Source organism: Dendropsophus ebraccatus, chromosome 14 (assembly GCF_027789765.1).
Source record: "Dendropsophus ebraccatus isolate aDenEbr1 chromosome 14, aDenEbr1.pat, whole genome shotgun sequence".
Classification (NCBI taxonomy): Eukaryota; Metazoa; Chordata; class Amphibia; order Anura; family Hylidae; genus Dendropsophus; species Dendropsophus ebraccatus.
In genome coordinates this window covers 77,457,180-77,529,268 of record NC_091467.1, presented here as the reverse complement: position 1 = coordinate 77,529,268, position 72,089 = coordinate 77,457,180, and the positions used below count along the sequence as shown (strand labels likewise).

Sequence of the window (72,089 nt, the reverse complement as noted above, 5' to 3'; positions counted from 1 at the left end):
TAATAACCACTATACCGGCCCCAGATAATAATAGCCAGTATATAATACATAATAACCGCTATACCGGCCCCAGATAATAATAGCCAGTATATAATATATAATAACCGCTATACTGACCCCAGATAATAATAGCCAGTATATAATATATAATAACCCCTATACCGTCCCCAGATAATAATAGCCAGTATATAATATATAATAACCACTATACCGGCCCCAGATAATAATAGCCAGTATATAATACATAATAACCGCTATACTGACCCCAGATAATAATAGCCAGTATATAATACATAATAACCGCTATACCGGCCCAGATAATAATAGCCAGTATATAATATATAATAACCGCTATACCGGCCCCAGATAATAATAGCCAGTATATAATACATAATAACCGCTATACTGACCCCAGATAATAATAGCCAGTATATAATACATAATAACCGCTATACCAGCCCCAGATAATAATAGCCAGTATATAATACATAATAACCGCTATACTGACCCCAGATAATAATAGCCAGTATATAATATATAATAACCGCTATACCGGCCCAGATAATAATAGCCAGTATATAATATATAATAACCGCTATACTGACCCCAGATAATAATAGCCAGTATATAATACATAATAACCGCTATACTGGCCCCAGATAATAATAGCCAGTATATAATACATAATAACCGCTATACCGGCCCAGATAATAATAGCCAGTATATAATATATAATAACCGCTATACCGGCCCAGATAATAATAGCCAGTATATAATACATAATAACCGCTATACTGACCCCAGATAATAATAGCCAGTATATAATACATAATAACCGCTATACCAGCCCCAGATAATAATAGCCAGTATGTAATATATAATAACCGCTATACCGGCCCCAGATAATAATAGCCAGTATATAATATATAATAACCGCTATACCGGCCCCAGATAATAATAGCCAGTATATAATACATAATAACCGCTATACTGACCCCAGATAATAATAGCAGTATATAATACATAATAACCGCTATACCAGCCCCAGATAATAATAGCCAGTATATAATACATAATAACCGCTATACCGGCCCAGATAATAATAGCCAGTATATAATATATAATAACCGCTATACCGGCCCAGATAATAATAGCCAGTATATAATATATAATAACCGCTATACTGACCCCAGATAATAATAGCCAGTATATAATATATAATAACCCCTATACCGGCCCAGATAATAATAGCCAGTATATAATACATAATAACCGCTATACCGGCCCCAGATAATAATAGCCAGTATATAATACATAATAACCGCTATACCGGCCCCAGATAATAATAGCCAGTATATAATATATAATAACCGCTATACCGGCCCAGATAATAATAGCCAGTATATAATACATAATAACCGCTATACTGACCCCAGATAATAATAGCCAGTATATAATACATAATAACCGCTATACTGACCCCAGATAATAATAGCCAGTATATAATACATAATAACCGCTATACCAGCCCCAGATAATAATAGCCAGTATATAATATATAATAACCGCTATACCGGCCCAGATAATAATAGCCAGTATATAATATATAATAACCCCTATACCGGCCCAGATAATAATAGCCAGTATATAATACATAATAACCGCTATACTGACCCCAGATAATAATAGCCAGTATATAATATATAATAACCGCTATACTGACCCCAGATAATAATAGCAGTATATAATACATAATAACCGCTATACCGGCCCAGATAATAATAGCCAGTATATAATACATAATAACCACCGTATTGGCCCCAGATAATAATAGCCAGTATATAATATATAATAACCGCTATACCGGCCCCAGATAATAATAGCCAGTATATTATACATAATAACCGCTATACCGGCCCCAGATAATAATAGCAGTATATAATACATAATAACCGCTATACTGACCCCAGATAATAATAGCCAGTATATAATATATAATAACCGCTATACCGGCCCCAGATAATAATAGCCAGTATATAATACATAATAACCGCTATACCGGCCCCAGATAATAATAGCCAGTATATAATACATAATAACCGCTATACTGACCCCAGATAATAATAGCCAGTATATAATACATAATAACCGCTATACCGGCCCAGATAATAATAGCCAGTATATAATATATAATAACCGCTATACCGGCCCAGATAATAATAGCCAGTATATAATATATACTAACCCCTATACCGGCCCAGATAATAATAGCCAGTATATAATACATAATAACCGCTATACTGACCCCAGATAATAATAGCCAGTATATAATATATAATAACCGCTATACTGACCCCAGATAATAATAGCAGTATATAATACATAATAACCGCTATACTGGCCCAGATAATAATAGCCAGTATATAATACATAATAACCACCGTATTGGCCCCAGATAATAATAGCCAGTATATAATATATAATAACCGCTATACCGGCCCCAGATAATAATAGCCAGTATATTATACATAATAACCGCTATACCGGCCCCAGATAATAATAGCAGTATATAATACATAATAACCGCTATACTGACCCCAGATAATAATAGCCAGTATATAATATATAATAACCGCTTTAACCGGCCCCAGATAATAATAGCCAGTATATAATACATAATAACCGCTATACCGGCCCCAGATAATAATAGCAGTATATAATACATAATAACCGCTATACTGACCCCAGATAATAATAGCCAGTATATAATATATAATAACCGCTATACTGACCCCAGATAATAATAGCCAGTATATAATATATAATAACCGCTATACCGGCCCCAGATAATAATAGCCAGTATATAATATATAATAACCGCTATACCGGCCCAGATAATAATAGCCAGTATATAATATATAATAACCGCTATACCGGCCCAGATAATAATAGCCAGTATATAATATATAATAACCGCTATACCGGCCCCAGATAATAATAGCCAGTATATAATATATAATAACCACTATACCGTCCCCAGATAATAATAGCCAGTATATAATATATAATAACCGCTATACTGACCCCAGATAATAATAGCCAGTATATAATACATAATAACCGCTATACTGGCCCCAGATAATAATAGCCAGTTATAATACATAATAACCACTATACCGGCCCCAGATAATAATAGCCAGTATATAATATATAATAACCGCTATACCGGCCCAGATAATAATAGCCAGTATATAATACATAATAACCGCTATACCGGCCCCAGATAATAATAGCCAGTATATAATACATAATAACCGCTATACTGACCCCAGATAATAATAGCCAGTTATAATACATAATAACCACTATACCGGCCCCAGATAATAATAGCCAGTATATAATATATAATAACCGCTATACCGGCCCAGATAATAATAGCCAGTATATAATACATAATAACCGCTATACCGGCCCCAGATAATAATAGCCAGTATATAATATATAATAACCGCTATACTGACCCCAGATAATAATAGCCAGTATATAATACATAATAACCGCTATACTGACTCCAGATAATAATATCCAGTATATAATATATAATAACCGCTATACCGGCCCAGATAATAATAGCCAGTATATAATATATAATAACCGCTATACTGACCCCAGATAATAATAGCCAGTATATAATACATAATAACCGCTATACCGGCCCCAGATAATAATAGCCAGTATATAATACATAATAACCGCTATACCGGCCCCAGATAATAATAGCCAGTATATAATATATAATAACCGCTATACTGACCCCAGATAATAATAGCCAGTATATAATACATAATAACCGCTATACCGGCCCCAGATAATAATAGCCAGTATATAATGTATAATAACCGCCAATCCGACCCCAGATAATAATAGCCAGTATATAATACATAATAACCGCTATACTGACTCCAGATAATAATAGCCAGTATATAATGTATAATAACCGCCAATCCGACCCTAAATAATAATAGCCAGTATATACACCGCTCAAAAAAATAAAGGAAACACTTAAACACCACAATATAACTCCAAGCAGGGCCGCCATCAGGAATTTCGGGGCCCCATACAACCAAAGTGTCTGGGCCCCCCACATTAATAAAAAAAAAATAGTGTGTTGGCCCCACGCCTTGCTGGGAGGTATAATTTGGTTCCGATCAATTCTAGAGAACTGGCTCATATTCCCCATTTTTCCCAGTGGCTTAAAATGTAACCTCTGTTATACAGATATAAAATTGTAGAAACTAAATGTGAACAAGGTGCAATGTAAATGTCCCCATACAGACACTTACTTGTATAGCTGCCTCTTGTGCTCTGTATGCAGTGCATTATACTCACCCCTGCAACGTACAATATATAGCGCGTCTACAAGCCCAGCGGGGCTCATTATGATGGAGACTAAAACTTATACAAGAGTGGGGTAGGGGTTCCCCTGTATTCAGAATGCTGGTGAGTACTAGGCAATGCCCCGTCTGGGATTATTGAATTTCGAGGGTCTGGGGGGCTGTGTGATTTGTATATGTTCACCAATATCCCCCCCCCCCGGTATGCTCACTAACATAGAATATGTTGATAAGGCTAATATAATGAGGCTGTTCCATGTTAGTGAGCATATACAAATCCGCCCCCCCCCCCCCCGGCAGACTAGTTTAGCTCACCCAAGCCAGTGATAGCGAATACATGGCGGTGAGAACGCTTTCTAGGAGATCCTGTTTGTGCAGCAGAGGTGTCTTTATCCTGCTCTGCATAGACCCTCGAAATTCAATAATCCCAGACGGGGCATTGCCTAGCACTCAACACCATTCTGAATACAGGGGAACCCCTACCTGCTGAATACAGGGGAACCCCTACCCCACTCTTGTATAAGTTTTAGTCTCCATCATAATGAGCCCCGCTGGGCTTGTAGACACGCTATAAATTGTACGTTGCAAGGGTGAATATAATGCACTGCATACAGAGCACAAGAGGCAGCTATACAAGTAAGTGTCTATTTGAATTGCACCTTGTTCACATTTAGTTTCTACAATTTTATAACTGTATAACAGAGGTTACATTTTAAGCCACTGGGGAAAATGGGATATATGAGCCAGTTCTCTAGAATTGATCTCACACACAGACACCAGCACACATGTATACAGACACCAGCACACATGTATACAGACACCAGCACACATGTATACAGACACCAGCACACATGTATACACACATACAGACACCAGCACACATGTATACAGACCCCAGCACACATGTATACACACATACAGACACCAGCACACATGTATACACACACAGACACCAGCACACATGTATACAGACACCAGCACACTTGTATACAGACACCAGCACACATGTATACAGACATACAGACACCAGCACACATGTATACAGACACCAGCACACATGTATACACACATACAGACACCAGCACACATGTATACAGACACCAGCACACCAGGGCACGATGAAGTTTGAACTTCTGCAACCTGGAGAAATCACCTGATTTCACCTGCAGTCCTATGTAACAGCACAGATAACACAGTGATATCTCTGAGTATAGATCATGTAGTAGATGTCACCTGCAGTCCTATGTAACAGCACAGATAACACATTGATATCCCTCTGAGTACAGATAATGTAGTAGTCACCTGCAGTCCTATGTAACACCACAGATAACACAGTGATATCTCTGAGTACAGATAATGTAGTAGTCACCTGCAGTCCTATGTAACAGCACAGATAACACAGTGATATCTCTGAGTACAGATAATGTAGTAGTCACCTGCAGTCCTATGTAACACCACAGATAACACAGTGATATCTCTGAGTACATATAATGTAGTAGTCACCTGCAGTCCTATGTAACAGCACAGATAACACAGTGATATCCCTCTGAGTACAGATAATGTAGATGTCACCTGCAGTCCTATGTAACAGCACAGATAACACAGTGATATCTCTGAGTACAGATAATGTAGTAGCTGTCACCTGCAGTCCTATGTAACAGCACAGATAACACAGTGATATCTCTGAGTACAGATAATGTAGATGTCACCTGCAGTCCTATGTAACAGCACAGATAACACAGTGATATCTCTAAGTACAGATAATGTAGTAGTCACCAGCAGTCCTATGTAACAGCACAGATAACACAGTGATATCTCTGAGTACAGATAATGTAGATGTCACCTGCAGTCCTATGTAACACCACAGATAACAGTGATATCTCTGAGTACAGATAATGTAGTAGTCACCTGCAGTCCTATGTAACACCACAGATAACACAGTGATATCTCTGAGTACAGATAATGTAGTAGTCACCTGCAGTCCTATGTAACACCACAGATAACACAGTGATATCTCTGAGTACAGATAATGTAGTAGTCACCTGCAGTCCTATGTAACAGCACAGATAACACAGTGATATCCCTCTGAGTACAGATAATGTAGATGTCACCTGCAGTCCTATGTAACAGCACAGATAACACAGTGATATCTCTGAGTACAGATAATGTAGTAGCTGTCACCTGCAGTCCTATGTAACAGCACAGATAACACAGTGATATCTCTGAGTACAGATAATGTAGATGTCACCTGCAGTCCTATGTAACAGCACAGATAACACAGTGATATCTCTAAGTACAGATAATGTAGTAGTCACCAGCAGTCCTATGTAACAGCACAGATAACACAGTGATATCTCTGAGTACAGATAATGTAGATGTCACCTGCAGTCCTATGTAACACCACAGATAACACAGTGATATCTCTGAGTACAGATAATGTAGTAGTCACCTGCAGTCCTATGTAACACCACAGATAACACAGTGATATCTCTGAGTACAGATAATGTAGTAGTCACCTGCAGTCCTATGTAACACCACAGATAACACAGTGATATCTCTGAGTACAGATAATGTAGTAGCTGTCACCTGCAGTCCTATGTAACAGCACAGATAACACAGTGATATCTCTGAGTACAGATAATGTAGTAGCTGTCACCTGCAGTCCTATGTAACACTACAGATAACACAGTGATATCTCTGAGTACAGATAATGTAGATGTCACCTGCAGTCCTATGTAACACTACAGATAACACAGTGATATCTCTGAGTACATATAATGTAGTAGTTACCTGCAGTCCTATGTAACACCACAGATAACACAGTGATATCTCTGAGTACAGATAATGTAGTAGCTGTCACCTGCAGTCCTATGTAACAGCACAGATAACACAGTGATATCTCTGAGGACAGATAATGTAGTAGCTGTCACCTCGGGGCGCCCCTACTAAATGATGTTCTACAAAATAAGAAAACCGTCATACAGTCACTGACAGGTGACGTCTTCTTTGATCTGAGGCGTCACTTTCCCTTTTCCTCTCCATCCGGCCCAGACCTCCATGATGATTCCTTCCAGATACGTTTCATCTTTTCAGAACCTGCGAGACAAACAATTTAGGCTCCGCACATTTCTAGCAACTTCCTTTCCTTTCTCCCTCCTGTAGGCTCCCATAGTAACTGCACTGTGTGGGATGCCCCCTGTATGTAGGATCCCCTGCTGTGCCCCCTGTATGTAGGATCCCCTGCTGTGCCCCCTGTATGTAGGATCCCCTGCTGTGCCCCCTGTATGTAGGATCCCCTGCTGTGCCCCCTGTATGTAGGATCCCCTGCTGTGCCCCCTGTATGTAGGATCCCCTGCTGTGCCCCCTGTATGTAGGATCCCCTGCTGTGCCCCCTGTATGTAGGATCCCCTGCTGTGCCCCCTGTATGTAGGATCCCCTGTATGTAGGATCCCCTGCTGTGCCCCCTGTATGTAGGATCCCCTGCTGTGCCCCCTGTATGTAGGATCTCCCGCTGTGCCCCCTGTATGTAGGATCCCCCGCTGTGCCCCCTGTATGTAGGATCCCCCGCTGTGCCCCCTGTATGTAGGATCCCCTGCTGTGCCCCTGTATGTAGGATCCCCCGCTGTGCCCCCTGTATGTAGGATCCCCCGCTGTGCCCCCTGTATGTGGGATCCCCTGCTGTGCCCCCTGTATGTAGGATCCCCTGCTGTGCCCCCTGTATGTAGGATCCCCTGCTGTGCCCCCTGTATGTAGGATCCCCTGCTGTGCCCCCTGTATGTAATATCCCCTGCTGTGCCCCCTGTATGTAGGATCCCCTGCTGTGCCCCCTGTATGTGGGATCCCCTGCTGTGCCCCCTGTATGTAGGATCCCCTGCTGTGCCCCCTGTATGTAGGATCCCCTGCTGTGCCCCCTGTATGTAGGATCCCCTGCTGTGCCCCCTGTATGTAGGATCCCCTGCTGTGCCCCCTGTATGTAGGATCCCCTGCTGTGCCCCCTGTATGTAGGATCCCCTGCTGTGCCCCCTGTATGTAGGATCCCCTGCTGTGCCCCCTGTATGTAGGATCCCCTGCTGTGCCCCCTGTATGTAGGATTCTCTGCTGTGCCCCCATGAGCTAATAATGCCCCTAGAGGTGGCCCCCATGAACTAATAATGCCCCCAGAGGTACCCCCATGAGCTAATAATGCCCCCAGAGGTGCCCCCATAAACTAATAATGCCCCCAGAGGTGGCCCCCATGAACTAATAATGTCCCTAGAGATGCCCCCATGAGTTAATAATGCCCCCAGAGGTGCCCCCATGAACTAATAATGCCCCCAGAGGTGCCCCCATATACTAATAATGCCCCCAGAGGTGCCCCCATATACTAATAATGCCCCCAGAGGTGCCCCCATGAGCTAATAATGCCCCCAGAGGTGCCCCCATATGCTAATAATGCCCCCAGAGGTGCCCCCATATACTAATAATGCCCCCAGAGGTGCCCCCATGAGCTAATAATGGCCCCAGAGGTGCCCCCATATACTAATAATGCCCCCAGAGGTGCCCCCATATACTAATAATGCCCCCAGAGGTGCCCCCATATAATAATAATGCCCCCAGAGGTGCCCCATGAACTAATAATGCCCCCAGAGATGCCCCCATATAATAATAATGCCCCCAGAGGTGCCCCATGAACTAATAATGCCCCCAGAGGTGCCCCCATGAACTAATAATGCCCCCAGGGGTGCCCCCATATACTAATAATGCCCCCAGAGGTGCCCCCATACACTAATAATGCCCCCAGAGGTGCCCCCATATACTAATAATGCCCCCAGAGGTGCCCCCCATGAACTAATGATGCCCCCAGAGGTGCCCCCATGAGATAATAATGCCCCCAGAGGTGCCCCCATATACTAATAATGCCCCCAGAGGTGCCCCCATATGCTAATAATGCCCCCAGAGGTGCCCCCATATACTAATAATGCCCCCAGAGGTGCCCCCATGAGCTAATAATGGCCCCAGAGGTGCCCCCATATACTAATAATGCCCCCAGAGGTGCCCCCATATACTAATAATGCCCCCAGAGGTGCCCCCATATAATAATAATGCCCCCAGAGGTGCCCCATGAACTAATAATGCCCCCAGAGATGCCCCCATATAATAATAATGCCCCCAGAGGTGCCCCATGAACTAATAATGCCCCCAGAGGTGCCCCCATGAACTAATAATGCCCCCAGGGGTGCCCCCATATACTAATAATGCCCCCAGAGGTGCCCCCATACACTAATAATGCCCCCAGAGGTGCCCCCATATACTAATAATGCCCCCAGAGGTGCCCCCCATGAACTAATGATGCCCCCAGAGGTGCCCCCATGAGATAATAATGCCCCCAGAGGTGCCCCCATATACTAATAATGCCCCCCGAGGTGCCCCCCATGAACTAATGATGCCCCCAGAGGTGCCCCCATGAGATAATATTGCCCCCAGAGGTGCCCCCATATACTAATAATGCCCCCAGAGGTGCCCCCATACACTAATAATGCCCCCAGAGATGCCCCCATGAGTTAATAATGCCCCCAGAGGTGCCCCCATGAACTAATAATGCCCCCAGAGGTGCCCCCATATACTAATAATGCCCCTAGCGGTGCCCCCATATACTAATAATGCCCCCAGAGGTGCCCCCATATACTAATAATGCCCCCAGAGGTGCCCCCATATACTAATAATGCCCCCAGAGGTGCCCCCATATACTAATAATGCCCCCAGAGGTGCCCCCATATACTAATAATGCCCCCAGAGGTGCCCCCATATACTAATAATGCCCCCAGAGGTGCCCCTAAAAAAACAAACATCCTACTCACCTAATCCGCGCTGTGGCTGCAGGCAGCAGCTCTTCCTCCTCTTCTTCTGGCTCCATCTTGCGAGCCGCAGGGACGGGACTTCCGGCAGGCGTGATGACGTCACATGATCACGCCTGCCGGAGGGGCACATGATCACGGCCCGGCCTCCCATAGGCTGCTGGTATGAAGTGCCGGCAGCCTATGGGAGAGAATACAGGAGGAGGACGCTGACAGGTCCTGCTCCTGTATTCTGATCGCTTTAATGTTCCGCCCGCTCACTGTGCTCACTGTGCGGGCGGAACATCAAAGCGATCTGTGCATCCCGAGAAGCTGCGCGGCTGCAGCTTCTCGGGATGCTCAAAAACAGGTGGCAAGGGGGGCCGTGCGGGCCCCCCTAGCGTAGCGGACGGGGGGGCGGCGGCCGGCGGGGCCCCCCCCATGTCTCTTAGGGTCCCGGCCCCATACGGCAGTACCAGTTGTACTGCCCTATCGGCGGCCCTGACTCCAAGTACATCAAACTTTTGTGACATCAGACTGTCCACTCAGGAAGCAGCACTGACTGACACTCACTATCACCTGCCGCACTGACTGACACTCACTGTCACCTGCAGTCAGTGAGACCCCCTCAATAAGGGAGGGTCCTGCAGGTGGGGAGCATACACCACTTCTCACTACCTAGGCTTTCTGGCTGATGATTTGGTCCCTTTTGAATGTTCAAAACAAGAGTCCGTGGAGTCTCGGTTGCGAGTCTCAAAACACGCCTGTTGCCACGGGGTGCCTCCATGATGGGGAGAGCACCACACCACCCTGTCTGTGGATGGAAGCCTGCCTTGGCAAGCCCTTGTCATGTCGCTATACTCGCACCTTCAGTTAGATAGACATTGACAAAAAGGGGCCACCCTGGTATTTCCCTGTTTGTGTTCCAATACTCGCAACCGAGTGGGACTTAAGGGGCTATTTATCAGGGTGGTGTGGAGCACTCCCCATCATGGAGGCACCCCGTGGCAACAGTCTAGAGATATCTGGCTATCCCGTGTTTTGAGACTCGCAACCGAGACTCCACGGACTCTTGTTTTGCATATTTAAATTTTGGGGGGCATCAGTAGATACTCTTGATTGAGATACTCTTCATTGGAGTTTTTTTTCACTGTTCTCCTTGAGTTCAGTGATTACTGTGTTTTGTTGGCCTTTTTGAATGTTGCTGGTGCTTTCACACTCATGGTAGCATGAGACGGACTCTACAGCCCACACAGGTGGCTCAGGTAGTGCAGCTCATCCAGGATGGCAAATCAGCCAGCTGTAGCAAGAACGTTTGCTATGTCTGTCAGCGTAGTGTCCAGAGGCTGGAGGTGCTACCAGGAGACAGGCCAGTACACCAGGAGACGTGTAGGAGGCTGTAGTCTCCAGAGGCTGGAGGTGCCACCAGAAGACAGGCTAGTACACCAGGAGACATGGAGGAGGCGGTAGTGTCCAGAGGTGCTACCAGGAGACAGGCCAGTACACCAGGAGACGTGGAGGAGGCCGTAGTGTCCAGAGGCTGGAGGCTACCAGGAGACAGGCCAGTACACCAGGAGACATGGAGGAGGCCGTAGTGTCCAGAGGCTGGAGGCTACCAGGAGACAGGCCAGTACACCAGGAGACATGGAGGAGGCCGTAGTGTCCAGAGGCTGGAGGCTACCAGGAGACAGGCCAGTACACCAGGAGACGTGGAGGAGGCCGTAGTGTCCAGAGGCTGGAGGCTACCAGGACACAGGCCAGTACACCAGGAGACTTGAAGGAGGCCGTAGTGTCCAGAGGCTGGAGGCTACCAGGAAACAGGTCAGTACACCAGGAGACGTGGAGGGGGCCGTAGTGCCCAGAGGTGCTACCAGGAAACAGGCCAGTACACCAGGAGATGCGGAGGAGGCCGTAGTGTCCAGAGGCTGGAGGCTACCAGGAGACAGGCCAGTACATCAGGAGACGTGGAGGAGGCCGTAGTGTCCAGAGGCTGGAGGGGCTACAAGAAGACAGGCCGGTTCACCAGGAGACGTGGAGGAGGCCGTATTGTCCAGAAGCTGGATGCTACCAGGAGACAGGCCGGTACACCAGGAGACGTGGAGGAGGCCGTAGTGTCCAGAGGCTGCAGGCTACCAGGAGACAGGCCAGTACACCAGGAGACGTGGAGGAGGCCATAGGTTTGCTATGTCTGTCAGCGTAGTGTCCAGAGGCTTGAGGCTACCAGGAGACAGGCCAGTACACCAGGAGATGTGGAGGAGGCCGTAGTGTCCAGAGGCTGGAGGCTACCAGCAGACAGGCCAGTACATCAGGAGACGTGTAGGAGGCCATAGTCTCCAGAGGCTGGAGGTGCCACCAGAAGACAGGCCAGTACACCAGGAGACATGGAGGAGGCGGTAGTGTCCAGAGGTGCTACCAGGAGACGTGGAGGGGGCCGTAGTGCCCAGAGGTGCTACCAGGAAACAGGCCAGTACACCAGGAGACGTGGAGGAGGCCGTAGTGTCCAGAGGCTGGAGGCTACCAGGAGACAGGCCAGTACATCAGGAGACGTGGAGGAGGCCGTAGTGTCCAGAGGCTGGAGGCTACCAGGAGACAGGCCGGTACACCAGGAGACGTGGAGGAGGCCATAGTCTCCAGAGGCTGGAGGTGCCACCAGAAGACAGGCCAGTACACCAGGAGACATGGAGGAGGCCGTAGTGCCCAGAGGTGCTACCAGGAGACAGGCCAGTACATCAGGAGATGTGGAGGAGGCCGTAGTCTCCAGAGGCTGGAGGTGCCACCAGAAGACAGGCCAGTACACCAGGAGACATGGAGGAGGCGGTAGTGTCCAGAGGTGCTACCAGGAGACGTGGAGGGGGCCGTAGTGCCCAGAGGTGCTACCAGGAAACAGGCCAGTACACCAGGAGACGTGGAGGAGGCCGTAGTGTCCAGAGGCTGGAGGCTACCAGGAGACAGGCCAGTACATCAGGAGACGTGGAGGAGGCCGTAGTGTCCAGAGGCGGGAGGCTACCAGGAGACAGGCCGGTACACCAGGAGACGTGGAGGAGGCCATAGTCTCCAGAGGCTGGAGGTGCCACCAGAAGACAGGCCAGTACACCAGGAGACATGGAGGAGGCCGTAGTGCCCAGAGGTGCTACCAGGAAACAGGCCAGTACACCAGGAGACGTGGAGGAGGCCGTAGTGTCCAGAGGCTGGAGGCTACCAGGAGACAGGCCAGTACATCAGGAGACGTGGAGGAGGCCGTAGTGTCCAGAGGCTGGAGGCTACCAGGAGACAGGCCTGTACACCAGGAGACGTGGAGGAGGCCGTAGTGTCCAGAGGCTGTAGGCTACCAGGAGACAGGCCGGTACACCAGGAGACGTGGAGGAGGCCGTAGTGTCTAGAGGCTGGAAGCTACCAGGAGACAGGCCAGTACATCAGGAGACGTGGAGGAGGCCGTAGTGTTCAGAGGCTGGAGGGGCTACCAGGAGACAGGCCGGTACACCAGGAGACGTGGAGGAGGCAGTATTGTCCAGAGGCTGTAGGCTACCAGGAGACAGGCCGGTACACCAGGATGCGTGAAGGAGGCCGTAGTGTCCAGAGGCTGGAGGAGCTACCAGGAGACAGGCCAGTACACCAGGAGATGTGGAGGAGGCCGTAGTGTCCAGAGGCTGGAGGAGCTACCAGGAGACAGGCCGGTACACCAGGAGACGTGGAGGAGGCCATAATGTCCAGAGGCTGGAGGAGCTACCAGGAGACAGGCCGGTACACCAGGAGATGTGGAGGAGGCCATAGTGTCCAGAGGCTAGAGGGGCTACCAGGAGACAGGCCAGTACACCAGGAGGCGTGGAGGAGGCCGTAGTGTCCAGAGGCTGGAGGCTGCCAGGAGACAGGCCGTTACACCAGGAGACGTGGAGGAGGCCATAGTGTCCAGAGGCTGGATACACTACCAGGAGACAGGCCAGTACACCAGGAGACGTGGAGGAGGCCGTAGAGTCCAGAGGCTGGATACACTACCAGGAGACAGGCCAGTACACCAGGAGACGTGGAGGAGGCCGTAGTGTCCAGAGGCTGGAGGAGCTACCAGGAGACAGGCCAGTACACCAGGAGACATGGAGGAGACCGTAGTGTCCAGAGGCTGGAGGTGCTACCAGGAGACAGGCCAGTACACCAGGAGACATGGAGGAGACCGTAGTGTCCAGAGGCTGGAGGTGCTACCAGGAGACAGGCCAGGAGACGTGGAGGAGACCGTAATGTCCAGAGGCTGGAGGCTACCAGGAGACAGGCCAGTACACCAGGAGACGTGGAGGAGGCCATAGTGTCCAGAGGCTGGAGACACTACCAGGAGACAGGCCAGTACACCAGGAGACATGGAGGAGACCAAAGTGTCCAGAGGCTGAAGGCTACTAGGAGACAGGCCAGTACACCAGGAGACGTGGAGGAGGTAGTAGTGTCCAGAGGCTGGAGGCTACTAGGAGAAAGGCCAGTACACCAGGAGACGTGGAGGAGGCCGTAGTGTCCAAAGACTGGAGGAGCTACCAGGAGACAGGCCAGTACACCAGGAGACATGGAGGAGGCCGTAGTGTCCAGAGGCTGGAGGCTACTAGGAGACAGGCCAGTACACCAGGAGACATGGAGGAGGCCGTAGTGTCCAGAGGCTGGAGGCTACTAGGAGACAGGCCAGTACACCAGGAGACATGGAGGAGACCGTAGTGTCCTGAGGCTGGAGGTGCTACCAGGAGACAGGCCAGGAGACGTGGAGGAGACCGTAATGTCCAGAGGCTGGAGGCTGTGCTCCTCACAGATGAGAGCAGGTTCACACTGAGCACATGTGACATGTGAGTATGGAGACGTCGTGGAGAGCGATCTGCTGCCTGCAACGTCCTTCAGTATGAGCGGTCTGGCAGGGGGTCAGTAATGGTGTGGGAGGGGCATTTCTTTGGGGGGCGGCACAGCCCTCCATGTGCTGCCAGAGGTAGCCTGACTGCCATTAGGTAGCGAGACCCTCAGAGCCCTTGTGAGACCATATGCTGGTGCGGTTGGGGTTCCTCCTAATGCAGGACAATGCTAGACCTCATGTGGCTGGAGAGTGTCAGCAGTTCCGACAAGATGGAGGCAGTGAAGCTATGGACTGGCCACCCGTTCCCCTGAATCCCATTGAGCACATTGGGGACATCATGTCTCCTCCATCCACCAACGTCATGTTGCAGCACAGACTGTCCAGGAGATGGCGGCTGCTTTAGTCCAGGTCTGGGAGGAGATCCCTCAGGAGACCATCGGCCACCTCATCAGGAGCATGTCCGGGCCTTGTAGGGAAGTCATACACCTCATCAGGAGCATGTCCGGGCCTTGTAGGGAGGTCATACACCTCATCAGGAGCATGCCCGGGCCTTGTAGGGAAGTCATACACCTCATCAGGAGCATGCTCGGGCCTTGTAGGGAGGTCATACACCTCATCAGGAGCATGCTCGGGCCTTGTAGGGAGGTCATACAGTCACCTCATCAGGAGCATGCCCGGGCCTTGTAGGGAGGTCATACAGACATCTCATCAGGAGCATGCCCGGGCCTTGTAGGAAGGTTATACAGACACCTCATCAGGAGAATGCCCGGGCCTTGTAGGGAGGTCATACACCTCATCAGGAGCATGCCCGGGCCTTGTAGGGGGGTCATACAGACACCTCATCAGGAGCATGCCCGGGCCTTGTAGGGGGGGTCATACAGCCACCTCATCAGGAGCATGGCCGGGCCTTGTAGGGTGGTCATACAGCCGTCTCATCCGGAACATGCCCGGGCCTTGTAGGAAGGTCATACACCTCATCAGGAGCATGCCCGGGCCTTGTAGGGAGGTCATACAGTCACCTCATCAGGAGCATGCCCGGGCCTTGTAGGGAGGTCATACACAGCATCAGGAGCATGGCCGGGCCTTGTAGGGTGGTCATACACAGCATCAGGAGCATGCCCGGGCCATGTGCTTTAGTCCATGGCGGCTGCTTTAGTCCAGGTCTGGGAGGAGATCCCTCAGGAGACCATCAGCCACCTCATCAGGAGCATGCCCGGGCCTTGTAGGGAGGTCATACAGCCACCCCATCAGGAGCATGCCCGGGCCTTGTAGGGAGGTCATACAGACACCTCATCAGGAGCATGCCCGGGCCTTGTAGGGAGGTCATACAGCCGCCTCATCAGGAGCACGCCTGGGCCTTGTAGGGAGGTCATACAGACACCTCATCAGGAGCATGCCCGGGCCTTGTCGGGAGGTCATACAGCCACCTCATCAGGAGCATGCTCGGGCCTTGTAGGGAGGTCATACACCTCATCAGGAGCATGCCCGGGCCTTGTAGGGAGGTCATACAGACACCTCATCAGGAGCATGCCCAGGCCTTGTAGGGAGGTCATACACCTCATCAGGAGCATGCCCGGGCCTTGTAGGGAGGTCATACACCTCATCAGGAGCATGCCCGGGCCGTGTAGGGAAGTCATACAGCCACCTCATCAGGAGCATGCCGGGGCCTTGTAGGGAGGTCATACACCTCATCAGGAGCATGCCCGGGCCTTGTAGGAAGGTCATACACCTCATCAGGAGCATGCCCGGGCCTTGTAGGGAAGTCATACAGCCACCTCATCAGGAGCATGCCAGGCCTTGTAGGGAAGTCATACAGACACCTCATCAGGAGCATGCCCGGGCCTTGTAGGGAAGTCATACAGACACCTCATCAGGAGCATGCCCGGGCCTTGTAGGGAGGTCATACACCTCATCAGGAGCATGCCCGGGCCTTGTAGGGAGGTCATACAGCCAGGGCCAGATTAAGGTTGGTGGAGGCCCTGGGAAACAATTTTGTTGGGGGCCCCCCCATTTTCTTCCCCCACAAATAAACCATACAGCAATCTATACAGGTGGCTGATTACTGTAGGGGACTTAGCACCTACCCCTCCTCACTCCTGGCTGTATGGCTCAGCATCCTCCTCTGTTCTGCATATGATGGTCCCTAGAAGCTGCAGTGCAGAGGAAGATGCCAGGCCCTAGAGACAGGATGGGGGAGGGGTGCGCATTGCGGTGTGTTCCCACTTAATTCAATGTGAGAACACAGCACTTTAGCACTTTCTGTGCTCTCCTGCCCCCTGTGTCAGCCACCACAGCAGCATATGCAGTTGTGAATCGCAGGCAGAACCTGGACTTGCAAGTGTAGGTCCCATCTTCAGTTCCCAACCATATAAACTACCTGAAGCAGTAAAGAGCAGAAAGTACTTAAAGGACAACTCCCACAAAAATTTTTTTTTGCTCATTTAACACACATTACAAAGTTATATAACTTTGTAATGTGGTTAAATACCCGGCCTGGCCCCCTTCCCCCACTTTCGGACCCCCGACCCCCCCGCCCGGAAGTTAAAGAATATATACATTACCTATTACGATCGTCACGGTCCTCTTCTCCCGGGCGGCATCTGGTGACGACGACGTCAGAGCCGGGGGGCGGTCCGGGTCTTCTTCCTCCTCGGCGTCTTCATGCAAAGTGAATGGGGATGAAAAGGCTGCTGGTGCACATGCGCACCAGCAGCCTTTTCATTGGCTGGAGCGCATCACATGGCTTCCAGCTTGCTCAGCCCTGATTGGCTGAGGTTGCTGGAAGCCATGTGATGCGCTCCAGCCAATGAAAAGGCTGCCGGTGCGCAAGCGCACTGGCAGCCTTTTCCATCCCCTGGAACCGGAAGTCGGAGACATCGCTGGATGGCGGACGGCGGCGACGGAGAGGCGGACGGCGGGCGAATCGAGTGGCGATCGTCACCGGAGAGATGGTGAGTATGGTGTCTGTGTTTTTTTTTTTTGGGGGTCCCGCGGGAGTTGTCCTTTAAAGGTTGTGTATAATCTATAGCAGATATGGTACATATGAATATACCCTAAGGATCATGGCATATATAGATGCACACAGGCTACATGTCATATGCTGCACACAGGCTATATATACACCATATGCTGCACACAGGCTGTATATCATACTATGCAGCAGGGGCGGGCTGGGCCGGGGGGCAGGGGGGCACATGCCCCCTGGGCCGGTCTTCCCCCAGCTGTCAGGGCCGCATGGCTGCTGACAGCTGGCTGGAGTCTTCAGTGCCCCGCCTCCCCTGCTTACAGCCCCGCCCTCTTCAGTCATATTTACCTGTGGCTGTGGATCCGGTCTGTGCTGGAAGCGGCCGCTGAAGCCCCGCCCCCATACCGGTAAGCCCCGCCCCCTGTATGGCCATTATGCAGATAAGCCTATGAGGCTTATGGTAAAAAGCAAACTGCTGTAGGCAGTATCTTCCTCCGGCCACCAGAGGCCGCTCTCTCCTCCCAGCTGGTTCTCCTGTGTCTGGGCTAGAAGAGCCTGAAGACCGAGAAGATGGTGTCTGCAGGAAGCCAGGTACCTACACAGCAGGACATAGGGCAGGGGGAGGGGACCAAGGCTCTCCAGATGTTGCAAAACTACTACTCCCATCATACCTGGGTAGCCATAGGCTGTCCATGCATGATGGGAGTTGTAGTTTTGCAACAGCTGAAGAGCCAAGGTTCCCTATCCCTGACATAGAGGATACATATACACAGGAGGATACATATATACAGGAGACCTACACAGGAGGATACATATATACAGGAGACCTACACAGGAGGATACATATATACAGGAGGAGACATACAGAGGAGTATATAGAGGATACATATATACAGAAGGATACATATATACAGGAGACCTACACAGGAGGATACATATATACAGGAGACCTACACAGGAGGATACATATATACAGGAGGAGACATACAGAGGAGTATATAGAGGATACATACAGAGGAGTATATAGAGGATACAAATATACAGGAGGAGACATATATACAGGGGTACATGGAGGATACATATATACAAGAGGAGACATACAGAGGAGTATATAGAAGATACATATATACAGGAGGAGACATACAGAGGAGTATATAGAGGATACATACAGAGGAGTATATAGAGGATACATATATACAGGAGGAGACATATATACAGGGGTACATGGAGGATACATATATACAAGAGGAGACATACAGAGGAATCAGGGCTGGGTGAGTAAACAAATTAATTCGCCCAGAAGATTAGAATCGATTAGATTTTTTGTGAAAATCTTAAATTGAATTTTCACAAAAAAATCATTGCAGGCGGAGCAGCATGGATTGTCGGGTTGGCGGCCGGGCAAGAGGTGCAGGTCAAGCGGGCGGCGTGGAGGTGAGGTGCATGGCGGGCTTATGGTGGTGCGTGGAGTGTTGGGCTGGAGGTGAGGTGCATGGCGGGCTTATGGCGGTGTGTGGAGTGTTGGGCTGGAGGTGTGGTGCATGGCGGGCTTATGGCGGTGTGTGGAGTGTTGGGCTGGAGGTGAGGTGCATGGCGGGCTTATGGCGGTGCGTGGAGTGTTGGGCTGGAGGTGAGGTGCATGGTGGGCTTATGGCGGTGTGTGGAGTGTTGGGCTGGAGGTGAGGTGCATGGTGGGCTTATGGCGGTGTGTGGAGTGTTGGGCTGGAGGTGAGGTGCATGGCGGGCTTATGGCGGTGCATGGAGTGTCGGGCCGGAGGTGAGGTGCAGGGCGGTCGGGCAGTCCGCCTAACAGAGCTGCGACTGACCTGCCCCAGCTATACATATCACGTCCTGCTCCCCTCCCGGCCACACGTGCAGGTCCCTGGTCTCTGGAGCAGGTGATATCACCACTACAGTCCCTGCGGCCTCCTTCAAAGACTGGGGACCTGCACGTGTGGCCGGGAGGGGAACTTGTGTGCCAGGGTGAGAGGAAGAGGAGGAGGGCTATGTGCACTCCTGCCCCAATCACCCCCAGCTGCCCCAGTCTCCCTAGAGTCACCCCCAGTCTGCCTCAGTGCCCCTCAATCACCCCCAGTCTGCCCCAGTCCCCCTCAGTCACCCCCAGTCTGCCCCAGTGCCCCTCAATCACCCCAGTCTGCCCCAGTCCCCCTCAGTCACCCCCAGTCTTCCCCATTTCCCCTCCGTCATCCCCAGTCTGCCCCAGTCCCCCTTCAGTCAACTCCAACTGTCCCCAGTCCCCCTTTAGTCAACCCGTTTGCCCCATACACCCCCAGCTCTCCCAGTCACCCTCAGCTCCCCCAGTTTGCCCCATACACCCCCAGCTCTCCCAGTCACCCCCAGCTCCCCCAGTTTGCCCCATACACCCCCAGCTCTCCCAGTCACCCTCAGCTCCCCCAGTTTGCCCCATACACCCCCAGCTCTCCCAGTCACCCCCAGCTCCCCCAGTTTGCCCCATACACCCCCAGCTCTCCCAGTCACCCCCAGCTCCCCCAGTTTGCCCCATACACCCCCAGCTCTCCCAGTCACCCTCAGCTCCCCCAGTTTGCCCCATACACCCCCAGCTCTCCCAGTCACCCTCAGCTCCCCCAGTTTGCCCCATACACCCCCAGCTCTCCCAGTCACCCTCAGCTCCCCCAGTTTGCCCCATACACCCCCAGCTCTCCCAGTCACCCCCAGCTCCCCCAGTTTGCCCCATACACCCCCAGCTCTCCCAGTCACCCTCAGCTCCCCCAGTTTGCCCCATACACCCCCAGCTCTCCCAGTCACCCTCCGCTCCTCCAGTTTGCCCCATACACCCCCAGCTCTCCCAGTCACCCTCAGCTCCCCCAGTTTGCCCCATACACCCCCAGCTCTCCCAGTCACCCTCAGCTCCCCCAGTTTGCCCCATACACCCCCAGCTCTCCCAGTCACCCCCAGCTCCCCCAGTTTGCCCCATACACCCCCAGCTCTCCCAGTCACCCTCAGCTCCCCCAGTTTGCCCCATACACCCCCAGCTCTCCCAGTCACCCTCAGCTCCCCCAGTTTGCCCCATACACCCCCAGCTCTCCCAGTCACCCTCAGCTCCCCCAGTTTGCCCCATACACCCCCAGCTCTCCCAGTCACCCTCAGCTCCCCCAGTTTGCCCCATACACCCCCAGCTCTCCCAGTCACCCCCAGCTGCCCCAGTTTCCCCCAGTGACCCCTCATCTTTACCTGTACTACTAATCCCCCTCATCTGTATTACTAATACCCCCCATATCTATACCTGTACTACCTCACCCCTCATCTTTACCTGTACTACTACACCCCTTATTCACTATACCTCCACTACTACACCCTACCTAGATGGAGGCACCAGTGGTATGGTGGTATAAGTAACTATGTGGTGAAGGAGTGGTGATAATATTTGTTACTTATATAATGGTAATAGATGATGTGGCTATGGGGTCATAGAGCGCAGTTATGGGCGTGGCTATGTCCCTCTTTCCCCCCAGCAAAAGTTGGGGGGTATGCATATATACAGGAGTACATAGAGAAGACATATATACAGAAGTATATAGATGATACATTCAGTATATACAGTAGTACATAGAGGAGACATATATACAGAAGTATATAGATGATACATTCAGTATATACAGTAGTACATAGAGGAGACATATATACAGAAGTATATAGATGATACATATATACAGGAGTACATAGAGGATACATCATATATCCTCTATGTACTCCTGTATATATGCATCCTCTATGTACTGCTGTATATATGTCTCCTCTGTACTGCTGTATATATGTCTCCTCTATGTACTGCTGTATATATGTCTCCTCTGTACTGCTGTATATATGTCTCCTCTATGTACTGCTGTATATATGTCTCCTCTGTACTGCTGTATATATGTCTCCTCTATGTACTGCTGTATATATGTCTCCTCTATGTACTCCTGTATATATGCATCCTCTATGTACTGCTGTGTAGGTCTCCTCCTATATATATATATATATATATATATATATATATATAGTTACACTGATCAAATTTTCCTGCATTGCATATTCCCTCGTGAATATATATATATATATATATATACACACACACACACAGGAGGAGACCTACACAGCAGTACATAGAGGATACATATACACAGCGGTACATAAGAGGATACATATATACAGGAGGAGACATACACAGCAGTACATAGAGGATACATATATACAGGAGTAGACATACACAGCAGTACATAGAGGATACATATATACAGGAGTAGACATACACAGCAGTACATAGAGGGGACATATATACAGGAGGAGACATATACAGGAGTACATAGAGGATACATATATACAGGAGTACATAGAGGATACATATAAGTATGTGTGTTTGTTGTTTTGTTTATTATTATTTTTACTAATGGGGGGTGCACACACGAGGGGGGTGTTCTAAAAAGAAGAATGCCTATACCCACAGGACCACAGCAGTGATATAAACTATTGTAAAAAAAAAATACAGAAACCCCAGCTTTCCCAGCATCTTGTATTTGTAGTCAGTATAATGGAGGTCACCCAGCTTTTCCACCATCTTATACTCAGTATGATGGAGGTCACCCAGCTTTCCCAGCATCTTATAGTCAGTAGGATGGAGGTCACCAGCTTTCCAGTATCTTATACTAAGTATGATGGAGATCACCCAGCTTTCACAGCATCTTATACTCAGTTTGATGAAGGTCAACCAGCTTTCCAGCATCATATACTCAGTACGATAGAGGTCACCAGCTTTCCTAGCATCTGTCTATGGGTACGTTCCATGTCATCGCTGAGCCGCCCCATAGACTTATACAGGAAAGTGACTTCTGATCCCTTCACAGGGCACAGTAGGATATTTGGTCACAAATGACGAAGATGTTATAGGTAAGGGCCAGAGTGGTCCTTAAAGGATGGGCCGTCAGCCTGCTACTTATGGGCCAGTGCTGTGTGCTTGCCCCCCGGGCTAAAATTTGCCAGCCAGCCCCTGCTCTGCATACAGGCTATATACCATACACTGCACACAGGCTGTATATCATACACTGCACACAGGCTATATGTCATATACTGCACACAGGCTAAATACCATACACTGCACACAGGCTGTATATCATATACTGCACACAGGCTATATGTCATATGCTGCACACAGGCTATATACAATAGGCTGCACACAGGCTATATACCATACACTGCACACAGGCTGTATATCATACACTGCACACAGGCTATATGTCATATACTGCACACAGGCTAAATACCATACACTGCACACAGGCTATATATCATACACTGCACACAGGCTATATATCATACACTGCACACAGGCTATATATCATACACTGCACACAGGCTATATATATCATACACTGCACACAGGCGCTATATATATATATATATATATATATATATATATATATATATATATACCCCTGCTCTGATATATGCCCCCATAGTATATTACCCCTGCTCTGATATATGCCCCCATAGTATATGCCCCCTGCTCTGATATATGCCCCTATAGTATATACCCCTGCTCTGATATATGCCCCTATAGTATATACCCCTGCTCTGATATATGCCCCTATAGTATATACCCCTGCTCTGATATATGCCCCCATAGTATATGCCCCCTGCTTTGATATATGCCCCCATAGTAAATGCCCCCTGCTCTGATATATGCCCCTATAATATATATTCCTGCTCTGATAAATGCCCCTATAGTATATATCCCTGCTCTGATGTGCCAATACAAAACAAAGCCTCATACTCACCTGATCTGGGCAGATGACAGGTCTTCTCTCTTCTGGCTCTTCTCTGTTCCTTCAGCCTGAAAGCCACTGTGACAGATCCTCCAGCAGGCTCCATGATGTCACATGCCTGCTGGAGAGATCAGGTTTACTTGCTGAGGTCCCACGCTGTCCTCTCCTCAGTGAGGGGGAGGGGGGAGTGAGGACCTCGGCAGGAGACAGGTACCCGGAAGCTTGACAGGAAGAATCCATTCAAAGACCCACCAGGGGGAGTCTGAGCCTGCCAGGAGGGAGATGCTTACACAGGATTAACCCTACACCTCCCTACCTGGACAGCATGCAGTGTGGCCAGTACTGTGTCCAGGTAGGTTTTCCACATGCTTTTTGCGCGTGGGACTGCCTCCCAGACACCACTTCCAGGTTTGGGCTGGTGGAGGCCCCCTAGTGGTGGAGGCGCCTAGGCACGTGCCCCTGGTGCCCTCTCTTTAATCCGGCCCTGCATACAGCCGCCTCATCAGGAGCATGCCCGGGCCTTTTAGGGAGGTCATACAGCCACCTCATCAGGAGCATGCCTGGGCCTTGTAGGGAGGTCATACAGACACCTCATCAGGAGCATGCCCGGGCCTTGTAGGGAGGTCATACAGACACCTCATCAGGAGCATGCCCGGGCCTTGTAGGGCGGTCATACAGCCGCCTCATCCGGAGCATGCCTTGGCTGTGTAGGGAAGTCATACAGACACCTCATCAGGAGCATGCCCGGGCCTTTTAGGGAGGTCATACAGCCACCTCATCAGGAGCATGCCTGGGCCTTGTAGGGAGGTCATACAGACACCTCATCAGGAGCATGCCCGGGCCTTGTAGGGAGGTCATACAGACACCTCATCAGGAGCATGCCCGGGCCTTGTAGGGCGGTCATACAGCCGCCTCATCCGGAGCATGCCTTGGCTGTGTAGGGAAGTCATACAGACACCTCATCAGGAGCATGCCCGGGCCTTGTAGGGAGGTCATACAGCCACCTCATCAGGAGCATGCCCGGGCCTTGTAGAGAGGCCATACAGACACCTCATCACGAGCACGCCCGGGCCTTGTAGGGAGGTCATACAGACGCCTCATCAGGAGCATGCCCAGGCCTGGTAGGGAGGTCATACAGACACCTCATCAGGAGCATGCCGGGGCCTTGTAGGGAGGTCATACAGACACCTCATCAGGAGGATGCCCGGGCCTTGTAGGGAGGTCATACAGCCTCCTCATCAGGAGCATGCCTGGGCCTTGTAGGGAGGTCATACACCCCATCAGGAGCATGCCTGGGCCTTGTAGGGAGGTCATACAGCCACCCCATCAGGAGCATGTCGGGCCTTGTAGGGAGGTCATACAGCCACCTCATCAGGAGCATGCCCGGGCCTTGTAGGGAGGTCACACAGACAGCTAATCAGGAGCACGCCTGGGCCTTGTAGGGAGGTCATACATCCCATCAGGAGCATGCCCGGGCCTTGTAGGGAGGTCATACACCTCATCAGGAGCATGCCCGGGCCTTGTAGGGAGGTCATACACCTCATCAGGAGCATGCCCGGGCCTTGTAGGGAGGTCATACAGACACCTCATCAGGAGCATGCCCGGGCCTTGTAGGGAGGTCATACAGACACCTCATCAGGAGCATGCCCGGGCCTTGTAGGGAGGTCATACAGACACCTCATCAGAAACATGTCCGGGCCTTGTAGGGAGGTCATACAGGCACTTCATCAGAAGCATGCCCGGGCCTTGTAGGGCGGTCATACAGCCGCCTCATCCGGAGCATGCCCTGGCCTTGTAGGGAGGTCATACAGCCGCCTCATCAGGAGCATGCCCGGGCCGTGTAGGGAAGTCATACAGCCACCTCATCAGGAGCATGCCCGGGCCTTGTAGGGAGGTCATACAGACGCCTCATCAGGAGCATGCCCAGGCCTGGTAGGGAGGTCATACAGACACCTCAGCAGGAGCATGCCCGGGCCTTGTAGGGAGGTCATACAGCCACCCCATCAGGAGCATGCCTGGGCCTTGTAGGGAGGTCATACAGACCCCTCATCAGGAGCATGTCGGGCCTTGTAGGGAGGTCATACAGCCACCTCATCAGGAGCATGCCCTGGCCTTGTAGGGAGGTCATACACCTCATCAGGAGCATGCCCGGGCCTTGTAGGGAGGTCATACAGACACCTCATCAGGAGCATGCCGGGGCCTTGTAGGGAGGTCATACAGACACCTCATCAGGAGCATGCCCGGGCCTTGTAGGGAGGTCATACAGACACCTCATCAGGAGCATGCCCAGGCCTTGTAGGGAGGTCATACAGACACCTCATCAGGAGCATGCCTGGGCCTTGTAGGGAGTTCATACACCTCATCAGGAGCATGCCCGGGCCTTGTAGGGAGGTCATACAGCCACCTCATCAGGAGCATGCCCGGGCCTTGTAGGGAGGTCATACAGACACCCCATCAGGAGCATGCCCGGGGCTTGTAGGGAGGTCATACAGCCACCTCATCAGGAGCATGCCCGGGCCTTGTAGGGAAGTCATACAGCCACCTCATCAGGAGCATGCCCGGGCCTTGTAGGGAGGTCATACAGACACCCCATCAGGAGCATGCCCGGGGCTTGTAGGGAGGTCATACAGACACCTCATCAGGAGCATGCCCGGGCCTTGTAGGGAGGTCATACAGAGACCTCATCAGGAGCATGCCCGGGCCTTGTAGGGAGGTCAGACACCCCATCAGGAGCATGCCGGGGCCTTGTAGGGAGGTCATACAGACACCTCATCAGGAGCATGCCCGGGCCTTGTAGGGAGGTCATACACCTCATCTGGAGCATGCCCGGGCCTTGTAGGGAGGTCATACACCTCATCAGGAGCATGCCCGGGCCTTGTAGGGAGGTCATACAGGCACCTCATCAGGAGCATGCCTGGACCTTGTAGGGAGTTCATACACCTCATCAGGAGCATGCCCGGGCCTTGTAGGGAGGTCATACAGACACCCCATCAGGAGCATGCCCGGGCCTTGTAGGGAGGTCATACAGACACCCCATCAGGAGCATGCCCGGGCCTTGTAGGGAGGTCATACATCTCATCAGGAGCACGCCTGGGCCTTGTAGGGAGGTCATACAGACACCCCATCAGGAGCATGCCCGGGCCTTGTAGGGAGGTCATACAGACACCTCATCAGGAGCATGCCAGGGCCTTGTAGGGAGTTCATACACCTCATCAGGAGCATGCCCGGGCCTTGTAGGGAGGTCATACAGACACCCCATCAGGAGCATGCCCGGGCCTTGTAGGGAGGTCACACAGACAGCTAATCAGGAGCACGCCTGGGCCTTGTAGGGAGGTCATACATCCCATCAGGAGCATGCCCGGGCCTTGTAGGGAGGTCATACACCTCATCTGGAGCATGCCCGGGCCTTGTAGGGAGGTCATACACCTCATCAGGAGCATGCCCGGGCCTTGTAGGGAGGTCATACAGGCACCTCATCAGGAGCATGCCCGGGCCTTGTAGGGAGGTCATACACCTCATCAGGAGCATGCCCGGGCCTTGTAGGGAGGTCATACAGCCACCTCATCAGGAGCATGCCTGGACCTTGTAGGGAGTTCATACACCTCATCAGGAGCATGCCCGGGCCTTGTAGGGAGGTCATACAGACACCCCATCAGGAGCATGCCCGGGCCTTGTAGGGAGGTCATACAGACACCTCATCAGGAGCATGCCTGGGCCTTGTAGGGAGTTCATACACCTCATCAGGAGCATGCCCGGGCCTTGTAGGGAGGTCATACAGACACCCCATCAGGAGCATGCCCGGGCCTTGTAGGGAGGTCATACAGACACCTCATCAGGAGCATGCCGGGGCCTTGTAGGGAGGTCATACAGACACCTCATCAGGAGCATGCCCGGGCCTTGTAGGGAGGTCACACAGACAGCTAATCAGGAGCACGCCTGGGCCTTGTAGGGAGGTCATACATCCCATCAGGAGCATGCCCGGGCCTTGTAGGGAGGTCATACAGACACCTCATCAGGAGCATGCCCGGGCCTTGTAGGGAGGTCATACAGACACCCCATCAGGAGCATGCCCGGGCCTTGTAGGGAGGTCATACAGACACCTCATCAGGAGCATGCCCGGGCCTTGTAGGGAGGTCATACAGACACCTCATCAGGAGCATGCCCGGGCCTTGTAGGGAGGTCATACACCTCATCAGGAGCATGCCCGGGCCTTGTAGGGAGGTCATACACCTCATCAGGAGCATGCCCGGGCCTTTTAGGGAGGTCATACAGACACCTCATCAGGAGCATGCCCGGGCCTTGTAGGGAGGTCATACAGACACCCCATCAGGAGCATGCCCGGGCCTTGTAGGGAGGTCATACAGACACCTCATCAGGAGCATGCCCGGGCCTTGTAGGGAGGTCATACAGACACCTCATCAGGAGCATGCCCGGGCCTTGTAGGGAGGTCATACACCTCATCAGGAGCATGCCCGGGCCTTGTAGGGAGGTCATACACCTCATCAGGAGCATGCCCGGGCCTTGTAGGGAGGTCATACAGACACCTCATCAGGAGCATGCCCGGGCCTTGTAGGGAGGTCATACAGACACCTCATCAGGAGCATGCCCGGGCCTTGTAGGGAGGTCACACAGACAGCTCATCAGGAGCACGCCTGGGCCTTGTAGGGAGGTCATACAGACACCTCATCAGGAGCATGCCCGGGCCTTGTAGGGAGGTCATACAGGCACAGGGAGGCTGCACACATTACATATTTTATATATATATATATATATATATATATATATATATACTGTATATATACTGTATATATATATATATATATATCCCTCCTAGATGTGACTGATATATATATCAGTCAGATCTAGGAGGGGTTATCTGAGGGGTCCCTGCATGTTTTTGAGCAGTATATATAATACCCTGCCATACCGATCCCCAGGGCATATTGATTCTTTATACTATCAGCCATGCTGCAGACTATTGCCACTGCTGGCTGTAGACTATTCACACCATGCCATTCCTACCATGCCAGCCCAAAAAGAAACGCCTGGTGCAATGGGACCCTGTGATACCACACCAGCCCAAATAGAACCTGCAGGCCACAAGTGAGTGCAATTTATAGACAACTGGGAAAGGTTGGGAACCACCGAAACGCATCGATACCTTTGTGAAGTTTGGCCCTTGGCCCAATGTGCTGAGAAGCCGCTGTCCATGCCGCCATATAGCAGAGGAAGGCATTTATACTCTTTATTCCAGTGTTCCCGCAGTGTGACTGCCAGGGCTGGATTGACCATCTGGCAGCTCTGGCAAATGGCAGATGGGCCTGTGCCCTCTGTGGGCCACTCCTCGTCTTCCAACCAGTGAATGAAGTATTGTTGTTCTATGATGTGCAAACCATGGCAAAAACTACACAGACAGCTAGAAGATGTGACAATGTCATTAAAAACTTTGAGCACTAGCTGGGGCAGAGCCGATCAGCAACTAAAAGCTTAAGGACCATTGCATGGGAGAGAGGACTGGCTAATAAAGAGTCTGTAAGAAAGCTTTGCTAAAAGGAAACAGGGCCATAGAGACAAGCTGGGGTGCTCAGTAGGGGGCTAAAAAAGAAGGGACACAGACAGTAGTATATGAGAGAGCGAGAACCATGGGCAAGAATGACAAAATTCTAAGCCTACATTCTATGTCACCATTCTATGTCACCATTCTAAGCCTACATTTTATGTCATCATTCTAAGCCTTCATTCTATGTCATCATTCTAAGCCTACATTTTATGTCATCATTCTAAGCCTTCATTCTATGTCACCATTCTAAGCTACATTGTATATCACCATTCTAAGCCTACATTCTATGTCACCATTCTAAGCCTGCATTCTATGTCACCACTCTCAGCCTACATTCTATGTCACCATTCTAAGCCTACATTCTATGTCACCATTCTAAGCCTACATTCTATGTCACCATTCTAAGCCTACATTGTATATCACCATTCTAAGCCAACATTCTATGTCACCATTCTAAGCCTGCATTCTATGTCACCACTCTCAGCCTACATTCTATGTCACCATTCTAAGCCTACATTCTATGTCACCATTCTAAGCCTACATTCTATGTCACCATTCTAAGCCTACAGTCGATGTCACCATTTTAAGCCTACATTTTATGTCACCATTCTAAGCCTACATTCAATGTCACCAATCGATGCCTACATTCTATGTCACCATTCTTAGCCTACATTCGATGCCACCGTTCTCTGCCTACATTCTATGTCACCACTTTAAGCCTACATTGTATATCACTATTCTAAGCCTACATTCTATGTCACCATTCTAAGCCTACATTTTATGTCATCATTCTAAGCCAGCATTCTATGTCATCATTCTAAGCCTACATTCTATGTCACCATTCTAAACCAACATTCTATGTCGCCATTCTAAGCCTTCATTCTATGTCACCATTCTAAGCCTACATTGTATGTCACCATTCTAAGCCTACATTCTATGTCACCATTCTAAACCAACATTCTATGTCACCATTCTAAGCCTACATTGTATGTCACCATTCTAAGCCTACATTCTATGTCACCATTCTAAACCAACATTCTGTGTCGCCATTCTAAGCCTTCATTCTATGTCACCATTCTCAATCTACATTTTATATCACCATTGTAAGCCTACTGTCTGGTAGGGGGTCTGGGAAAACAAGACGAGTGCAACCCCAGAACTGGCACCCACCCCAGCTGGCCCTACCTGCTTGCCGCGACAGCTCTAAACAGCTGCGGACAACTGGGCGGCATTCCCTAACCTGGCAAAGTGCATACACGAAAAACAGAGACAAGACTAACAAACAAGCAAGGGAAAGTCAGAGGTCCGAGTTGGTAACAGCCGGTCAGTATAGGTACAAAATCGTGATCCAAAGAATAGTCGAGGTCCAAGCCAAAAGGTCAGGTATCAGAAGTACAAAGTCAGAGTAATGCTAGGTCAAGATACACAGGAGGAACCAGGTTCTTGTAATAAGATTTTATTTGTGTTTTCGTTATTTTGTGAAAGAAAAAGAAGACAAGACAAACACAGACATTCAACTGTCATGGATTGCAACAATGTCCACGACTTGAGAACAATAAAATAGAAATCAAACACAAAGAAAGGTGCATGTGTCCTTATTTAGTCCCATAGTCCATGAGAAGAATGGTTCCCGGGGTTCGACCATGGCCCATCCAAATCCAAGGATGGGGAAAACCATAGAAAGGTATCTGTGAATCGCAAAAGTTAGTCACCAATGACAACGTCTATATAACTATCTGTGTGGAGTCGCCTACTGGCAGCCTGGTTGGCAGGGGCCAGTCCCAAAGAACCCAGGGTCCCAGCCAGATCACTTCTACAATACCACTCCGTAAGTCTGAAAGGGTATACAATATCTCGTATCTCTTGTGGCTGGAAATGGGATTCTATAAATGACTTCCAGCGTTTAAAGAACTTCTTGGTTCCCTGATTTTTGTGTCCCTCAGCGTATATTCTGTCCACCCCAAAAAGGAGTTTCAATTGAGAGACTGCCATGGGAATGTCCGGGACTGCCTCCGACAACCAGACCTGGAACAGGCATCGCAGGGCTACATGTAGTACTATATGCACAATTTCTGGTACCACCAGCGCATCCCTCTCCGGCTCTGGTGGCCTACGTTGGTGAAAGAGGAATGCTTGAGGTGACTCCGATACCCTAACCTTCCAATGTGAATATATATAGTCTGCCACCTCCTTCCAGTATGATTGAGAATGAGTGCATTCCCACACCCCATGCCATAGATTTGTGAGAGACTGTTTGCATTTCGGGCACGCGGTTATTCTATCAGGAAAATTAGGGGAAGGGGGGATATTGAACCCGTATAAGGCTGCATGAGCTAATTTAAAATAAGTCTCGCCATCGTTCATTGATAATGCAGCTCCTGATTGTATGCCATCCCTTCAAGATAGCCTCTTGAATCTGGGCATCCCCCGTCCATCGCACCCATGTGGGGAAAAGTGCTTTAGGATCAATTTTAAGAAACTCGTTACGGAAGGCGTTATAAAGACCTGAGATCGTCTCTTTACGCGGCATCTCCCCTATAATGTCATCTAATGTATGTTCCTGTGACTCCACTGCCAGGTTCCGTAATCTAGTAGAACAGAAGGAGTGCAGTTGAGTAATGTAAAGAAAATGAGCCGGAGGAAGGTTAAACTGTTCGGAGATTTTCCCTGGGGATAGCCACCTCTTTGTAGTGGGGCTCATTAAAGCACCTGCGGGCATCAATCCTCTCCCCCTCCATACCTGCCCCCAGGCTGGGTTGCTTCCCCATGGCATCTCTGGGTGACCAAATAAGGGCATGCGCTTGGATAATAGAAAAGGTACCTTAAACATCTTACGTACCTCCCTCCAAGCCATTATGGTATCCCGGAATACTATGGAGCTCTTAACTTCTGTCAGTAATTTAAGTATGGAGGTATGTAAAAGAGCCACCGGATGCCATGGGAAGGCAAGAGCCTTTTCTAGCACCACGTTAGAATGAAATGAGGTGTCATGAATCCAGTCCAGAACATGTCTAAAAAGACAAACAATATTGTAGCCCCTTATGTTTGGGAAGTTAAGTCCCCCTTCGGATTTACAAAGTGCCAGTTTCGGAAATGCTATTCTGGGGCGTTTGCCTGCCCATATGAATTTGGAGAACGCCTGGCGCATACGGGTGACATCTGTATGCTTGAGTAGAAGTGGCAGAGTCTGCAGTCGGTACAACAATCTGGCAAAACTAATCATCTTCACCAGATGACAGCGACCTAAAAAGGCCAGGGGGAGATGGGCCCATCTCTGCAATTCCGTAGTTATCTTATGAAACAAGGGCGGATAATTCAGTGCATACAAAGATTCAGGAGTTTTACCTATTTTTATGCCTAAGTAGGTAATGTGTGAGGACACTATTTTTTTTTTTTAATTAAAAGTTTTTTTATTTTCAAAGACAAGAAAAGAAAGTATACAATACAAATGGGAACTCGGGACGGCAAGTCCCTCTGGGGGGTAGGGGTAAATACAAGGAATGATGTAAATGCACAGAATGCAATCGTAATCGTGAACTGTAACAAAGAACAGTAGGAATGTCAACATCCGTAACATGACTAGAAAAAAACGGGATCAGTATTCCGGTTGATCTCAGCATAAGTCATTACAAAAACAATGTACTATCATATGCAAGCTGTACTGCAGAGATAGGAGAGACAGAAGCAAGAAGACGACAAACAAAACACACCGGACAGGAGAGGACAAGACAACAAGAGGATCATAAAAGAGAGGCTGTCCCTGGCGGCAAAAGAGGGGGGGGGGGGGGGCACCCTTCGGGCAACTAGGGACAGAAGGACGGTTTCAGGCCGTGGCGGTTCTATAAGAATCAGAATCCAGAAATAGGAGCCATTGGCCCCAAGTGGCCGTGTACCTCTTCACTGCTGCCGGGGTAACAGCAATGAGGTCCTCCATGTGATGTGTCTGGGCTATTTCCGCAAACCATTCGTCAATAGTCGGAGGGTCGACGGATTTCCATTTCCGAGGGAGGACTGACTTGGCAGCTTGGAGCAGATGGCGTGCCAGAGATTTTTTGAAGCGCGACTGGGCTGTGGGGAACATGAAAAGCAGCGTCGCTTCAGGGGTATTAGGGATAGTGATGCCGTTAATTTCCTTAATGAGGCGCAAGACCGTGGGCCAAAATGACCGCAATTTGGGGCATCCCCACCAAATGTGTGTCATGGTGCCTCCCACGCCCCCACAACGCCAACAAATGTCAGGGACCAAGGGGTACCAGCGATGAAGGGCAGCTGGAACCCGGTACCAACGGGACAAAATCTTATAACTGGTCTCCTGTGTCTTACATGCCATAGTAGCTTTGTGAGATAGATAAAAAGCCTTTGACCATTGTTGAGGCGTAAAAGTTTTTCCCAATTCTGTCTCCCATGCCGAGCAGAAGGAGGGCAGATGGTCCAGTCTAGAGGAGAGCAACAGTTGATAAGAGAGAGAGAGATGGCATGTGGGGGACAGGAAGGCGCCACACACAACTTTTCAAAGTCCGACAACGTATTATGGAGAGCGTGAGTACGTGAGGTGGTCGTGTAGAAATGCTGCAGTTGAATATACTCAAACAGGTGTCTGGACAAGGGGGGTGCGGAGGGGAGAATGTCGGATAAGGGTAACAGTGCTCCCCGTTTGACCACGTGATAGAAGCGGAGAGGGGTGTCCCTGGGCGTGCCTAAGAAGGTCCGGGATATACCTGGTTGAAAGTTAGGGTTATCTGTGACGGGGGTCATAGGACCGCGACTATCCAACAGAGCACAAGGAGACCCGGTGGCCGGTAAAGATGCAAGAGTATGGCGAGTTGTGTAGGACAGAGGTGTGCGGTCTGCCAAGGTAGGGGACCATGTCCATGGGAGCGTGGACAAAGGCCGAGGGCACTGGGCCTGTGCCAACCGTACCCACAGCTTGGAAGTAGAATGATGAAACATGTCCAAGATCCTCACGTGGACACAAGATAGATAATAAAGGCGGCAATCTGGCAGACCAACCCCCCCCCCCCCCCCCCGCATCCTTAGGACGAGAAAGAACCTCGCGTCTGATTCTGGGACGGCCAGGGGACCAGACGAAGGAAGAAAAGCAATGCTGCACTTGTTTCCAAAAGGAAACGGGGATGCGGACTGGGATGGTCTGCAAGAGATAGAGCAGTCGAGGGAGAAGGGTCATTTTCAGGATATTAATTCTCCCAAACCAAGAGAAATCTTTCTTGGTCCAGGCTGTCAGGTCCGTTCGGAAACGGCCTAACAGAGGCAGGAAATTAGCATCAAAGAGTTGGGACAATGTGGGGGGGATGCGTATGCTCAGGTATGATATGCCTGCGGGGGGCCAAGCAAATGGAAAATTTTCCTGAAGAGAGCGCACCGTGGTGCTGTCCAAGGAGACATTGAGGGCTTCAGATTTAGCAAGGTTAATTTTAAAATTTGACCATACACCAAACCGGTCTAGTCGAGACATAAGGGAAGGGAGGGACAAGCGTGGGTTTGTGATATAGAGCAAGAGGATCCAATGGTGATCCCCGTATGTCTGGGTCAGAGCGGATGGTGGACATTAGATTTTCCATGATCAGGACATAAAGGAGGGGGGACAGGGGGCACCCCTGTCTCGTTCCATTGGAAATAGAAAAGGGTGCCGACAACGTGCCATTGATTCTCAACTGAGCGGAGGGAGTGTTATAAAGGGCTAGAATTTTCGAGAGGAAGGACGGGCCTATGCCCACACGTTGTAGGGTTTGTACCAGGGAGGACCACGAGACTCTATCAAAAGCCTTCTCGGCGTCTAAAGAGAGAACCATCAGGGGTACATTGTTAGATTGAGCGTAATGAATTATGTCTAATGTCTTGAGAGTATTATCGCGGGCCTCCCTCCCTGGTACAAAACCCACTTGGTCCGCATGGATGAGATCCGGCAGGTGTGGGTTCAGCCTGTTGGCAATTAGTTTGGCATAAAGTTTCAGGTCCACATTGAGGAGGGAGATGGGCCTGTAGCTCCCGCAGGTCTGCGGGTCCTTCCCCGGTTTAGGAATAAGGGCGACATGGACCATAGTAGTGTGTTGCGGAAAGGGGACGGTGTCGGATATGGAGTTGAAGGCCGAGAGCATGGTGGGGCCTAGGGATTCCTGAAGCACTTTGTAGAATTGGGCTGTCAGGCCGTCTGGGCCCGGGCTCTTCCCTCCCGGGAGTTGTGCAATAGCACAATTGAGTTCGTGCAACGCGAACGGCTCCTCCAGGGTTACTGCCGTATCGCTGGAGATCTGAGTAGCAATAGGAGGGGGAGAGAAGGGCTCAGGCACTGAGGCCGAGGGTTTAGGAAGATTATAAAGGGTAGTGTAGTAGGAATGGAATGTGGATGCTATTTCCGGGGTGATATGGGTAGTTACATTCGCAGTGGTCCGGATACAGGGGATATGCGATTGCGCCAGTTTGTCCCTTAAAGCCCTCGCCAACATGCGTCCACACTTATTGCCATTTTCATAAAATTTACTACGACAGGACTGCAATAGACGGCCCCACGATGCCTCTAAGAGGCGTTTAACCTCCGAGCGTGCAGCTTGTAAGTCCCTCAGAATCGGGGGAGACAGAGCATGTTTGTGGGCGAGCTCAAGGGAGGAAACCTTAGCAAGCGCTTTTGTCAGGGAAGCCGCCTTCTCCCTCTTAAGTCTGGAACCGTGTTTAATGAGGACTCCTCGGAGGACACACTTGAGAGCTTCCCATTGAATAATAGGGGAAGTAGTATCCACAGCATGATCGGAACAAAAGTGCGTGACCGATTGTTTAAGGTCAGCAACACAAACGGTGTCCAAGAGGAGGGACTCATTCAAACGCGCGGTCCAGTGAGGCTTGGACAGGAAAGGGAGTGTGAGGGAGCAGAAGACAGGGGCATGGTCTGACCATAAAATGTTGCCAATAGAGGTGTAGGAGAGCCATGGCAGGGCACTATGCTGTATGAGAATGTGGTCAATGCGACTGTAAGTCCCATGGGGGTTGGAATAGAAACTATAGTCCCGATCAGCTGAGTGCGACAGCCGCCAGGCATCATAAAGTTGCAGCGACAGAAAGGCTCGCTTGACCCTCTTTATGGCCGCGTAGGAGATAGACGATCGACCCGAGGAGTTATCCATAGACGGGTCCAAAGTTAAGTTAAGGTCACCGCACAGGATTACAGTCCCCTTGACCACAGGTAGTGACAGCTCAATCAGAAAGCATAGGCATTGATAATAGTGAAAACGTGACCATTAACAGATAAGGAGAGGATAAGGTACCTAGCCGCCGGGTCTGTAATGCAGTGAAGGATCTGGCAGGGCAAATTCTTATGTATGGCAATAGCCACTCCCTTGGTTCTTGCCTCGGGGTTGTTAGAGAAAAACCACTGAGTGTAATGTCTATGACGGATAGCGGGGGCGTGGTTGACCTTGAAATGTGTTTCCTGTAGACAGAGGACATGTACCTTTCTACGGTGGAAGTGATGTAGGATCTGTGATCGCTTCCCGGGTGTGTTCAGTCCCTGCACATTAAAAGAGGCAACATGAAGGTTCGCCATGGGGTGCGGGCAAGGGGCGTTACGGAGAGGGCCGTGGAGACCCTAAAGAAGGGCCGTCAGGGACAACCGACTCTGGAAAAAAGGAAAAACAATTAGTGAAGGACAAACAGGGGGGTGGGGTAGGAAGGTGGGAGAACACAACACGAGTACAAATATACAAGCAGTAAGGAATAAAACTGCAGCGTATTCTTAACTAAAGCACAGCTGAAGGGCTACCAGACCAGAGAAAACTCGGGTCCGGTGTCCCACCTATGGGGGAGAGAGGCAGACAAGTACCGTATGCGCGGTGCAGGGGGCTCCTCACAGACCTTGAGGAAAGTATGTTAAGGCAAACAAGCAAAACTTATGACTAACGGTTAAACATGGATAGAACTATGAGGGTTGTACCAGATATAGAACAGAACCTGCCCAGGGGAGGCAGAACAGAAAAAGGATGCAATATAGACAGATGTAGGGGGCAATATGAACAAGGTGTCAAACAGCAACAATCACTGTGTTAGAAAAGAGAGCATCGAAGGTCCCTCCACGGGAAGCATCTGCGGTGTTCCATTTCAGATGGCTCCATCTCATTTGCGCGATGACTCTGAGGGCCGAGGCTCAGGGGGCGAGGATCTACGGGGGCCCGTGGCGACGTGGCGATCTCGGAGGGAGTCCTTGAGTGATAGATGCTGGGTCTCTAGGTGAGAGAGGTCTCTTGGCACCCCGGGTCGAAGAGAGGAGGGAAGGCCATTCCGGGAGAGTGAGGCCAGTGATGTCAAGGTCCCTGAGGAAATCCGGAACATCAGCGGGGGCCCGTAGAGTGAGGGTGCGGCCACTCCGGCGGACAGTCAGCGCAAAAGGATAGCCCCAGCGAAAGGGTATATTGCGGTCTCTGAGAATGTCCAACAGGGGGCGCAGGGCCGCTCTCTGAGCCAGCGTGTGTCGGGAAAGGTCAGGCAGAATGAGGAGATGAGCCCCCCTATACACCACAGCACGTCGTTTGCGGGCCCTCAGGAGAATTTCTTCCTTAGTGGAGTAAAAATGAACCCGACAGATAACATCCCTGGGGTTCTGGTCATCTCGACTGGGTGGGCGTAGCGCCTTATGCGCCCTATCTAGTTCAATGTGTGTGTTAGGCGGCTGCTCCAGGAGATCGTTAAAAAGACCGGAGAGAACAGCAAACAGGTCCGATGAAGCAATCGACTCAGGAAGCCCCCGGATCCGCAAGTTGTTCCTCCGATTGCGGTTTTCTATATCGTCCATGTGTTGCTGGAGGACAAACAGTTGGTCAGTATGCAAGTTCACAGTGGACTGTAAGGCAGACAGAGAGGTGGATGTGGTCTCCTGAGCGACCTCCAGGTTATCCACTCTGGTGGAGACCGCTGTTAATTCAGTACGAAACTGCGCAAACTCTTGCTTGCACTCGTCCACCAGTTGTTCAGCTAGAATTGAGATGTCACTCCTAGTGGGTAAGGATTGAGTAAGGATCTTGAGATCCGCCAGAGATGCAGGTCTACTATCATCAAGGCCAGAAGTGCAGGAGGAGGACAAATGCAATGGTAGCTCCTGGGTACAGAGAGGAGGGTGCTGTGTAGCTTGTCTGAATATCGGTGGGGTGCCAACCAGGGAAGGAGGAATTGAGGGGTGAATGTCCAGCAACAGTCCCTTGGGTGGAGAGGAGCCTGCAAGGGCATGTACTAAGGCCACTGTGTGACCAAGTGCGGCCTGATTACGTGCAGGGGAGCCCCCCCACGAGGATCCTGAGGACCATGCAGGGGATAGGCCACCCTGTGTGCCCACCGGAGCTAGGGCAAGTGGGGGTGCGGGGGCTCCCTGGCTGAGGGGGGAAGAAGTGGGGGGGGGAGAACCATGCCAAGTCCTGGGCAGATTGCACCCATACGGGCGCCGCGGGGTTCAGTGCTGCAGCAGGGGGTGCAGTGACGGCCGCTTCTGGGGCAGTGAGGGGGGCGCCATCTTGGATTTGGGCCTCAACCTGCCGGGGGCTGTTATGAGCAGAGGGGCAGGAGGAGAGGGGCGCCAGACAGTGGGCACAGTCTAGAGGTACCTGATGGGGCCCCGGGCGCAGCTCTCCCACGGCTGATGGCGGTGTAGGTAGCTCCTGTGTCGCGTCTCCCGCGCCGTGCGTCCGGGCAAGATGGCCACCGGAGCCTGGAGGGGATGGTGAGGGGGAAGGGCGGGAGGCCTGTGCCGGATCCCCGTGGCAATGTTGTGGCCGGGAGGAGGCTGCCGGATCCTCCGGAGCGCGGGCAGCAGTGGATGGGGTGGCTGACCGTAAGCGGGCCGCTGAGGGGGTGACGGGCACAGGGTCCTCATGGCGGCGGCCATCTTCCTTCCCCTGCAACTCCGTCATCTGGTGTGAGGATGATGCCTCTGGCCGGAGGAAATAATGGCCAATTTCCCCCTGGGGTGAGCAGGCACGGGTGGAGGAGCCTCCCCTGAGCTTTCTGGAGGTTTTCCCCATGATTGAGGTGCAGGATGCCTTTGGATGGTGAATGGGCCTGGAGGAGCTCTGCAGAACACGTCCTCACAGCAGCATGGCTAGACACGCCCCGAGGACACTATTTTAACTGGTAAGTAACGTATGGACTGGAGCCATCTAGGGGGAGCTGAGCCCAGTGGGAGAAGATCACTCTTGGCAGTATTAATTCTATATCCCGATAATTTCCCATAATCCTCTAAAAAAGAAAGAATGCGTGGGATGCTATCCTGAGGGTTGTTGAGGAAAAGAAGGATATCATCGGCAAACAGAGTAAGCCGAACCATTTGGGACCCCACCGGAGGAACCAGGTTCTATCGCAGGCAAGAAATGAGACCACAGGTCTGATATTTATGGAGCCTGGAGTCCCAGCCCCAGACTTGATTAGGGCTGAGGCTCCAGGTCCTGCCAGATACAGAAAGCTAACTGGTAAGTCAGCTGTCAATCAATAATCAGTGCACACACCCAACACCTATGCTGAACAGCCAGGGGAGTGAAACCCTGGCCTCTGCTATAACAAAGAACAGCAGAGCTGAGTATGTGAAAAACATGTGAAGCATTATGGCTGAAAAAGCCAAGCCGAGCGCACGACCCGAGTCCTAACACCTACATTCTATGTCACCATTCTAAGACTACATTGTATATCACCATTCTAACCCTACATTCTATGTCACCATTCTAAGCCTACATTCTATGTCACCATTCTAAGCCTACATTCCATGTCACCATTCTAAGCCTACATTCTATGTCACCACTCTAAGCCTACATTGTATATCACCATTCTAAGCCTACATTTTATGTCACCATTCTCAGCCTACATTCTATGTCACCACTCTAAGCCTACATTGTATGTCACCATTCTAACCTTACATTCTATGTCACTATTCTAAGCCTACATTCTATGTCACCATTCTAAGCCTACATTCCATGTCACCATTCTAAGCCTACATTCTATGTCACCACTCTAAGCCTACATTGTATATCACCATTCTAACCCTTCATTCTATGTCACCATTCTAAGCCTACATTCTATGTCATCATTCTAACCCTACATTCTATGTCCCCATTCTAAGCCTACATTTTATGTCACCATTCTCAGCCTACATTCTATGTCACCACTCTAAGCCTACATTGTATGTCACCATTCTAACCTTACATTCTATGTCACTATTCTAAGCCTACATTCTATGTCACCATTTTAAGCCTACATTCTATGTCACCTCTCTAAGCCTACATTCTATGTCACCATTTTAAGCCTACATTCTATGTCACCTCTCTAAGCCTACATTCTATGTCACCATTTTAAGCCTACATTCTATGTCACTATTTTTAGCCTACATTCTGTCACCAATCTAAGCCTACATTTTATGTCACCATTCTAACCCTACATTCTATGTCACCATTCTAAGCTACATTGTATATCACCATTCTAAGCCTACATTTATGTCACCATTTTAAGCCTACATTGTTTATCACCATTCTAAACCTACATTTTATGTCACCATTCTAAGCCTACATTCTATGTCACCATTCTCAATGTACCTTCTATGTCACCAATCTTAGCCTACATTCTATGTCACCATTCTAAGCCTACATTGTATGTCACCCTTCTATGCCTACATTCTATGTTACCATTGTAAGCCTATATTCCATGTCACCATTCTAAGCCTACATTGTATATCACCATTATAAGCCTACATTGTATATCACCATTGTAAGCCTACATTTCATGTCACCATTCTAAACCAACATTCTATGTCACCATTCTCAATCTACTTTTTATGTCACCATTTTAAGCCTACATTCTATGTCACCATTCTAAGCCTACATTCTATGTCACCATTCAAAGACTACATTCTATGTCACCATTCTAAACCAACATTCTGTGTCATCATTCTAGGACTACATTCTATGTCACCATTCTAACCCTACATTCTATGTCACCAATCTATGCCTACATCCTCTGTCACCATTCTAAGCCTACATTCTATGTCACCATTCTAAGACTACATTGTATGTCATCATTCTAGGACTACATTCTATGTCACTATTCTAACCCTACATTGTATGTCATCATTGTAAGCCTACATTTTATGTCACCATTCTAAACCAACATTCTATGTCACCATTCTAGGACTACATTCTATGTCACCATTCTAACCCTACATTCTATGTCACCATTCTAAGCCTACATTCTATGTCACCAATCTATGCCTACATCCTCTGTCACCATTCTATGTCACCGTTCTAAGCCTACATTCTATGTCACCATTTTAGCCTACATTCTATGTCACCATTCTAAGCCTACATTCTATCTCAACATTCTAAGCCTACATTGTATATCACCATTCTAAGCCTACATTCTATGTCACCATTCTAAGCCTACATTCTATCTCAACATTCTAAGCTTACATTGTATAATACCATTCTAATATTGTTATGTGGGCTGGTGGGGTAGTTTGCGTGCCAGGGCTGATTTTTTTTTTTATCCCAGTCGCTGTCGATGACTGCAGTGTGTGAACGCGGTCTTAGTCAGTGGTAAAAGACCCCACATAATCTCTATTGTTTCTCCATCCTTTATTCATTCTTATTACACAGTAAAACACTTACAAAAAGCATGCAAGAACCCAGACAAATATATCCACAGTGATGGCAGGGTTATATACAGAGTAATGCACCCCCTGGGGTCTGACTGTAAACAATATAATACAGGTAACAAGGATTATAGGACAACCCGTAATGTGGTCCTTCAGTCTCATGCTTTATGACTGATGGGATCGGCACCGAGATTTTACACATCCAGCATCCTTGTATATAAATAAGCAGATATATAGTACAGGCAGCGAACACCTCTTCATCTTCCTCCTCCTTGAAGGAATATTGTAGCATTGCTTCTATGTAGGAAGGAAGGAACTGGAAGAGAAGACAGAGGAAGACATTAATGGGGCTTTTACAGTGTCCCCTATATCACCATTATACGATGTGAGTGTCACATATACATATTATATTATATTAGATGAGTGTCCCATATACATATTATATTATATTAGATGAGTGTCACATATACATATTATATTATATTAGATGTGCTTGTGTCCCATATACATATTATATTATATTAGATGAGTGTCCCATATACATATTATATTATATTAGATGAGTGTCACATATACATATTATGTTATATTATATTAGATGAGTGTCACATATACATATTATATTATATTAGATGTGCGTGTGTCCCATATACATATTATATTATATTAGATGAGTGTCCCATATACATATTATATTATATTAGATGTGCTTGTGTCCCATATACATATTATATTATATTAGATGAGTGTCCCATATACATATTATATTATATTAGATGAGTGTCCCATATACATATTATATTATATTAGATGAGTGTCCCATATACATATTATATTATATTAGATGAGTGTCCCATATACATATTATATTATATTAGATGAGTGTCCCATATACATATTATATTATATTAGATGAGTGTCCCATATACATATTATATTATATTAGATGAGTGTCCCATATACATATTATATTATATTAGATGTGCTTGTGTCCCATATACATATTATATTATATTAGATGAGTGTCCCATATACATATTATATTATATTAGATGTGCGTGTGTCCCATATACATATTATATTATATTAGATGAGTGTCCCATATACATATTATATTATATTAGATGAGTGTCCCATATACATATTATATTATATTAGATGTGCTTGTGTCCCATATACATATTATATTATATTAGATGAGTGTCACATATACATATTATGTTATATTATATTAGATGAGTGTCACATATACATATTATATTGTATTAGATGTGCGTGTGTCCCATATACATATTATATTAGATGAGTGTCCCATATACATATTATATTATATTAGATGAGTGTCCCATATACATATTATGTTATATTATATTAGATGAGTGTCCCATATACATATTATGTTATATTATATTAGATGAGTGTCCCATATACATATTATATTATATTAGATGAGTGTCCCATATACATATTATATTATATTAGATGAGTGTCCCATATACATATTATGTTATATTATATTAGATGAGTGTCCCATATACATATTATATTAGATGAGTGTCACATATACATATAATATTAGATTAGATGAGTGTCACATATATTATATTAGATTAGATGAGTGTCACATATGCATATTATATTAAATTAGATGAGTGTCACATATGCATATTATATTAAATTAGATGAGTGTCACATATTAGATTAGATTAGATGATTGTCACATATTATATTAGATGATTGTCACATATTATATTAGATTAGATTAGATGAGTGTCACATATACATATTATATTAGATGAGTGTCACATATTATATTATATTTTATTAGATGAGTCACATATTATATTATATTAGATTAGATGAGTGTGACATATACATATTATATTAGATGAGTGTCACATATACATATTATATTAGATGAGTGTCACATATACATATTAGATTAGATTAGATGAGTGTCACATATTATATTATATTTTATTAGATGATTGTCACATATTATATTATATTAGATGAGTGTCACATACATATTAGATGAGTGTCACATATACATATTATATTATATTAGATTAGTGTCACATATTAGATTAGATAAGTGTCACATATTATATTATATTAGATGAGTGTCACATATTATATTAGATGAGTGTCACATATTATATTATATTATATTAGATGAGTGTCACATATTATATTATAATAGATGAGTGTCACATATTATATTAGATTAGATGAGTGTCACATATACATATTATATTAGATGAGTGTCACATATTATATTATATTAGATGAGTGTCACATATTCATATTATATTAGATTAGATGAGTGTCATATATACATATTATATTAGATGAGTGTCACATATTATATTATATTAGATGAGTGTCACATATTATATTATATTAGATGAGTGTCACATATTCATATTATATTAGATTAGATGATTGTCACATATTATATTATATTAGATGAGTGTCACATATTCATATTATATTATATTAGATGAGATGATTGTCACATATGATATTAGATGAGTGTCACATATACATATTATATTAGATGAGTGTTACATACACATATTATATTATATTAGATGAGTGTTACATACACATATTATATTAGATTAGATGAGTGTCACATATACATATTATATTATATTAGATGAGTGTCACATATACATATTATATTATATTAGATGTGCGTGTGTCCCATATACATATTATATTATATTAGATGAGTGTCCCATATACATATTATATTATATTAGATGAGTGTCACATATACATATTATATTATATTAGATGAGTGTCACATATTATATTAGATGATTGTCACATATTATATTAGATTATATTAGATGAGTGTCACATATACATATTATATTAGATGAGTGTCACATATACATATTATATTAGATGAGTGTCACATATTATATTATATTTTATTAGATGAGTGTCACATATTATATTAGATTAGATTAGATGAGTGTCACATATACATATTATATTAGATGAGTGTCACATATACATATTAGATTAGATTAGATGAGTGTCACATATTATATTAGATGAGATGAGTGTCACATATTCATATTATATTAGATTAGATGAGTGTCACATATTATATTAGATGAGATGAGTGTCACATATTATATTATATTAGATGAGTGTCACATATACATATTATATTATATTAGTGTCACATATTATATTAGATTAGATGAGTGTCACATATTCATATTATATTAGATTAGATGAGTGTCATATATACATATTATATTAGATGAGTGTCACATATTATATTATATTAGATGAGTGTCACATATTCATATTATATTAGATTAGATGATTGTCACATATTATATTATATTAGATGAGTGTCACATATTCATATTATATTATATTAGATGAGTGTCACATATTCATATTATATTAGATGAGATGATTGTCACATATGATATTAGATGAGTGTCACATATACATATTATATTATATTAGATGAGTGTTACATACACATATTATATTAGATTAGATGAGTGTCACATATACATATTAGATGAGTGTCACATATACATATTATATTATATTAGATTAGTGTCACATATTATATTATATTATATTAGATGAGTGTCACATATTATATTATATTAGATGAGTGTCACATATTATATTAGATTAGATGAGTGTCACATATACATATTATATTATATTAGATTAGTGTCACATATTATATTATATTATATTAGATGAGTGTCACATATTATATTATATTAGATGAGTGTCACATATTATATTAGATTAGATGAGTGTCACATATACATATTATATTAGATTAGATGAGTGTCACATATACATATTAGATTAGATGAGTGTCACATATACATATTATATTAGATTAGATGAGTGTCACATATTATATTAGATTAGATGAGTGTCACATATACATATTATATTAGATTAGATGAGATGATTGTCACATATTATATTATATTAGATGTGTGTCACATATACATATTATATTATATTAGATGAGTGTCACATATACATATTAGATGAGTGTCACATATACATATTATATTATATTAGATTAGTGTCACATATTATATTATATTATATTAGATGAGTGTCACATATTATATTATATTAGATGAGTGTCACATATTATATTAGATTAGATGAGTGTCACATATACATATTATATTAGATTAGATGAGTGTCACATATACATATTAGATTAGATGAGTGTCACATATACATATTATATTAGATTAGATGAGATGATTGTCACATATTATATTATATTAGATGTGTGTCACATATACATATTATATTATATTAGATGAGTGTCACATATACATATTAGATGAGTGTCACATATACATATTATATTATATTAGATGAGTGTCACATATTCATATTATATTATATTAGATGAGTGTCACATATACATATTATATTATATTAGATGAGTGTCACATATTCATATTATATTATATTAGATGAGTGTCACATATTATATTATAAATTAGATTAGATTAGATGAGTGTCACATATTCATATACACATTATATCAGGGATCATATAAAGAACAACCTCCCCAATATAAAGTTCTTATCAGACTCCCTGTGATAGGAGCCCCAATAATAAAGGAGAGGCCTCTGCTGGCCCCTGGTGGTCATTCTTGGAACTGTACATTGCCTTGATTTTTTTCTATCACTTCATCCTGGGGATGCGCTGTCTATGGGACGGTAACCTGTGACTCTCCAGCTGTTACAAGACTACAACTCCCAGCATTCACTGGCTAGAGAGGGAGATGGAGAGCTGCCTTGCAGCAGCTAGAGAGCAGCATTGGAGAAGAGTGCTGTAAGCTAAGGTGGTAGGTAATAGCTGTAGAGAGTATGGGACTAACTGGAGAGGGTCCTGGACCCTGCTCTCCCCATTATATATGTTATATCACTCGGATACACCGTCACTATATAACCTGTTGGGGCTCAGACCTCTAGGACAATTAAAGGGATCCATGAAATATATATATGTATGAGATGCGGCTGGTCCCATCCCGGGATTGAAGCCTTTATGTAGCTATGACTGTAATGCGACACTATGGGATGTCTCACCATTTACTGCCCGGACGCATCTGTTTCCACACACTGAGCAGCACTTGTGCAGGGGGGCGCAGTCGTAGTCGGACGTGCAGGTCTTGTTCTCAGCGTCAGGAGGGCACTGTGCAGGGCAGTCACCAGCCCGGGCTAAGAAGGAAAAGCACAAACATGTAGTATGAGATGAGGATACTCTGTCCTGTGCACACAAGGAGCCGAGCTGCCCATTATATAACTTGTATACGGCATTTTTCACCAGTTTTCCCCCTGCTCCATCTATGATTCTTAGTTGCCCTTTAGTTTCTGTGATGTCTCCTCTAAGTATTTATAGCATGCCATCAGAAATAGCGGCAGTATGGAGGACATTATAGGGAGGTACTGTGCAGTCTAAGCTGTCACCAAGCCCCGGGGTGAGATCTAATATAGGGAACTCTGTGTCTCCCTGCAGTTTCTCTCCCCTCACTCCCCACCCCTCCCCTCTCCATTGACTTGTATGGTCAGTCATTGACCATTTTTACCAGAGAACAAAAGCATTTTTCTATGTTCTGGAAGCACAGACAGATATATGACAGGTCCCATGTGTCTCCTGACCTCTATATAACAGTCTAAGCAGTCTGGAAGCACAGACAGATATAGGACAGGTCTCATGTGTCTCCCAACCTCTATATAACAGTGTCAGCAGTCTGGAAGCACAGACAGATATATGATAGGTCCCATGTGTCTCCCAACCTCTATATAACAGTCTAAGCAGTCTGGAAGCACAGACAGATATAGGACAGGTCTCATGTGTCTCCCGACCTCTATATAACAGTCTAAGCAGTCTGGAGGCACAGACAGATATATGACAGGTCCCATGTGTCTCCTGACCTCTATATAACAGTCTAAGCAGTCTGGAAGCACAGACAGATATATGACAGGTCCCATGTGTCTCCTGACCTCTATATAACAGTCTAAGCAGTCTGGAAGCACAGACAGATATATGACAGGTCCCATGTGTCTCCTCACCTCTATATAACAGTCTAAGCAGTCTGGAAGCACAGACAGATATAGGACAGGTCTCATGTGTCTCCCGACCTCTATATAACAGTGTCAGCAGTCTGGAAGCACAGACAGATATAGGACAGGTCTCATGTGTCTCCCGACCTCTATATAACAGTGTCAGCAGTCTGGAAGCACAGACAGATATATGACAGGTCCCATGTGTCTCCTGACCCCTATATAACAGTCTAAGCAGTCTGGAGGCACAGACAGATATATGACAGGTCCCATGTGTCTCCTGACCTCTATATAACAGTCTAAGCAGTCTGGAAGCACAGACAGATATATGACAGGTCCCATGTGTCTCCTGACCTCTATATAACAGTCTAAGCAGTCTGGAAGCACAGACAGATATATGACAGGTCCCATGTGTCTCCTCACCTCTATATAACAGTCTAAGCAGTCTGGAAGCACAGACAGATATAGGACAGGTCTCATGTGTCTCCCGACCTCTATATAACAGTGTCAGCAGTCTGGAAGCACAGACAGATATAGGACAGGTCTCATGTGTCTCCCGACCTCTATATAACAGTGTCAGCAGTCTGGAAGCACAGACAAGATATATGACAGGTCCCATGTGTCTCCTGACCTCTATATAACAGTCTAAGCAGTCTGGAGGCACAGACAGATATATGACAGGTCCCATGTGTCTCCTGACCTCTATATAACAGTCTAAGCAGTCTGGAAGCACAGACAGATATATGACAGGTCCCATGTGTCTCCTGACCTCTATGTAACAGTGTCAGCAGTCTGGAAGCACAGACAGATATAGGACAGGTCTCATGTGTCTCCCGACCTCTATATAACAGTGTCAGCAGTCTGGAAGCACAGACAAATATAGGACAGGTCCCATGTGTCTCCTGACCTCTATATAACAGTGTACGCAGTCTGAAACATACATTACAGCTGGCAGATCTGCTCTATTGTGTGATGTTAGAGGGGGACTCTCACCTTATCATGTATGGGGCAGAATGGATGCCGGTTCCCCACCTCTAGGATCCCCCCACCCCCCGTACCTGTAAGAGCTTCCCGACATTCCCATCGGCAGATGTTGGGGCAGCAGAGGAGGCCGTCCAGGCACGACGTCTCATCACAGAATTTCCTTTCCTCTATGCCACAGAAAGGAATCTCTTCTTGAGGACAGAAGCCTTTACCTGGGAGGATAAACCGGGTCACTCTACTTATCATAGCGTCATATAGTCTCCCCTCCCAGGAAGCAGGGGCACCCGCCCATGTATACAGAGGCCTCATATGTACACAGGCCCCATCTGTACAGGCCCCATGTATACACAGGCCCCATCTGTACAGAGGCCTCATCTGTACACAGGCCCCATCCATACACAGGCCTCATCTGTACACAGGCCCCATCTATAAACAGGCCCCATCTGTACACAGTCCCTATACACGGACCCCATCTATACACAGGCCTCATCTGTACACAGGCCCCATCTATACACAGGCCCCATCTGTACACAGGCCTCATCTGTACACAGGCCCCATCTGTACACAGGCCTCATCTGTACACAGGCCCCATCTATACACAGGCCCCATCTGTATACAGTCCGTATACACAGACCCCATCTATACACAGGCCCCATGTATACACAGTCCCTATACACAGACCCCATCTATACACAGGCCCCATCTGTACACAGTCCGTATACACAAAACCTATCTATACACAGGCCCCATCTGTACACAGTCCGTATACACAGACCCCATCTATACACAGGCCCCATGTATACACAGTCCCTATACACAGACCCCATCTGTACACAGTCCCTATACACGGACCCCATCTATACACAGGCCCAATCTGTACACAGGCCCCATCTGTACACAGGCCTCATCTGTACACAGGCCTCATCTGTACACAGGCCCCATCTATACACAGGCTCCATCTGTACACAGGCCTCATCTGTACACAGGCCCCATCTGTACACAGGCCCCATCTATACACAGGCCCCATCTGTATACAGTCCGTATACACAGACCCCATCTATACACAGGCCCCATGTATACACAGTCCCTATACACAGACCCCATCTATACACAGGCCCCATCTGTACACAGTCCGTATACACAAAACCTATCTATACACAGGCCCCATCTGTACACAGTCCGTATACACAGACCCCATCTATACACAGGCCCATCTGTACACAGTCCGTATACACAAAACCTATCTATACACAGGCCCCATCTGTACACAGTCCGTATACACAGACCCCATCTATACACAGACCCCATCTATACACAGGCCCCATGTATACACAGTCCCTATACACAGACCCCATCTATACACAGGCCCCATCTGTACACAGGCCTCATCTGTACAGAGGCCCCATCTGTACACAGGCCTCATGTGTACACAGGTCCCATCTATACACAGGCCCCATCTGTACACAGTCCGTATACACAGACCCCATCTATACACAGGCCCCATGTATACACAGTCCCTATACACAGACCCCATCTATACACAGGCCCCATCTGTACACAGTCCGTATACACAAAACCTATCTATACACAGGCCCCATCTGTACACAGTCCGTATACACAAAACCTATCTATACACAGGCCCCATCTGTACACAGTCCGTATACACAGACCCCATCTATACACAGACCCCATCTATACACAGGCCCCATGTATACACAGTCCCTATACACAGACCCCATCTATACACAGGCCCCATCTGTACACAGTCCGTATACACAGACCCCATCTATACACAGACCCCATCTATACACAGGCCCCATGTATACACAGTCCCTATACACAGACCCCATCTATACACAGGCCCCATGTATACACAGTCCCTATACACAGACCCCATCTATACACAGGCCCCATGTATACACAGTCCCTATACACAGACCCCATCTATACACAGGCCCCATCTGTACACAGGCCCCATCTATACACAGTCCGTATACACAGACCCCATCTATACACAGGCCCCATGTATACACAGTCCCTATACACAGACCCCATCTATACACAGGCCCCATGTATACACAGTCCCTATACACAGACCCCATCTATACACAGGCCCCATGTATACACAGTCCCTATACACAGACCCCATCTATACACAGGCCCCATCTGTACACAGGCCCCATCTATACACAGGCCCCATCTGTACACAGACCCCATCTATACACAGGCCCCATGTATACACAGTCCCTATACACAGACCCCATCTATACACAGACCCCATCTATACACAGGCCCCATGTATACACAGACCCCATCTATACACAGGCCCCATCTGTACACAGGCCCCATATGGATATGTGAAAATATTTTTCCATAGGGGACGTCATCCGTTCCCTGTGATGGACTTACGCGCTGCGGTCTCCACGACTGCTTTTCCAATATCGTTTAGAGTCGGCGTGCACGTTTTTCGACAACCTTTTTTGCAGCACTTTTTATTTCCAGGACATTCAGCATCGGTGGAGCAATAATCGTTACATCGTTCAGTGGGAGCGAAGGCCGATTCATATGATGGACAGACGCCGGGCTTATCTGAGGACAGAACGGACATGGCATTTCTCATAGACTGAAAATACATTGATTTTTTTTTCCCTTCTTGTGTCCCTCTTCGCGGGTGGGGAGATTCAGGGATGGGAAGGTATGGGGGTGGAGTGGAAAATAAGAGGAATATTTGTGCAGTCTTTTTTTACTGTGTATGATGACTTGTTGTTGGAAAAATAAAATGTCTTAAAAGCAAAATAAATTGAATTATGGCGGCAAAGAGACATACCAACGTATCTGTGCTTGGAACGGCATATGTCCATTCACTTCAATGGCCTGAGCATAGCCAAGTGTGCCAGATAACCCAAACATAGCCAAGTGTGTCAGATAGTCTGAGCATAGCCAAGTGTGTCAGATAGCCCTAGCATAGCCAAGTGTGCCAAATAGCCTAAGCATAGCCAAGTGTGCCAAATAGCCCGAGCATAGCCAAGTGTGCCAGATAGCACCAGCATAGCCAAGTGTGCCAAATGGCCCTAGTATAGCCAAGATTGCCAGATAACCCCAGCATAGCCAAGTGTGCCAGATAGCCCGAGCATAGCCAAGTGTGCCAGATAGCCCGAGCATAGCCAAGTGTGCCAGATAGCCCGAGCATAGCCAAGTGTGCCAGATAGCCCGAGCATAGCCAAGTCTTCCAGATAACCCAAGCATAGCCAAGTGTGCCAGATAGCCTGAGTATAGCCAAGTGTGCCAGATAACCCCAGCATAGCCAAGTGTGCCAGATAACCCAAGCATAGCCAAGTGTGCCAGATAACCCCAGCATAGCCAAGTGTGCCAGATAACCCCAGCATAGCCAAGTGTGCCAGATAACCCCAGCATAGCCAAGTGTGCCAGATAACCCCAGCATAGCCAAGTGTGCCAGATAACCCCAGCATAGCCAAGTGTGCCAGATAACCCCAGCATAGCCAAGTGTGCCAGATAGAGAGGATACAATGACCCAAACTAGCGGATTACACTCCGGCCATTGAAATGAATGGGGCCCATGCTGATAGCACAGATACCGCGGCATGCCATGCTTATAGTTTCCCAATCTGGTGTGAATGAGCCCTAAGCAGGAGGCAGTAACGCTGTATCATACATAGATAACTTGGTCAATGCTCCCAGATCCATCATGATGATGCAGAAGAGGGGGATTTCTAATAATATCAATCATCTGGTAGCGATCCCAAGTCACAGCTTGCACTATAGTTCCAATCCTGCAGGCATCAGGCTATGTTCACACAATCTACATTTTATTTTATACTGCAATGCAACAACTGCCTTTGTTTGTTAGGTCCATCTCCCCTCCGAGAAGTGGGTAGAATTATATGCAATATTCCATGCTTTAGAGTCGGTATTAAGGAAAAGAGATCGCTCCCCATTTTTCTGGCTTTTTATTGCTTTTTTCTCTACGTATCCAGACCGGAGACTGTTCCAAGGATTCGGAGGGTGTAGCGATCACGGATGAACTGACTACGAGCTAATACTGGGCGTTGTACTGTAGTGAGGGTGGAGGTTCGCCACTCACCAAGTGTAAGTGTCTTAGTTTTGGTTTTTAAGTGTATCCAGAATTTTTTTTCTGACAGAGACTTGCCGCTCCCAAGGTATACTTTTTTCTGTTTTATCATTTATTGTGTGAACATAGGCTTATAGTGCTCATCCCATGCTACATGTTGTAGGTGTGGCCCCTATGATGTGGATGGCAGATGCCCGGCTGGCGGTGACTACTTACCCTGCGGGGGCGGTTTGCACATGGAGTGGCAGTTATCGGGGCAGCACATATTGTTCCCCTTGCAGTCCTTGTCACTGGTGCACAGGGTGTGGCATATATCGTTCTCCGGCTTGATGTAATACCTCTGCAGGGGGCAATTTCTGGCCCCTCCGTTGTCTTTGATCCTGATGAAGTTATAATTCGAAACTGAAAAAAAAAATGATTAAACAAATATAATAGTTATTAAAAAAGCTGAATACATCTATAGTATATGTGCGTTAGGCCGTGTTCACACTGCGTTTCTGCTGTCCAATTTATCATATCTGTTTTATGAATAAATACGGACGCAAAAACAGCCGCATGCCATCCGGCAGGATCTGTTTTCCATTGACTTCCATTATTTAAAACACGGATCGAATGGATTGAGCTTTTTTTTTGTTTCTTTAATATAAAATTTTCACATACACAAAAAATGTGGTTGACCAGGGTATGTTGAAATGTAACCTTCAAAAAATTGGGGTTGGAGAAGCCAGACATGAGCGCTGGGCACATAGGGTAACTTATCCCTTAGGTCCTCGCTGGGCACAGAGGGTAACTTATCCCTTAGGTCCTCGCTGGGCTGGTAGGATAACTCATCACTAAGGTCCTCGCTGGGCTCATAGAGTGACTCATCCCTAAGGTCCTCGTTCGGCTGGTAGGGTAACTCATCCCTAAGGTCCTCGTTCGGCTGGTAGGGTAACTCATCCCTAAGATCCTCGCTGGGCTCGTAGGGTAACGCATCCCTAAGGTCCTCGCTGGGCAGGTAGGGTAACTCATCCCTAAGGTCCTCGTTGGGCTGGTAGGGTAACTCATCCCTAAGGTTCACGCTGGGCTCGTAGGGTAACGCATCCCTAAGGTCCTCACTGGGCTAGTAAGGTAACTCATCTCTAAAGTCCTTGCTGGGTTCATAGAGTGACTCATCCCTAAAGTTCTCGCTAGGCTCGTAGGGTAACTCATCTCTAAGGTCCTCACTGGGCTGGTAGGGGAACTCATCCCGAAGGTCCTCGCTGGGCTGGTAGGGTAACTCATCCCTAAGATCCTTGCTGGGCTGGTAGGGTAACTCATACCTAAGGTCCTCGCTGAGCTTGTAGGGTAACTCATCCCTAAGGTCCTTGCTGAGCTTGTAGGGTAACTCATCCCTAAGGTCCTCGCTGGACTTGTAAGGTAAATCATCCCTAAGGTCCTCACTGGGCTCGTAGGCTAACTCATCCCTAAGGCTTTCGCTGGGCTGGTAGGGTAACTCATCCCAAAGGTCCTCCCTGGGCTCATAGGGTAACTCATCCCTAAGGTCCAAGCTGGGCTGGTAGGGTGACTCATCTCTAAGGTCCTCTCTGGGCTCGTAGGGTGACTCATCTCTAAGGTCCTCGCTGGGCTCGTAGGGTGACTCATCTCTAAGGTCCTCGCTGGACTCATAGGGCACCCATCCCCAAGGTCCTCGCTGGGCTCGTAGGGTGACTCATCCCTAAGGTCCTCCCTGGGCTCATAGGGTAACTCATCCCTAAGGTCCAAGCTGGGCTGGTAGGGTGACTCATCTCTAAGGTCCTCGCTGGGCTCGTAGGGTGACTCATCTCTAAGGTCCTCGCTGGGCTCGTAGGGTAACCCATCCCCAAGGTCCTCGCTGGGCTCGTAGGGTGACTCATCCCTAAGGTCCTCCCTGGGCTCGTAGGGTGACTCATCCCTAAGGTCCTCCCTGGGCTCATAGGGTAACTCATCCCTAAGGTCCAAGCTGGGCTATTAGGGTGACTCATCTCTAAGGTCCTCGCTGGGCTCGTAGGGTGACTCATCTCTAAGGTCCTCGCTGGGCTCGTAGGGTAACCCATCCCCAAGGTCCTCGCTGGGCTCGTAGGGTGACTCATCTCTAAGGTCCTCGCTGGACTCATAGGGCAACCCATCCCCAAGGTCCTCGCTGGGCTCGTAGGGTAACTCATCTCTAAGGTCCTCGCTGGGCTTGTAGGGTGACTCATCTCTAAGGTCCTCGCTGGGCTCGTAGGGTGACTCATCTCTAAGGTCCTCGCTGGGCTCGTAGGGTGACTCATCTCTAAGGTCCTCGCTGGGCTCGTAGGGTAACTCATCCCTAAGGTCCAAGCTGGGCTGGTAGGGTGACTCATCTCTAAGGTCCTCGCTGGGCTCGTAGGGTAACTCATCCCTAAGGTCCTCGCTGGGCTCGTAGGGTAACTCATCCCTAAGGTCCTCGCTGGACTCGTAGGGTAACTCATCCCTAAGGTCCTCGCTGGGCTGGTAGGGTGACTCATCCCTAAGGTCCTCGCTGGGCTCGTAGGGTAACTCATCCCTAAGGTCCTCGCTGGGCTCGTAGGGTAACTCATCCCTAAGGTCCTCGCTGGGCTCGTAGGGTAACTCATCCCTAAGGTCCTCGCTGGACTCGTAGGGTAACTCATCCCTAAGGTCCTCGCTGGGCTGGTAGGGTGACTCATCCCTAAAGTCCTCGCTGGGCTTGTAGGGTGACTCATCTCTAAGGTCCTCGCTGGGCTCGTAGGTTGACTCATCTCTAAGGTCCTCGCTGGGCTCGTAGGGTAACTCATCCCTAAGGTCCTCGCTGGGCTCGTAGGGTAACTCATCCCTAAGGTCCTCGCTGGACTCGTAGGAAAACTCATCCCTAAGGTCCTCGCTGGGCTCGTAGGGTGACTCATCTCTAAGGTCCTCGCTGGGCTGGTAGGGTGACTCATCCCTAAGGTCCTCGCTGGGCTCGTAGGGTAACTCATCCCTAAGGTCCTCGCTGGGCTCGTAGGGTAACTCATCCCTAAGGTCCTCGCTGGGCTCGTAGGGTGACTCATCCCTAAGGTCCTCGCTGGGCTGGTAGGGTATCTTTTCCCCAAGGTCCTCGCTGGGCTCGTAGGGTGACTCATCCCTAAGGTCCTCGCTGGGCTCGTAGGGTGACTCATCTCTAAGGTCCTCGCTGGGCTCGTAGGGTGACTCATCTCTAAGGTCCTCGCTGGGCTCGTAGGGTAACTCATCCCTAAGGTCCAAGCTGGGCTGGTAGGGTGACTCATCTCTAAGGTCCTCGCTGGGCTCGTAGGGTAACTCATCCCTAAGGTCCTTGCTGGGCTCGTAGGTTAACTCATCCCTAAGTTCCTCGCTGGACTCGTAGGGTAACTCATCCCTAAGGTCCTCGCTGGGCTGGTAGGGTGACTCATCCCTAAGGTCCTCGCTGGGCTCGTAGGGTAACTCATCCCTAAGGTCCTCGCTGGGCTCGTAGGGTAACTCATCTCTAAGGTCCTCGCTGGGCTCGTAGGGTGACTCATCTCTAAGGTCCTCGCTGGGCTCGTAGGGTGACTCATCTCTAAGGTCCTCGCTGGGCTCGTAGGGTGACTCATCTCTAAGGTCCTCGCTGGGCTCGTAGGGTGACTCATCTCTAAGGTCCTCGCTGGGCTCGTAGGGTGACTCATCTCTAAGGTCCTCGCTGGGCTCGTAGGGTAACTCATCTCTAAGGTCCTCGCTGGGCTCGTAGGGTAACTCATCCCTAAGGTCCTCGCTGGGCTCGTAGGGTAACTCATCCCTAAGGTCCTCGCTGGACTTGTAGGGTAACTCATCCCTAAGGTCCTCGCTGGGCTGGTAGGGTGACTCATCCCTAAGGTCCTCGCTGGGCTCGTAGGGTGACTCATCCCTAAGGTCCTCGCTGGACTCGTAGGGTAACTCATCCCTAAGGTCCTCGCTGGGCTGGTAGGGTATCTTTTCCCCAAGGTCCTATACAGCTTTAGGCGCACCATATAACATATAGATATAAAACACTTAATATGAGATCATATAAGTTGGAGCCAGAGAAGAGATCTGTACATCTCCAATGCTAGGTATAGAATAGTAACTATATGACTGAGAGGTACAAGAGCTGTAATAAAGAGTGAAGGTTTCTGACACCTACCATGATCATTGTTCTTTATGGACGCAGCGAAGATCAGAGAACAAAGAGGAAGCAGCGAGAGAAGAAGGGAGACGAGTCCTGTGTTCTTCATGGTGGCAATGTTTTCTTCTCCACCTGTACCAGGCCAATATATACCTGCTCAGATCCCGGGATTGTCAGGATGGGCGGTGGCATGTGCGGGTGTGACGGCCTATGGGCACCTAGTGATGTAGCATCTTCCAGCAAACGTCCTCCTAGACAGGTGACTCAACAACTCTGCAATTTGGGTCACTTGGAACAATAGAGGAGCAGTAGTAGCACATAACTCTATGAAGTATGTACAGTCATGGTTACAACGAGTAAAATGGGACAACAGTGGAAAACCATGGGCAAAAGCAGGCAGAGCAGCCGCAATGGGGCCCCCCAATAAGGAGACCCATGTCCACTTCAAGGTTCAGTGTGTATTATAGCAAGATCACTGGGAGGCCAAGACAAGGAGGACAAAGTACACAAGCTAGAATAGAGTCATAGAGATGACCAGAACTACAGGAGGTTTGGGTTTGTAAAACATAGAACACTCTGCGTTTGACTCCCAGTGGCTGGAGAAGATGGATGCCACCCCAGGGAAAGATGGTCACAGCCTATGGCCCTAGGGCGTTATCCAACTTTCCCAGCTATTGGCTCATGGCTAATCATATGTCTTCTGTGATCTGAGGAAGCCAGCCCAGCTCTGGTTTCCCCTATGGGACCCCAATAGTGTAGAACCCCAAAGAGTGACGTAGACCCAACAATGGGAAGAAATGGTCAGATATAAAAATTCAGTTTTGTATCAAAATTGAAATTGATAATAATCACCGGTTTTGTACATCCATAATATGTCACATCCCTGGTGCACAGATATGTAGGTGATCAGAGCTCTAACCCCCCCCAACCCAACACCCAGCGGAACACAATGGCCACGGCACAGTAGTAGGCACTGCACCCCTCTCAGCCCCTTTATTCTGCTGACTGACGAAGGGGCCGGGGATCTATCCTCACTGTTAGTATATAGATGGGCTATCCTGAGGTAGGGGCCCGGGGATCTATCCTCACTGTTAGTATATAGATTGGCTATCCTGAGCTAGGGGCCGGGATCTATCCTCACTGTAAGTATATAGATGGGCTATCCTGAAGAAGGAGTTGGGGGTCTATCCACACTGTTAGTATATAGATTGGCTATCCTGAGGTAGGGGCCGGGGATCTATCCTCACTGTTAGTATATAGATGGGCTATCCTGAGGTAGGGCCCGGGGATCTATCCTCACTGTTAGTATATAGATGGGCTATCCTGAGGTAGGGGCCCGGGGTCTATCCTCACTGTTAGTATATAGATGGGCTATCCTGAGGTAGGGCCCGGGGTCTATCCTCACTGTTAGTATATAGATGGGCTATCCTGAGGTATGGGGCCGGGGGTCTATCCTCACTGTTAGTATATAGATGGGCTATCCTGAGGTATGGGGCCAGGGTCTATCCTCACTGTTAGTATATAGATGGGCTATCCTGAGGTAGGGGCCCGGGGTCTATCCTCACTGTTAGTATATAGATGGGCTATCCTGAGGTAGGGGCCGGGGGTCTATCCTCACTGTTAGTATATTGATGGGTTATCCTGAGGTATGGGCCGGGGGTCTATCTTCACTGTTAGTATATAGATGGGCTATCCTGAGGTAGGGGCCAGGGTCTATCCTCACTGTTAGTATATAGATGGGCTATAGATGGTGCTGTGCGGCCACCAGGACAGGGGAATAATTTTTTGGCCCGATGCTGGATTTCTTCTGGTTTGAGCACAGACTGGTTGTGAGCCGTGTTCACACACGACTGTCCGTCCCATCTCAGCAGGTTACTGTAATAACCAGGTCTGGAAATAAGCGTCGGCGGAGAACGTAAGAAGACAAAGACATGGAATGTAGACGATCAATGGTGATCTTATATTATTATACTATTGGTGTGTGATTATACTATTGGTGTGTGATTATACTATTGGTGTGTGATTATATTATTGGTGTGTGTGATTATACTATTGGTGTGTGATTATACTATTGGTGTGTGATTATACTATTGGTGTGTGTGATTATACTATTGGTGTGTGATTATATTATTGGTGTGTGATTATACTATTGGTGTGTGATTATACTATTGGTGTGTGTGATTATACTATTGGTGTGTGATTATATTATTGGTGTGTGATTATACTATTGGTGTGTGTGATTATATTATTGGTGTGTGATTATACTATTGGTGTGTGATTATACTATTGGTGTGTGTGATTATACTATTGGTGTGTGATTATATTATTGGTGTGTGATTATATTATTGGTGTGTGATTATATTATTGGTGTGTGATTATATTATTGGTGTGTGATTATATTATTGGTTTGTGTGATTATATTATTGGTGTGTGATTATATTATTGGTTTGTGTGATTATATTATTGGTGTGTGATTATATTATTGGTGTGTGATTATACTATTGGTGTGTGATTATACTATTGGTGTGTGATTATACTATTGGTGTGTGATTATATTATTGGTGTGTGATTATACTATTGGTGTGTGATTATACTATTGGTGTGTGTGATTATACTATTGGTGTGTGATTATACTATTGGTGTGTGTGATTATACTATTGGTGTGTGATTATATTATTGGTGTGTGATTATATTATTGGTGTGTGATTATATTATTGGTGTGTGATTATATTATTGGTGTGTGATTTTATTATTGGTGTGTGATTATACTATTGGTGTGTGATTATACTATTGGTGTGTGTGATTATACTATTGGTGTGTGTGATTATACTATTGGTGTGTGATTATACTATTGGTGTGTGATTATACTATTGGTGTGTGATTATATTATTGGTGTGTGATTATATTATTGGTGTGTGATTATATTATTGGTGTGTGATTATATTATTGGTGTGTGATTATACTATTGGTGTGTGATTATATTATTGGTTTGTGTGATTATACTATTGGTGTGTGTGATTGTATTATTGGTGTGTGATTATACTATTGGTGTGTGTGATTGTATTATTGGTGTGTGATTATACTATTGGTGTGTGATTATACTATTGGTGTGTGATTATATTATTGGTGTGTGATTATATTATTGGTGTGTGATTATATTATTGGTTTGTGTGATTATATTATTGGTGTGTGATTATATTATTGGTTTGTGTGATTATATTATTGGTGTGTGATTATATTATTGGTGTGTGATTATACTATTGGTGTGTGATTATACTATTGGTGTGTGTGATTATACTATTGGTGTGTGATTATACTATTGGTGTGTGTGATTATACTATTGGTGTGTGATTATATTATTGGTGTGTGATTATATTATTGGTGTGTGATTATATTATTGGTGTGTGATTATACTATTGGTGTGTGTGATTATATTATTGGTGTGTGTGATTATACTATTGGTGTGTGATTATACTATTGGTGTGTGATTATACTATTGGTGTGTGATTATATTATTGGTGTGTGATTATACTATTGGTGTGTGATTATATTATTGGTGTGTGTGATTATACTATTGGTGTGTGATTGTACTATTGGTGTGTGATTATATTATTGGTGTGTGATTATACTATTGGTGTGTGTGATTATATTATTGGTGTGTGATTATACTATTGGTGTGTGATTATACTATTGGTGTGTGTGATTATATTATTGGTGTGTGATTATACTATTGGTGTGTGATTATACTATTGGTGTGTGTGATTATATTATTGGTGTGTGTGATTATATTATTGGTGTGTGATTATACTATTGGTGTGTGATTATATTATTGGTGTGTGTGATTATATTATTGGTGTGTGTGATTATACTATTGGTGTGTGATTATACTATTGGTGTGTGATTATATTATTGGTGTGTGTGATTATATTATTGGTGTGTGATTATACTATTGGTGTGTGATTATACTATTGGTGTGTGTGATTATATTATTGGTGTGTGTGATTATATTATTGGTGTGTGATTATACTATTGGTGTGTGTGATTATACTATTGGTGTGTGATTATACTATTGGTGTGTGATTATACTATTGGTGTGTGTGATTATACTATTGGTGTGTGATTATACTATTGGTGTGTGATTATATTATTGGTGTGTGATTATACTATTGGTGTGTGTGATTATACTATTGGTGTGTGTGATTGTATTATTGGTGTGTGTGATTGTATTATTGGTGTGTGATTATATTATTGGTGTGTGATTATACTATTGGTGTGTGATTATACTATTGGTGTGTGATTATACTATTGGTGTGTGATTATACTATTGGTGTGTGATTATACTATTGGTGTGTGATTATATTATTGGTGTGTGTGATTATATTATTGGTGTGTGATTATACTATTGGTGTGTGATTATATTATTGGTTTGTGATTATACTATTGGTGTGTGTGATTGTATTATTGGTGTGTGTGATTGTATTATTGGTGTGTGATTATATTATTGGTGTGTGATTATACTATTGGTGTGTGATTATACTATTGGTGTGTGATTATATTATTGGTGTGTGATTATACTATTGGTGTGTGATTATACTATTGGTGTGTGATTATATTATTGGTGTGTGTGATTATATTATTGGTGTGTGTGATTATATTATTGGTGTGTGATTATATTATTGGTGTGTGATTATACTATTGGTGTGTGATTATACTATTGGTGTGTGTGATTATACTATTGGTGTGTGTGATTATACTATTGGTGTGTGATTATACTATTGGTGTGTGATTATATTATTGGTGTGTGATTATACTATTGGTGTGTGATTATACTATTGGTGTGTGATTATATTATTGGTGTGTGTGATTATATTATTGGTGTGTGATTATATTATTGGTGTGTGATTATATTATTGGTGTGTGATTATACTATTGGTGTGTGTGATTGTATTATTGGTGTGTGATTATATTATTGGTGTGTGATTATATTATTGGTGTGTGTGATTATACTATTGGTGTGTGATTATACTATTGGTGTGTGATTATATTATTGGTGTGTGTGATTATATTATTGGTGTGTGTGATTATATTATTGGTGTGTGTGATTATATTATTGGTGTGTGTGATTATACTATTGGTGTGTGATTATATTATTGGTGTGTGATTATATTATTGGTGTGTGTGATTATACTATTGGTGTGTGATTATACTATTGGTGTGTGTGATTATATTATTGGTGTGTGTGATTATACTATTGGTGTGTGATTATACTATTGGTGTGTGATTATATTATTGGTGTGTGATTATATTATTGGTGTGTGATTATACTATTGGTGTGTGTGATTATACTATTTGGTAGTAGTGATATATATTATTGGTGTGTGATTATATTATTGGTGTGTGATTATAATTATTGGTGGTGATTATACTATGGGTGTGTGATTTATACTATTGGTGTGGTGATTATATTATTGGTGTGTGATTATATTAATTGGTGTGTGATTATATTATTGGTGTGTGTGATTATATATTGGTGTGTGATTATACTTATTGGGTGTGTGATTGTATTATGGTGTGTGTGATGTATATGTATTGGTGTGTGTGATTATATTATTGGTGTGGTGATTATATTATTGGTGTTGTGATTATATTATTTGGTGTGTGATTATATTATTGGTGTGGTGATTATATTATTGGTGTGTGATTATATTATTGGTGTGTGATTATATTATTGGTGTGTGATTATATTATTGGTGTGTGTGATTATATTATTGGTGTGTGATTATACTATTGGTGTGTGATTATACTATTGGTGTGTGTGATTATATTATTGGTGTGTGTGATTATACTATTGGTGTGTGATTATATTATTGGTGTGTGATTATATTATTGGTGTGTGATTATACTATTGGTGTGTGTGATTATACTATTGGTGTGTGATTATACTATTGGTGTGTGATTATATTATTGGTGTGTGATTGTATTATTGGTGTGTGATTTATTATATTGGTGTGTGATTATATTATTGGTGTGTGATTATACTATTGGTGTGTGATTATACTATTGGTGTGTGATTATATATTGGTGTGTGTTATTATACTTATTGGTGTGTGATTATACTATTGGTGTGTGATTATATTATTGGTGTGTGATTATATTATTGCGTGTGTGTACTTATATTATTGGTGTGTGATTATATTACTGGTGTGTGTGATTGTATTATTGGTGTGTGATTATATTATTGGTGTGTGTGATTATACTATTGGTGTGTGATTATACTATTGGTGTGTGATTATATTATTGGTGTGTGATTATACTATTGGTGTGTGATTATACTATTGGTGTGTGATTATATTATTGGTGTGTGATTATATTATTGGTGTGTGTGATTATATTATTGGTGTGTGATTATACTATTGGTGTGTGTGATTGTATTATTGGTGTGTGTGATTGTATTATTGGTGTGTGTGATTGTATTATTGGTGTGTGATTATATTATTGGTGTGTGATTATACTATTGGTGTGTGATTATATTATTGGTGTGTGATTATATTATTGGTGTGTGATTATACTATTGGTGTGTGATTATATTATTGGTGTGTGTGATTATATTATTGGTGTGTGTGATTATATTATTGGTGTGTGATTATACTATTGGTGTGTGATTATACTATTGGTGTGTGATTATATTATTGGTGTGTGATTATACTATTGGTGTGTGATTATACTATTGGTGTGTGATTATATTATTGGTGTGTGATTATATTATTGGTGTGTGATTATATTATTGGTGTGTGATTATACTATTGGTGTGTGATTATACTATTGGTGTGTGTGATTGTATTATTGGTGTGTGATTATATTATTGGTGTGTGATTATATTATTGGTGTGTGTGATTATACTATTGGTGTGTGATTATACTATTGGTGTGTGATTATATAATTGGTGTGTGTGATTATATTATTGGTGTGTGTGATTATACTATTGGTGTGTGATTATATTATTGGTGTGTGTGATTATATTATTGGTGTGTGATTATACTATTGGTGTGTGATTATATTATTGGTGTGTGTGATTATACTATTGGTGTGTGATTATACTATTGGTGTGTGATTATATTATTGGTGTGTGTGATTATACTATTGGTGTGTGATTATACTATTGGTGTGTGATTATATTATTGGTGTGTGTGATTGTATTATTGGTGTGTGATTATATTATTGGTGTGTGTGATTATACTATTGGTGTGTGTGATTATATTATTGGTGTGTGATTATATTATTGGTGTGTGATTATATTATTGGTGTGTGATTATACTATTGGTGTGTGTGATTGTATTATTGGTGTGTGATTATATTATTGGTGTGTGATTATACTATTGGTGTGTGATTATATTATTGGTGTGTGTGATTGTATTATTGGTGTGTGATTATATTATTGGTGTGTGTGATTGTATTATTGGTGTGTGATTATATTATTGGTGTGTGTGATTATATTATTGGTGTGTGTGATTATACTATTGGTGTGTGATTATATTATTGGTGTGTGATTATATTATTGGTGTGTGATTATACTATTGGTGTGTGATTGTATTATTGGTGTGTGATTATATTATTGGTGTGTGATTATATTATTGGTGTGTGATTATATTATTGGTGTGTGATTATACTATTGGTGTGTGTGATTGTATTATTGGTGTGTGATTATATTATTGGTGTGTGATTATACTATTGGTGTGTGATTATACTATTGGTGTGTGTGATTGTATTATTGGTGTGTGATTATATTATTGGTGTGTGTGATTGTATTATTGGTGTGTGATTATATTATTGGTGTGTGATTATACTATTGGTGTGTGATTATACTATTGGTGTGTGTGATTGTATTATTGGTGTGTGATTATATTATTGGTGTGTGATTATACTATTGGTGTGTGATTATACTATTGGTGTGTGTGATTATATTATTGGTGTGTGTGATTATATTATTGGTGTGTGATTATACTATTGGTGTGTGATTATATTATTGGTGTGTGATTATACTATTGGTGTGTGTGATTATACTATTGGTGTGTGATTATATTATTGGTGTGTGATTATATTATTGGTGTGTGTGATTATATTATTGGTGTGTGATTGTCCAGAGCAGCAGCAAATCCCCATAGAAAACCTCTTCTGCTCTGGACAGTTCCTGACATGGACAGAGGTGGCAGCAGAGACCATACTCTGTATATACCACTGGGTCGGTCCATACTCTGTATATACCACTGGGTCGGTCCGTGCTCTGTATATAAGGCTGGGTTGGTCCGTGCTCTGTATATACCACTGGGTTGGTCCGTGCTCTGTATATAAGGCTGGGTCGGTCCATGCTTTGTATATAAGGCTGGGTCGGTCTATGCTCTGTATATAAGGCTGGGTCGGTCCATGCTCTGTATATAAGGCTGGGTTGGTCCGTGCTCTGTATATAAGGCTGGGTCTGTATATAAGGCTGGGTCGGTCCGTGCTCTGTATATAAGGCTGGGTCGGTCCGTGCTCTGTATATACCGCTGGGTCAGACCATGCTCTGTATATAAGGCTGGGTCGGTCCATGCTCTGTATATAAGGCTGGGTCTGTATATAAGGCTGGGTCGTTCCGTTCTCTGTATATAAGGCTGGGTCGGTCCATGCTCTGTATATAAGGCTGGGTCTGTCCGTGCTCTGTATATAAGGCTGGGTCGGTCCATGCTCTGTATATAAGGCTGGGTCTGTATATAAGGCTGGGTCGTTCCGTTCTCTGTATATAAGGCTGGGTCGGTCCATGCTCTGTATATAAGGCCGGGTCGGTCCATGCTCTGTATATACCGCTGGGTCGGTCCATGCTCTGTATATAAGGCTGGGTCGGTCCATGCTCTGTATATAAGGCTGGGTCTGTCCGTGCTCTGTATATAAGGCTGGGGCGGTCCGTGCTCTGTATATAAGGCAAGGTCGGTCCATGCTTTGTATATAAGGCTGGGTCGGTCCATGCTCTGTATATAAGGCTGGGTCTGTCCGTGCTCTGTATATAAGGCTGGGGCGGTCCGTGCTCTGTATATAAGGCAAGGTCGGTCCATGCTTTGTATATAAGGCTGGGTCGGTCCATGCTCTGTATATAAGGCTGGGTCTGTCCGTGCTCTGTATATAAGGCTGGGGCGGTCCGTGCTCTGTATATAAGGCAAGGTCGGTCCATGCTTTGTATATAAGGCTGGGTCGGTCCGTCCTCTGTATATAAGGCTGGGTCGGTCCGTGCTCTGTATATAAGGCTGGGTCGGTCCATGCTCTGTATATAAGGCTGGGTCGGTCCGTGCTCTGTATATAGCGCTGGTCGGTCCGTGCTCTGTATATAAGGCTGGGTCGGTCCGTGCTCTGTATATAAGGCTGGATTGGTCCGTGCTCTGTATATAAGGCTGGGTCGGTCCATGCTCTGTATATAAGGTTGGGTCGGTCCGTGCTCTGTATATACTGCTGGGTTGGTCCGTCCTCTGTATATAAGGCTGGGTCGGTCCGTGCTCTGTATATAAGGCTGGGTCAGTCCGTTCTCTGTATATAAGGCTGGGTCAGTCCGTGCTCTGTATATACCGCTGGGTCGGTCCGTGCTCTGTATATACCGCTGGGTCGGTCCGTGCTCTGTATATACCGCTGGGTTGGTCCGTGCTCTGTATATACCGCTGGGTCGGTCCGTGCTCTGTATATACCGCCTGGTCGGTCCGTGCTCTGTATATAAGGCTGGGGCGGTCCATGCTCTGTATATACCGCTGGGTCGGTCCGTGCTCTGTATATAAGGCTGGGTCGGTCCGTGCTCTGTATATACCGCTGGGTTGGTCCGTGCTCTGTATATAAGGCTGGGTCGGTCCGTGCTCTGTATATAAGGCTGGGTCTGTATATAAGGCTGGGTCTGTATACACCACTGGGTCTGTATATACGGCTGCCCCGTCTCTCTGGATAACAATGGGTTACAGACGGCACGCAGGTGACACACTTCCGCAGGGTGTGGACGCCGCACAACATAATTAGCAGCATTTTTATCTACGACCTGAGAACAATAGAAGAAATATTCCATTGTTTATTAGACTCTTATTGACATTTATTATAGATCTATATATAGTGCTGGATAAATATCATTTGCATCCGGTGAGGTTATAGCCCAGTATGAGCCCATCCCAGTAACATCCCGACTCTACAACCAGTGTCACCAGTGTGAGAGTGTACAACCAGCGTCCTGCCCCCTCCTGTAACTCCTCCCTGAGCATGCTCCTCCTCCTGCTGCCCCTCCGCTCCTCTCCTCACAGCCTCCAGCATGGCTGCCCCTCCGCTCCTCTCCTCACAGCCTCCAGCATGGCTGCCCGTCCGGTCCTCTCCCCACAGCCTCCATCATGGCTGCCCCTCCGCTCCTCTCCCCACAGCCTCCAGCATGGCTGCCCCTCCGCTCCTCTCCCCACAGCCTCCAGCATGGCTGCCCCTCCGGTCCTCTCCCCACAGCCTCCAGCATGGCTGCCCCTCCGGTCCTCTCCCCCAGCCTCCAGCATGGCTGCCCCTCCGGTCCTCTCCCCCAGCCTCCAGCATGGCTGCCCCTCCGGTCCTCTCCTCACAGCCTCCAGCATGGCTGCCCCTCCGGTCCTCTCCCCACAGCCTCCAGCATGGCTGCCCCTCCGCTCCTCTCCCCACAGCCTCCATCATGGCTGCCCCTCCGGTCCTCTCCCCACAGCCTCCAGCATGGCTGCCCCTCCAGTCCTCTCCCCACAGCCTCCAGCATGGCTGCCCCTCCGCTCCTCTCCCCACAGCCTCCAGCATGGCTGCCCCTGCGCTCCTCTCCCTACAGCCTCCAGCATGGCTGCCCCTCCGCTCCTCTCCCCACAGCCTCCAACATGGCTGCCCCTCCGGTCCTCTCCCCACAGCCTCCAGCATGGCTGCCCCTCCGGTCCTCTCCCCCAGCCTCCAGCATGGCTGCCCCTCCGGTCCTCTCCCCACAGCCTCCAGCATGGCTGCCCCTCCGCTCCTCTCCCCCAGCCTCCAGCATGGCTGCCCCTCCAGTCCTCTCCCACAGCCTCCAGCATGGCTGCCCGTCCGGTTCTCTCCCTACAGCCTCCAGCATGGCTGCCCCTCCGGTCCTCTCCCCACAGCCTCCAGCATGGCTGCCCCTCCGGTCCTCTCCCCCAGCCTCCAGCATGGCTGCCCCTCCAGTCCTCTCCCCACAGCCTCCAGCATGGCTGCCCATCCGGTCCTCTCCCTACAGCCTCCAGCATGGCTGCCCCTCCGCTCCTCTCCCCACAGCCTCCAGCATGGCTGCCCCTGCGCTCCTCTCCCTACAGCCTCCAGCATGGCTGCCCCTCCGCTCCTCTCCCCACAGCCTCCAGCATGGCTGCCCCTCCGGTCCTCTCCCCACAGCCTCCAGCATGGCTGCCCCTCCGGTCCTCTCCCCCCAGCCTCCAGCATGGCTGCCCCTCCGGTCCTCTCCCCACAGCCTCCAGCATGGCTGCCCCTCCGGTCCTCTCCCCCAGCCTCCAGCATGGCTGCCCCTCCGGTCCTCTCCCCACAGCCTCCAGCATGGCTGCCCCTCCGGTCCTCTCCCCCAGCCTCCAGCATGGCTGCCCCTCCAGTCCTCTCCCCACAGCCTCCAGCATGGCTGCCCGTCCGGTCCTCTCCCTACAGCCTCCAGCATGGCTGCCCCTCCGGTCCTCTCCCCCAGCCTCCAGCATGGCTGCCCCTCCGGTCCTCTCCCCACAGCCTCCAGCATGGCTGCCCCTCCGGTCCTCTCCCCCAGCCTCCAGCATGGCTGCCCCACCGGTCCTCTCCCCACAGCCTCCAGCATGGCTGCCCCTCCGGTCCTCTCCCCACAGCCTCCAGCATGGCTACCCCTCCGGTCCTCTATCCACAGCCTCCAGCATGGCTGCCCCTCCGGTCCTCTATCCACAGCCTCCAGCATGGCTGCCCCTCCGGTCCTCTCCCCACAGCCTCCAGCATGGCTGCCCGTCCAGTCCTCTCCCCACAGCCTCCAGCATGGCTGCCCCACCGGTCCTCTCCCCACAGCCTCCAGCATGGCTACCCCTCCGGTCCTCTATCCACAGCCTCCAGCATGGCTGCCCCTCCGGTCCTCTATCCACAGCCTCCAGCATGGCTGCCCCTCCGGTCCTCTATCCACAGCCTCCAGCATGGCTGCCCCTCCGGTCCTCTATCCACAGCCTCCAGTATGGCTGCCCCTCCGCTCCTCTATCCACAGCCTCCAGCATGGCTGCCCCTCCGCTCCTCTCCCCACAGCCTCCAGCATGGCTGCCCCTCCGCTCCTCTATCCACAGCCTCCAGCATGGCTGCCCCTCCGCTCCTCTCCCCACAGCCTCCAGCATGGCTGCCCCTCCGCTCCTCTCCCCACAGCCTCCAGCATGGCTGCCCCTCCAGTCCTCTCCCCACAGCCTCCAGCATGGCTGCCCCTCCGCTCCTCTCCCCACAGCCTCCAGCATGGCTGCCCCTGCGCTCCTCTCCCTACAGCCTCCAGCATGGCTGCCCCTCCGCTCCTCTCCCCACAGCCTCCAACATGGCTGCCCCTCCGGTCCTCTCCCCACAGCCTCCAGCATGGCTGCCCCCTCCGGTCCTCTCCCCCAGCCTCCAGCATGGCTGCCCCTCCGGTCCTCTCCCCACAGCCTCCAGCATGGCTGCCCCTCCGCTCCTCTCCCCCAGCCTCCAGCATGGCTGCCCCTCCAGTCCTCTCCCCACAGCCTCCAGCATGGCTGCCCGTCCGGTTCTCTCCCTACAGCCTCCAGCATGGCTGCCCCTCCGGTCCTCTCCCCACAGCCTCCAGCATGGCTGCCCCTCCGGTCCTCTCCCCCAGCCTCCAGCATGGCTGCCCCTCCAGTCCTCTCCCCACAGCCTCCAGCATGGCTGCCCATCCGGTCCTCTCCCTACAGCCTCCAGCATGGCTGCCCCTCCGCTCCTCTCCCCACAGCCTCCAGCATGGCTGCCCCTGCGCTCCTCTCCCTACAGCCTCCAGCATGGCTGCCCCTCCGCTCCTCTCCCCACAGCCTCCAACATGGCTGCCCCTCCGGTCCTCTCCCCACAGCCTCCAGCATGGCTGCCCCTCCGGTCCTCTCCCCCCAGCCTCCAGCATGGCTGCCCCTCCGGTCCTCTCCCCACAGCCTCCAGCATGGCTGCCCCTCCGGTCCTCTCCCCCAGCCTCCAGCATGGCTGCCCCTCCGGTCCTCTCCCCACAGCCTCCAACATGGCTGCCCCTCCGGTCCTCTCCCCCAGCCTCCAGCATGGCTGCCCCTCCAGTCCTCTCCCCACAGCCTCCAGCATGGCTGCCCGTCCGGTCCTCTCCCTACAGCCTCCAGCATGGCTGCCCCTCCGGTCCTCTCCCCCAGCCTCCAGCATGGCTGCCCCTCCGGTCCTCTCCCCACAGCCTCCAGCATGGCTGCCCCTCCGGTCCTCTCCCCCAGCCTCCAGCATGGCTGCCCCACCGGTCCTCTCCCCACAGCCTCCAGCATGGCTGCCCCTCCGGTCCTCTCCCCACAGCCTCCAGCATGGCTACCCCTCCGGTCCTCTATCCACAGCCTCCAGCATGGCTGCCCCTCCGGTCCTCTATCCACAGCCTCCAGCATGGCTGCCCCTCCGGTCCTCTCCCCACAGCCTCCAGCATGGCTGCCCGTCCAGTCCTCTCCCCACAGCCTCCAGCATGGCTGCCCCACCGGTCCTCTCCCCACAGCCTCCAGCATGGCTGCCCCTCCGGTCCTCTATCCACAGCCTCCAGCATGGCTGCCCCTCCGGTCCTCTATCCACAGCCTCCAGCATGGCTGCCCCTTCGGTACTCTATCCACAGCCTCCAGCATGGCTGCCCCTCCGGTCCTCTATCCACAGCCTCCAGCATGGCTGCCCCTCCGGTCCTCTATCCACAGCCTCCAGTATGGCTGCCCCTCCGGTCCTCTATCCACAGCCTCCAGCATGGCTGCCCCTCCGGTCCTCTCCCCCAGCCTCCAGCATGGCTGCCCCTCCGGTCCTCTATCCACAGCCTCCAGCATGGCTGCCCCACCGGTCCTCTCCCCACAGCCTCCAGCATGGCTGCCCCTCCGGTCCTCTCCCCCAGCCTCCAGCATGGCTGCCCCTCCAGTCCTCTATCCACAGCCTCCAGCATGGCTGCCCCTCCGGTCCTCTCCCCCAGCCTCCAGCATGGCTGCCCCTCCGGTCCTCTCCCCACAGCCTCCAGCATGGCTGCCCCTCCGGTCCTCTCCCCCAGCCTCCAGCATGGCTGCCCCTCCGCTCCTCTCCCCCAGCCTCCAGCATGGCTGCCCCTCCGGTCCTCTCCCCACAGCCTCCAGCATGGCTGCCCCTCCGGTCCTCTCCCCCAGCCTCCAGCATGGCTGCCCCTCCGGTCCCTCCCCCCAGCCTCCAGCATGGCTGCCCCTCCGGTCCTCTCCCCACAGCCTCCAGCATGGCTGCCCCTCCGGTCCTCTCCCCCAGCCTCCAGCATGGCTGCCCCTCCGGTCCTCTCCCCACAGCCTCCAGCATGGCTGCCCCTCCGGTCCTCTCCCCCAGCCTCCAGCATGGCTGCCCCTCCGGTCCTCTCCCCACAGCCTCCAGCATGGCTGCCCCTCCGGTCCTCTCCCCCAGCCTCCAGCATGGCTGCCCCTCCGGTCCTCTCCCCACAGCCTCCAGCATGGCTACCCCTCCGGTCCTCTCCCCACAGCCTCCAGCATGGCTGCCCCTCCGGTCCTCTCCCCCAGCCTCCAGCATGGCTGCCCCTCCGGTCCTCTCCCCACAGCCTCCAGCATGGCTGCCCCTCCGGTCCTCTCCCCCAGCCTCCAGCATGGCTGCCCCTCCGGTCCTCTCCCCACAGCCTCCAGCATGGCTGCCCCTCCGGTCCTCTATCCA

The 72,089-nt window shown here is 48.0% G+C and overlaps 1 protein-coding gene across 1 annotated transcript; it reads right to left on the bottom strand.

The window, feature by feature from the left end:
- Window positions 1–41,922: 41,922 nt before the first annotated feature.
- Window positions 41,923–57,363, bottom strand: LOC138772368 (whey acidic protein-like). The gene is made up of 6 exons (XM_069952717.1): window positions 57,240–57,363; window positions 53,345–53,530; window positions 51,448–51,627; window positions 49,113–49,250; window positions 47,077–47,208; window positions 41,923–42,275 (listed from the first exon to the last, which is right to left on the bottom strand). Exons 1-6 carry the CDS (start codon window positions 57,328–57,330, stop codon window positions 42,217–42,219), a joined length of 786 nt encoding a protein of 261 aa, XP_069808818.1. The 5' UTR covers window positions 57,331–57,363; the 3' UTR covers window positions 41,923–42,216.
- Between the last annotated feature and the right edge of the window lie 14,726 nt (window positions 57,364–72,089).

Excerpts from the sequence above, each read along its gene's own strand:
- LOC138772368 (XM_069952717.1), bottom strand. The coding sequence starts at position 57,330 with ATGAAGAACACAGGACTCGTCTCCCTTCTTCTCTCGCTGCTTCCTCTT. Across the intron at positions 49,251-51,447 it reads AGTCGTGGAGACCGCAGCGC|GTAAAGGCTTCTGTCCTCAA; the intron begins GTAAGTCCATCA and ends TTATCCTCCCAG. Across the intron at positions 42,276-47,076 it reads ATGCGTCCGGGCAGTAAATG|TTCCTTCCTTCCTACATAGA; the intron begins GTGAGACATCCC and ends CTTCTCTTCCAG.